Here is a 72,089-nt window from a genome sequence, read left to right as displayed (position 1 = left end):
GGTTAAATCACACAAATCCATAAAAACCGATTAATATACGATATTGGCTCCTTAAAGGCAATTTAGCATAAAATTGGGCATGTTCATACATATTATAATGCTGAATTGTATTTATGATTGTCATATTTTAAGTTTATGTAATTTTTGAATTATGTAATTTTACTTAGTATGGCCTTAGTTTTAATTGATATTACCCGAAATGTATGGGAATATCGATTCGGTTGTAATTTATTTTGATCTCGTATCACCGTTTTGTAATTTAATACTGATGGGGCATATTCTGCACCTCTGACCAAGTCAACACACTGAGCAAGGTCAAAGATATCCACAGCAAGTCAACGACTTAGTGGGCCTAGCCGTCAAACCCATCGGCTGTCACCTGGTCTCGGCTGACAACTAGCCGGCGGGACACATATCCGCGTACTCACATCCAGGACCCTCGGCCGGCCCGCCATAGGTCCATCGGCCGAGGGTAGAAACGCCTTTCCACCGATAGCCACTTGGCCACTTGGCCACTACGTGACAAAAGGTGAAAGCCTATAAATACTCCTCAACCTTCTTTGAGGAAGGGATCCCCAACTAATCCACAATTGAACCTAAATACACTATTCATCTGGTAATATCTCCCTTATCTCTCTACAATACATACCTAGCCAAGCAACACGGCTTAATCCTTTAAGTTCACTGACTTGAGCGTCGGAGTGAGTACGCTTGGCACAAAGCCAAGCCCTCAGTTCGTTCATTGTTGCAGGAGAGGCCGTGAGGGACGATAGAAGCGAGAAAGGTTCAACCCAAGACATCATTCTACAAGCCACGGGTGGTAAAGATACTTGCTCTGGAATTACACCTGGAACAATTGGCGCCGTCTGTGGGGAGGGGATGGGAGTTGGAACCGGTGCCGGCGCCGTTACCGCTGAAGACTTTGTTTTCCGCGTCCGACGCACCACGCCGCTAACAACCCTCGCCTGCGCCTCCTCCTCGCTCAAGACCTTCGATCGCTGTTCCATAAGGTCGTTTTGGCGACATCCTGCGGTCATGGGCTAGAGCCTTGGGATGCAAGTTGGCAACGGTTTTATCTTTGTGCAGCCCCATTCTCCGAAGAAGATCCTCAGATAGGTCCGGTCCAAAGTGGTCTGCAAAAGGAACAAAGCAAGAGTCAAGCAGAAGAAACAAATCGAAGTTCGAAAATAGAGAAACATTGAGAGCATCGATGGGCCTCACACCGACCCCACTCACCCCGTGCTAGGGCCGGTATGAGGCCGACATAGCAGAGCGGCTCATCCTGAAGAATGATCTGCGTCGGGGGAATCCATCTTTTCGGCGTCCCCCTCTTGTCCACCTCAAAGAGCCTCATTGCCAGCCTCTCATCCTCCTTGAGAACGACCCTGCTAGCATCCATTTTAAGATGCTTCCGAGTGACCCATCTGTCATGCTCCGCCCTAGTCTCACACCGCAAGTTAACCCGATCTTTGGAAGGGGGGGGCGGCGATAGTCATCCGGCACTTTAACGTACACCCACCGACCTTGCCAGTCCTTGCAAGAAGAGAGTTTGTCGTCAGAGACATAACCCCGCTCCGTTTGTACACTCGTACCATCCGACGCGCCGAGAGTGACGGTTTGAGATGATGGAGTCGGCGGAATAAATTCACCGTCGGAGCCTCTCCCTTAAAAAGACAGAGCCAGACAAAACCAATTATGGTCCTCATGGCCAACGGGTGCAGTTGGGCAACAGCAACGTTCATGGCTCTAATTATGGCCACAACGTACCCATTCAGCGGAAACCGGAGCCCGTACTCCGATGTCGCAGTATACGCCAAGATCAGGCCGGCGGAGGGCAAAGACACGGCCGACCCTTCTCAGGGATAACAATTTCGTATCCCCTACCAAAGAAAAAATGATCCTCAAAAAGTTTCCCGCCGGAACAACGGGCAAGCTTGCGGGACCAAGCATTATCAAGACGGATCTTACAGACATAGCCGTGATCCATGACGTACTGTCTCCCCTCACTCGGACGGGACCTTACCGCATCATCACCAAAATCATCACCAAGATCACCAAAAGAGTCAGAATCCTCCCATTCCTCCAGAATTTGAGGATCAACTTCAGGGGAAGGAGACCTAGGGCCCCCCGACGCAGGTTTACTAGGTCCAGCATCAGCAGAGGACATGATTCACAACAAATTACTAGCAAGAAAAAAATAAAAGTTTGCTTGTTTACCTTAAAGAAAAACACTCGCCGGATCAAATACTCCGAAGACTAAGAAGAAGAAAACCCTTGAAAGTTTGAAGAGATGAAGATTTTAGAGAAAATTTTCGAAAATAAAATGGAGGCCAAAATCACGGAATAACTGCCCTATTTATAGGAAAAGCCCATGGAGAAGGACCAATCAGGGCACGGCCCATGAAGCGTCAACCAATCAACGAACACACACGTGTCAAGCATGCAACCGCGGGATGTCAATCGTCGCAACAGTTGAATGTCAATCAATGCAACAGTGACCAAGCGCCTTCAACACGCCTATTCACATCTCTTCGACTGTTCATCTCCCACACTGTCAAAGGTATCCAGTCTCCGCCGGCTACCGATCAACCAAGCCAGGAAGCGCCGGCCGGGGGCAATCAAAGTCAACCTAAGACTCTCACCCCCGTCTCGGCCAGCGTCATGTTCTTTTCCACATCGGATACCCTTACGCATCCATGTGGAGGGGGGATATGGTATATGGTACGGCCTAACAAGAGTCCCGCCGATACACAAGAAGACACCGATACAGAAAAATTTGCGAAATTTACTTAGTGCAGAATATATGCTCAGCATACATCGGAGCCCATACCACGGCATAGACTACGCTGGGGGCAAATTGATGGGGCATATTCTCGCACCTCGACCAAGTCAACACACCGAGCAAGGTCAAAGATATCCACAAAAAGTCAACGACTTAGTGGGCCTAGCCGATGCGCCCATCGGCTGTCACTGGTCTCGGCGGACAACTAGCCACCGGGACACATATCCGCGTACTCACATCCAGGACCCTCGGCCGGCCTGCCATAGGTCCATCGGCCGAGGGTAGAACGGTCTTTCCACCTGATAGCCACTTGGCCACTTGGCCACTACGTGACAAAAGGTGAAAGCCTATAAATACTCCTCAACCTTCTTTGAGGAAGGGATCCCCAACTAATCCACAATTGAACCTAAATACACTATTCATCTGGTAATATCTCCCTTATCTCTCTACAATACATACCTAGCCAAGCAACACGGCTTAATCCTTTAAGTTCACTGACTTGAGCGTCGGAGTGAGTACGCTTGGCACAAAGCCAAGCCCTCAGTTCGTTCATTGTTGCAGGAGAGGCCGTGAGGGACGATAGAAGCGAGAAAGGTTCAACCCAAGACATCATTCTACAAGCCACGGGTGGTAAAGATACTTGCTCTGGAATTACACCTGGAACAAATACATTTATTTTATTTTAATTACAAATGTATAATAGGAAATTACGTAATTTGTTATGTAATTTATTTATTCCGGAGATCCTTGAAGACGGTGCCACTCGAGAAGGCGATCCATTAAAGACGGTGTTACCTCGAGATGCGTGCCTATACCGAAGTTCAAGGGACCAAAGGAGTTGGTTTCCGAATTTGTAATAGTTATATTAGATTTACTATTTTAGGAAGGCCATACTAGGATTTTTTTTATGCTTTGCATTTTATTTATATGTTGCATGCATCGCTAAATCGCCATAACTAAAACATGTTTTATCATTTTAATCGAGTTTATCGACCGTGTCAATTACAATTATCGTAGTTCACCGCTTTAGTTCACTTAAAACGTGATAGATAATAAATTGATATGACCTCTCGCTAAAAATAAACAATTAAGACTTAGCCTTACCAAAAAGTAGAAACCATGAAAACCTATTTCGTGAGTGAGTGCACTCGGCCACACCGGGGTACAAACCTTGTTACGTAGGGGAAGTGGGTGATAAATGTCTATCCACCGAATTCATTTTGATGAGGGTTTCGTCGGCCACACCGTGCCCAAGTTAATGTGGGTTTGGATCATGGACACATTTATTCGAAATTTGGATTGAGCTCAACGGAAGTATTCGTAACCGTAGTTGCATGTGTTCCGGGCTAAAGATAAATGTTAATGTAATTTTATCGACCAAGAGTTCTAAAAGTAGAATCGATTAAAGAGTTAATCCACCGAGTTATATTAATAAGGGATTCATCGGCCACACCGTGCCCAAGTTGATATGAATTTGGATCTTGGAATCATTTATAATAGTTGGGTAGAGGTTACTATATAAATGCTCATATCTTGTTAATTTATTTACAAGTATGATATTAAAAAGACATATGTTGATATTTCCTTTTCCTCCATACTTGTAGTTCATTACAATGAATCCATCAAATGCTACTACACCGATAACTATTGAGTCTTGCCACAATGTTTTTGACGACGTTTGCTTCAACAATGATTTCGACACTACTAGAGAACTTCATTTTGGGATAGGTTCGGATGGAAACCTAAACTTTATCACTTCTTCTAAACCTCCTACAAGATCTCTTGTGAGCCGGTCTCAGGAAGACCACCTCATAAAATCTATAGGATCTTTGTCTTTGGAAGAGAAAGATGCCAAAACTAGTGGGAGCTCAAGCAATCAAGTTCTTGCTTTAAAGGGAAAAAAGTTTAAGAAGAAGGGAAAGAAAGGGAAAAACTTCAAGCAAGTTGAAGATGAGTGCCATTATTGCTATGGCATAGGACATTGGCTTAGGAATTGTCCCGTATATTTGCGAAATATAAGGGAAGGAATCATCGTTCCAAAAGGTAAAATTCCTAAAGAAATTTATGTTATTGATGTAAATTATACTTCCACTACAACATGGGTACTGGATACCGGTTGTGGTTCTCACCTTTGTAATCATTTACAGGGGTTAAGAGACGTGAATAGGCTTAGCAAAGGAGATGTGGATCTACGCCTTAGAAATGGAGCTCGAGTAGCGGCCGAATCCAAGGGAACTTATGTATTAGCTTTGCCTAATGGGTTTGAGTTGTATTTACATAATTGTTTTTATGTGCCTACACTTTCTAAAAACATTATTTCAATCGCTATGTTAGACATGGACGGTTTTTGTTTTGTCATTAAGAACAATCGTTGTACTATTTCTAGGAACGACTTGGTTATATGCCAAGCTCCTTCCATTAATGGCATTTACATTTTTGAAACCTCGAATCCGACTAATGACATCTACAACATTCATTCAAAGCAACTCAAATCAAGTGATCCAAATGAATCGTTCATTTGGCATTGTCGATTAGGTCACATAAACGAGAATCGCATCAAAAGATTAATTTCGACTAATGTGATTACACCATTTGATTTTCAATCATATGGAACATGCGAATATTGCCTTCTTGGCAAAATGACTCGAAATCCTTTTAGTGGTAAAGGGACACGAGCAAGTGAACTATTGGGACTCATACATACCGATGTGTGTGGACCAATGAGTATCACCGCTTGATGCGAAATTACGGAAGCGGAATAATAGAAAATTAAACAAAAGGGATATTTGCCTTGAATTCAAGGGTAGAATTCAAGTCAATGGGATATTTACTCGGTGCTAGACCTATAACACGAGTAATGGGTGAGAATACTCAAGACCTATTGAATATTACTCGGGTTAAAGCTTGTTCGCGTCAAACTCTAACATTTTTTTATCGAACGCATCGATCCTTTTTTTTTTATCTCAATTCTCTCTTCAATGTCTATATATTCAACCAAATTGCTAGCTTAAATAGCCGAGACTAGCAATCCTGAGTACAAACGAAAGGTCTCTAATAAGAGCACCTATTTAGGAGGAATAAAAGCTAAACTCTTGGACTCTTATTCTACATTTACAACTTTGTCTAAATATTAAAAGAGAAATAAAGACACTTGAAATGAATGATCCGACTTCCTCCGAATGTGAGAGCAAACTAACGAACTTGGACACGAGCTAACTTGTCTTCCAATAATAATACTCGAGACCATATTCGTATCATACTCCCTTTCTTCAAAAAGAATCGTCCCGATTCTTGGACCTATGATATGGGTTATCAAAAGTCGATCAACCCTCGAACTACCTCGATCGAGTTTAACCTTTGAATTCCAACCGCAATCGGAAATTCAACCAACATCTTGACTTTGACACGCCTTAAAGACCGTTTGGGAACAATTTTTTTTTTTTTCGGATGAACAGTACCACGTGCAGTGAACAGTTTTTTTTTTTTTTTTTTTTCACGCTTGGAATAAAAGACACTAGAAACCCGCCCCTGAGATGCAAAACTGATTAACCCTCAAACTACCTGTTTGAGTTTAACCCTTAAACTTGGGATGATGCGAACCAAGCTAATGACCAAACTAATAACTCGGAGTTAGTTGATGAGCTGGACGAATTGGTTGTGAACACTCAAGGTGATGGTCTGATGTTGGCTCGTACTTTTCAGCCTAGGAGCTCCAATTATCCTTCCTTTGTTAATTTGCTAAGTGTGGAAAAGACGAGCTGATGGGGGGAGCATGCATTCCAAGGAGGACGGTCCACAAGACGTTTTTACTTTACATTTTCAGATTATGTTTTACAATAAAATATTAGCTTAATAAGTGATTGTCTAAGTTCAATGAACTAGTAGCTTTAAGTATTGTAATTAAGTGAAGAGTGATTGCTCAACTCTTCACCTTGCTTGGACCTTTTGCACAGCTGCTTTGGAGCTTATAAAAAGCCTTCAAGTTCATGAATAAAATATTCAGAAATTTGCTGAAACTTGTGTTTACAAAAATCGTTTCTTGCTTAGAAACAAAACTGGTTTTGATTAGAACGCGATTCTAATTAAAATTCTCGAGTTGTTGATCAATATGTCTTGATCTCACTCACTTTGATCAAGTAATAGGTCTTGCTTGTTCAAAACACTATCCCTTATATACAAAAATCAGAACTGGTCGTACCTGTAACACCCCCATACTCCAAGTGCCTTACCAGGACCACTCAGGTATGGAGACATCACCATCTCGGTTGCCCGAGGCATGATAATCAAATAGACAAAATAGAAACAACATTTATTATAAGTGCTTTAATGAAAAGTTACAATCCTCAAACCAACTGAAAGTACAATACATTATTCCAACTAACTGTTCTCAAATGAAATGTAAATCAAGACTAAACTACAGCGGAAGACTCTATCGTCATGTCGTGGCCATCCCCACTATCCAAGTACCATCTCTATACCTGCTCAATATCTGCTCACCATCCCCGAATGGATCACCGCAGTTTTACAAAACAACACCGGGTCAAGTACTAATCACACAATCAAAACAGATAATAACAATAAGGCAAACAGACAGATGAACTGTCACACATACACACAACACCAACTCCCATCATCATCTCAACACCGATCGTCCACTTGGACCAGCCACACCGATGGGGGACCGCACGCCCGTTCCCACCTAAGCCCCGCTCATCGTACGAGCGATAACCCTGTATCATTAATGTGCACATCCCCTTTCGTGGCGGGTTCCACGAAAGGCGAAACTAGGGCGTGAGATCACTCCCGCAAGTGACCCCACTCAGCCGAGAACGCATCTCGAGAACCATCACAACCAACCACAATCACAATCACAATCACAAACACAATCACAATCGACACTAACTACAAAGACATCACCAATATCCCATTATGGGACTAATACGAGTAGGAAATCCTACCGGAAAGCAAACACGCAGACGATCTAAACAGCTGTCTCAAAACGGCTCCTCTACGAATTCTCCTCCTATCACACATAACACATAAAGGCTACCGATTACTTACTTACTCATAAAACCCCCAAATCCCAAATTAGGGTTTCATCAATCTTAACAAAACGGTATATAAATTATATTAAAAGCTTACCCTTGACGCAAGGAATCCAACGACACAACCTACGATGCAATCCGACCGTCGAACTCCGGAATTGTCAAGAACGCGATTAGGAAGAAGACAAGTTGCTTTCTCTCTTAAACAGGTTTTAGGTTTTGTAAAAAGTGATTTAGAACAAAGACGAATTGATTTAAATACCTTAATCGCGTAATTAACAAAACCCGAGAAAACTCCCCGATAAACCTGGACACTCGATCGAGTACCCAAGGTACTCGATCGAGTACTTTCTACTCGATCGAGTGCCCCAGCTACTCGATCGAGTGCCCAACAGTCGAAACTATTTTATTCTGCAACATACCCTTACTCGACAGAGTAAGGGCTACTCGATAGAGTACCCCCAAGACCATAAATACGGAGTATTACAGTCTTCCCTCCTTAAAAGGAACTTCGTCCCCGAAGTTCAAACCACTACCAAACAAAGGTACCCCCATAAGCTTCCCGACTCGAAGGTCCAAAAATAAATACAACGTGAAACATGCTACTAACCCACTTATCCCGACAAACATACCGACACAACATACCGACACAACATAAACAAGAGGGTGTAAAAACTCTTAAAAACTCTCGCGATCACCTCCTACCCCCTAAAGAAACAAGGTTACGTCCTCGTAACCATACGTACTGATCAAAAGGAAAGGGTAACGCTCTTTCATGATGTCCTCCGCCTCCCATGTAGCTTCCTCGGTCTCATGGTTAGACCAAAGGATCTTAAGCAAAACTGTCTCACCACTCCCGGTCTTTCTAACTTTTCGGTCTAGGATCTCGCTTAGGCACCTCAAGGTACGATAAAGACTCATCCACTCTAAGCTCTCTCTGCTCCAACACATGCGACGGGTCACTCACATACTTCCGCAGCTGCGATACATGAAACACATTATGCACTCTCTCCAAAGCGGCCGGTAAAGCCAAACGATAAGCCACTTCCCCAACTCGCTCTAAGATCTCATAAGGCCCTATAAACTTCTGACTTAGCTTGCCTTTCTTCCCAAATCTCATAACTCCACGCATAGGAGACACTTTCAGAAGAACCTTGTCCCCAACCTGAAACTCTATGTCCCGACGATGTAGATCTGCATAACTCTTCTCGTCGATCCCGAGCCGCTCTCATCCGTTCCCTGATCATCTTAATCTGTTCCACCATCTCATGTACCATCTCTGGTCCTAAAACCACTGCCTCAGCACTATCGTCCCAACAGATTGGACTCCTACATCTCCTCCCATACAAAGCCTCAAACGGTGCCATACCAATACTAGTGTGATAGCTGTTGTTGTAAGAAAACTCTATTAAATCCAACCTCTGCTCCCAGCTACCACCAAAATCCATCACACAAGCTCGCAACATATCCTCAAGAGTCTTGATTGTTCTCTCGATCTGCCCATCTCTGTCGCAGGATGAAATCTTTGTACTCATCTTCAAAGCTGTTCCCAACGATTCCTGCAACTCCTTCCAAAACCTTGATATAAACCTCGCATCTCTGTCAGACACTATGTCCTTAGGGACTCCATGTAACTTAAGCACGTTCTTTCGATAGGCCATAGCCAATTGTGCCTTAGTCCATGTATCTTTCATTGGAACAAAGTGAGCTGACTTGGTCAAACGATCCACTATCACCCAAATCATATTGTTACCTTGTTGACTCTTAGGTAAACCCACAATAAAATCCATGGAAATGGATTCCCACTTCCATTCAGGCACCTCCAAAGACTGAACCTTACCTTGTGGTCTTCTCTGTTCCCCTTTAACTCTCTGGCATGTCAAACAACGGACACAAACTCAAATGTCTCTTTCTTCATCCTGAGCCACCAAAACGTTTTCTTGATCTTTCTAAAGCTTGTCTCCACCCGGATGAACTGAATATGGTGTGCAATGCGCTTCTGTCATGATTGTCTTTTTCAACTCCTCGTCATTAGGAACACACCACCTACCATCGAACCTCAAACTACCATCTGTATGTATCGAAAACCGGGACACTGTCCCTTTCTCTACTCCAGCTCTCCACTCCACTATCTTAGGATCCAAAGCCTGCTTATCCCGAATGTCATCATAAAACTCAAGCTGTACTGTCATATCACTCATGGTATCTCCTTTCTGCATCATATGAATCCCAAAGCTCGCTACCTCATCTCTCAACCTCATCAAAGATAGAGCTGTACACAAGGAATGTACACTCTTCCTACTCAAAGCATCAGCAACAACATTGGCCTTTCCTTCATGGTAGATGATTTCCATGTCGTAGTCGCCAATCAGCTCCATCCACCTCCTCTGTCTCATGTTCAACTCCTTCTGCGTGTAGATGTACTTGAGACTCTTGTGATCCGAAAATACCTTAAAGATTGCTCCATAAAGGTAGTGCCTCCAAATCTTGAGAGCAAACACCACTGCACCCAACTCCAGGTCATGAGTAGGGTAGTTCTCTTCATAAGGCTTCAACTGCCTAGAAGCATAGGCAATCACCTTACCATTCTGCATCAACACACATCCCAACCCATTCTTCGAAGCATCGGTATAAACCTCAAAATTCTCGCTCCCTTCAGGCAATGCCAAGACAGGAGCTGTGGTTAAACGCTCCTTTAAGGTTTGGAACGCCTTCTCACAACTCTCATCCCAACGAAACCTGTTCTCTTTCCTCATCAACGCTGTCATCGGTCTAGCTATCTTGGAGAAATCCTTCACAAACCGCCTGTAGTACCCAGCTAAACCCAAGAAACTCCTCACCTCAGCGACATTCTTCGGTGCTTCCCACTTTGTCACTGCCTCAATCTTCGCCGGATCCACAGCTACCCCATCTTTAGAGATTACATGCCCCAGAAAAGCAACTTTCTCCAACCAAAACTCACACTTAGACAACTTAGCATACAACTCATGATCTCGCAAAGTTTGCAACACGATCCTCAGATGCTCCTCATGCTCCTCCTTAGTCTTAGAGTAGACTAGGATGTCATCGATAAACACTACTACGAACTGATCCAAGAACTGTCTGAAGATCCTATTCATCAAATCCATAAACACTGCCGGCGCATTGGACAACCCAAATGGCATCACCACATACTCATAATGGCCATACCTCGACGTGAAAGCTGTCTTCGGTATGTCCACATCTCTAATCTTCACCTGATGGTATCCCGATCTCAAATCGATCTTAGAAAAGACCGTTGCACCACTCAACTGATCAAACAGGTCATCTATCCTTGGCAAAGGATACTTGTTCTTTATCGTCACACGGTTCAGCTCCCGGTAATCTATGCACTGACCTCAAACTCCCATCTTTCTTCTTCACGAACAAAGACTTTGGTGCTCCCCAAGGCGATACACTTGGTCTAATGTATCCCTTCTCTATCAAATCATCCAACTGCTTCCTAAGTTCCTCCATCTCCTTAGGACCCATACGGTACGGTGCCTTAGAGATTGGCCCCGTCCCTGGCTTCAACTCTACGGTGAAATCTATCTCCCTCTTCGGTGGCAACCCCGGAATCTCCTCTGGAAAGACATCTGCATACTCCCCCACCACTGGTATCTCCTCAACTGCCGGGCTCTCTATCCGGTCATCTCTCACGTGGCACAAAATCAGAGGACATCCCTTCCTCAGATACGACTTCAAAGTGACAACCGATCAACTTAACTTTGGGTTTGACTAGAAACCCACGATAAGACACACTTACACCCTTAGGACCTCTTAGGGACACTCTCTTTTGATGACAGTCTATCTTAGCCTTATACTTCCCTAACCAATCCATCCCAACTATCATCTCAAAACCATTAAAAGGAAATTCTAACAAGTCTACAGGGAAATCGACTTGCCCCACTATCAAAGATACATCTCTAAACAACCTCCCACACGATACGAGACTCACCCAAGGTATGAAAACTTGCTCCCTAACGGACTCATATACTCTCAAACCCAACTGTTTTACATGACTCAAGACACAAACGATCGAGAAGCCCCGAATCAAACAAAACAAACGTAGGAATACCATTAACAAGGAATGTACCGGTGATAACGTGCGCATCCTCCTCACCGCCTTCTTGTCCATCATGAACAACTTGCCATCGGTCTTCCGCCCACCTCCCGGACAAGATTACTAGGCGATGCGGTCGGCTTAGCACCCGACCCTTGATTGTTGTTGTTGTTGTTCATCGGTGTCTTCGATAAGAATTACCGCCGTTGCGGTTGCCTCCATTCTGATAGCTCTGACCTCCCCGGTTTGGCCATGATCCAGCTGGTCTGTTGCTCGCAAAGCTCTGTGCAGGTCTCTGAAAAGATCTCGGTGCGCTCGTGCACTCATGCCTCTTGTGGCCTACGCCACCACAACCAAAGCAGTCACTCCCGGTTTGCTCACACTCCCACGACCTCGCCCAAAGGAAGTTCCAAAGACTAAACCCGAACCGAAGAAAATCCCTTAGATTGATTGTGGTTGCCTTTCTTGTAATTAGATTGGCCACCACCCTCGCTCTCCGACTTCCTCTTCTCTCCACCGGACCTCTCCCGAGCCATCTCCACTAGTCTCTCGCTCTCTCCCCACCCTCTCATATGCTTCCTTCACATCAGTGAGGACTCCCACGGGTAACTTATCCATAATTTTCGTGGTTAGTCCACTCTCAAACCTCAAAGCCAAATTCTCATCACTCAAACCCATGTCCTCAGCATATCTGGATTTCTCATTGAACTGTCTGTAGTACTCATCCACAGACATCTCCGCAGTCATCTTAAACTTATCAAACTCCTCCCTCAACTTACTCCTCACATGTTCTGGTACGAACTCCTTCCTCACAGCCCTACGAAACTCCTCCCAAGGTATAGCAGGTAACCCCTGGTTGGTATACATCTCCTTGGCACTCACTTTCACGGAATCCCACCACTTGCAAATTTTGCCTCCCTCGGATAGAATGCAGCTGATCCACTCTCATCTCATCCGGACAGCGAACTAAATCCAAAGATGTTCTCCATCTCCCTCAACCAACTATCAAGGTGGTTAGGCTCCTCAACTCCCTTGTACTCCTTCGGGTTAAACCTCGCGATATAGAGGCTGACTTTAGCATGGTCAACCTCCTTCTCCTTACTCTTGTCCTTGTCCTCATTCACTCTCTTCGGGGTCTCTCAGAAGAGCGTCTTGATGTTCCAACATTTTAACGATGTCATCCGTAGTCATAACCTCAGCTCTCGCGTACAAAGCGTTTCTCTTGGGCGGCATCTTGAAGCTATAGAAGAAAGGGATAAACATAAACACGCGTACTAATCCTCAAAACACGAACACGCGTTGCCCAGAACCCACTCGATCGAGTATCCAAACCCACTCGATCGAGTAACGGGCTACTCGATCGAGTGCCCCCATGTACTCGATCGAGTACCCAAACTCCAGAACCAAACAGACCTTCTGATCTCTAACCCACTCGATCGAGTATCTAGGCTACTCGATCGAGTGACCCCCTACTCGATCGAGTACCCCTAGTTACTCGATCGAGTGCCCCAAAACTCGATTCTGGTCCAAAATCGTCAGAAACCTATCCGATCGAGTTAGTCTCACTCGATCAAGTATCACTATTACGTAAAAGCTACCCGCATATTACGTCACACACTAACATGATAACTTTATAAAATCACATTACATCATAACATTCATGCTATTAATTGCCACGTTATAAAACATTCCATCATGCTATCAACAATGTTGGTATATATATATATCATCACCTTCCTTTCATCTCATCAACTTTCAATTTAAACATCCATCCATCATCACATTCCATCACATTGTTACACAAGTTACTAAGCACACACATGACTCAACACATATTTACCCCACGTGACCGGTTCAAAGCTGTAGGGCGACCCCTTGCGACTTTAGGACGTCTCCCAAGCCTTTGCACTAGCTCCTACAACTTTTACCCCGGGTTCATTTTAATTGACTCCCTATGTTCATTAAGTTCATTGGTTACAGGTTTCAGGATCGTCGCTCTGATACCATTTGTAACACCCCCATACTCCAAGTGCCTTACCAGGACCACTCAGGTATGGAGACATCACCATCTCGGTTGCCCGAGGCATGATAATCAAATAGACAAAATAGAAACAACATTTATTATAAGTGCTTTAATGAAAAGTTACAATCCTCAAACCAACTGAAAGTACAATACATTATTCCAACTAACTGTTCTCAAATGAAATGTAAATCAAGACTAAACTACAGCGGAAGACTCTATCGTCATGTCGTGGCCATCCCCAGCTATCCAGTACCATCTCTATACCTGCTCAATATCTGCTCACCATCCCCGAATGGATCACCGCAGGTTTTACAAAACAACACCGGGGTCAGTACTAATCACACAATCAAAATAGATAATAACAATAAGGCAAACAGACAGCTGAACTGTCACACATACACACAACACCAACTCCCATCATCATCTCAACACTGACTGTCCACTGGACCAGCCCTGCCAGTGGGGGACCGCAGCCGTTCCCACCTAAGCCCCGCTCATCGTACGAGCGATAACCCTGTATCATTAATGTGCACATCCCTTCTGTGGCGGGTTCCACAGAAGGCGAAACTAGGGCGTGAGATCACTCCCGCAAGTGACCCCACTCAGCCGAGAACGCATCTCGAGAACCATCACAACCAACCACAATCACAATCACAATCACAAACACAATCACAATCAGACAGCTAACTACAGCACATCACCAATATCCCATTATGGGACTAATACTGAGTAGGAAATCCTACCTGGAAAGCAAACACGCAGACGATCTAAACAGCTGTCTCAAAACGGCTCCTCTACGAATTCTCCTCCTATCACACATAACACATAAAGGCTACCGATTACTTACTTACTCATAAAACCCCCAAATCCCAAATTAGGGTTTCATCAATCTTAACAAAACGGTATATAAATTATATTAAAAGCTTACCCTTGACGCAAGGAATCCAACGACACAACCTACGATGCAATCCGACCGTCTGAACTCCGGGAATTGTCAAGAACGCGATTAGGAAGAAGACAAGTTGCTTTCTCTCTTAAACAGGTTTTAGGTTTTGTAAAAAGTGATTTAGAACAAAGACGAATTGATTTAAATACCTTAATCGCGTAATTAACAAAACCCGAGAAAACTCCCCCGATAAACCGGACACTCGATCGAGTACCCAAGGTACTCGATCGAGTACCCCCTACTCGATCGAGTGCCCCAACTACTCGATCGAGTGCCCAACAGGTCAGAAACTATTTTATTCTGCAACATACCCTTACTCGACAGAGTAAGGGCTACTCGATAGAGTACCCCCAAGACCATAAATACGGAGTATTACAGTACCTAGTACGTTCGGTTCGCCAAAAACAGTCCGTTAATCTTTAATCTTTTGTTCTCTAAATTAGTCGGTTTTAGGTCTCATACAGACCTAGTACGAAAGTCCTCAAGACTTTGTCCAATTCGTTCTTAATTCCATTTTGCTCGATTCAGTATCATTTGTGGTATCGAACTTCGGCTCTTGATCCTTATTTATCTATGGATTTTGATAATCCTAACTTTTTGCAGCAACTCCGAGATACCTTGAGAAACGTGCAGGAAAGGGATGATAGGTGGCAACCAAGGCGTTTTGAAAGGGTGGCTGAACCATTCAAAGTTAACGAACTACCTGAGTTCGTTGGAGGGGCTGCTCCCGAGGCCTATTTGAAGTGGGAACGGAAGATAGATCGTACGTTTGATTTCAAGGAGTTGGATGACGAGAAAAGGTGCAAGTATGCAATTCTGAAATCAAGCAAGGGAGCATCTCTTTGGTTTGAAGGGTTGAAGGCCAAGAGGGTGCGCGCGGGGAAGGAAAAGATAGATTCTTGGGAGTCTCTGAAATGTAAACTTCGTACAAGGTATGTGCCAACGACCCATCGGTTAGCTACATATCGTAAGATTGCTGATTTGAGACAAGGAAAATTAAGTGTTAGTGAATATATTGATGAATTTGAAAACTTATGTTTGATGGGTGAATTGGAGGAAGTAGAAGATCAAAAAATGTCTAGATTTTTGCGTGGATTGAATTATAATATTGCTAGTTCCGTTGAGTTATACCCATATTCTGATTTTGATACTCTTTATGGTCTTTGTTTAAAAGTGGAGTCACAAGGGAAGTCTAAATATGGGGGAGGGTCGAGTCCAGACTCGGGAAAGAATAAATCATGGACCAAAACTGAAACAACCCCTAAAACCGAAACACCTAGTAGTTCGTTTGTGAGTCCTAGCAAAGCCACGTCATCCTCAAACACTACCCCTAGGACCACGGCCAAGGAGACTAATCTGTCCAAAGTCCGTTGTTTCAAATGTCAAGGTTTCGGTCATTATCAAAGTATGTGTCCAAACAAAAGAGTCGTGACCTTGAGAGAGGCGGTAGAGTGTAGAGATGAGTTGTTGGCCGAGGAAGAACAATTGGGTGAACTGTTTAATTTCAATGAAGGTGAGGAAGAGGACGAGTTAGTAGAGGACTATGAGGCACCAATTTACGACACAAATCTGGTTTTGCGAACCTTGCAAGTAAAGACTATACCTACTGATTCGGAACAAAGAAATCAATTGTTTCATACCAAGTGTCGGGTAAATGATAAGTGGTGTAGTCTAATTATCGATGGGGGTAGTTGTACCAACGCGGCCTCGACTGAAATGGTGTCAAAATTGGGTCTTGTGACTACTAAACACCCACACCCATATGCGTTGCATTGGTTGGATGATGGTAGCAGCGTTAAGGTGACAAAACAGGCCCGGGTTGGTTTGGTTATGGGTTCCTATGTCGATGAGGTGTTGTGTGACGTTATTCCCATGGATGCTTATCATATTTTGTTGGGACGACCTGTAGGTTAATATCCGTATACTACCCTTTAATTGTAGGATTATAACGCAAAATTTACATGTGAATATAGTCATAAAACGAAAAACATAAAGAAACGATAAAGATATAGAAATAACCTTCGGTCCTAGTGCAAAAGGCAATGAGAGATCAAGTTAGATCTCCTCCTAATCGTTGCACCCAAGATGTCCGAGTAATGCCCTTGTGCTAGAGAGAATCCCCTAATTGCCTTGCAATATCGAGGGGATAGTTTTGTGAGTTTGTGTTGGATGAGAGATCCGGAATTCGGGAGGCACAAATCCCAAAAACCCTAATTTTTGATTAGCAAATGAATTAGGTTAGAAGGGAGGAGCAACTCTCCCTTTTGATCCCTCTCATTCGGCCGTGGGTTTCTTAGGGAGGAGTGGGCTTGTCCACTTCCTCCTTATTAAACTCGTGGTCCGATAAAATCCGCTAAGATGTATACGACGCGGTCTAATTATAAACTGTTATGGGTTATCGAAAATTAAGGCATCAACTAATAATACGGGTTAGTTGAATTATTAATACATGTCCGACAAAACAGTATTGTATAATTATATTCAATATACATTTAATTAAATATAAAACGCTTATATTTAATTTTACGAATTAACTGGTTAATTCGCCTTTAGCCCATGATATTTAATCCGTATTAAATATAAGATCTCAACATCACATTTTGACTAATTATTAGTCAAATAACTCAGACTAACTGGTTAGTCAAATTTGGCATCTACATGACTGTATTTTCATACCGTCACATCACTCAAACGTATCCTATAGGTGTGACTTTTAGGGACCAGTTGATCACCGCCATCTGTATGACAATAACGTCAAACTTATCTAGCAAGCCAACCGTTATTGATAAACGTGGATCAACTGATAATAATACCAAAAGTATGCCCTTTGATCCTTTTAGAGATTTATAAGTCCTTGCACTAATCACATAAGGACACCAACCCCAACAAGCTCCCACTTGTCCGTACAAGTGTATGTGCAATGACGTTATCCGCACTAACGGAGGACACACAGGCTCAACAAACTCCCACTTGTCCGTGCAAGTGTATGTGCGATAACCGATTCTCATATTCATTTAAAATTTCTCCCACTCAATGTAAAACAATTTGCAGATCTGGATCCACAAAGGTCGTATTTTACAATCGATCTGGATCTAGAGTGGTTTCCCCGACTAGAGAGTAACTTAACTGATAAAACGAATCCGTATCCGAGCATGGCCATGCATTTCGATTCTGACTCCTCGAGTGGCCCTGAGAAATATCGAGTACCTGATAAAGGCTGAATATTTCCTTCAACTCGAACTCCTTCCGATCTAAGCACAGCATGAAATGACCCAGAAAAAATCTACTTGGCCCCCTGTTACGGATGACCGTGAGAAAGAAACCAAAATCACCCAAAATCTGCCTTAGTCTCAAGAGACAGTCGATAGTCAAAGAATCGACTCTTAGGATCACCATGGAGGTCCTATCCACGACCGGGCACCGAATGTTATAAAACATTTAGGACTCCACGTCGTTGTCACAATTGTGTTCTACGAAATATCCGTATAAATCGCCTCTGTGATTGGTCAGTCAACCGGTTGACTTATGGCTCGTTGAACCCACCATCAACCAACGTCACAAAATAATTGCCAGAGTTATCAGCTCATGTGGGCAATTAAGGACTGAAAAATATAATGTTCGTTCAGTTCACTTTGTGGTGTTCAAAATTTGTCGTACAAAACCACATGAAAAACAAAATATATAAATATCAAAACGATGATGTTGTATATAGTACAAAAGCGAATGAATCTAATCCATAAAAGAGTACTACAACTTAGGAACACGTTTAATTCCCATGGAATTAACGTGCCCTTCATGCTTATCTTGTCGTAATGCTTTAGTGAGAGGATCTCGCTATGTTATCATCTCGTAGCAATCTTTTCTATCACTACCTCCTTTTGCTCCACGTAATCCCGGATTAGATGAGCTTTCCGTTGTACATGTCTAGACTTGTTGCTAGACTTTGGCTCCTTAGCTTGGAAGATGGCACCACTATTGTCGCAATAGATGGTGATCGGGTCATTCGAACTAGGCACTACGGATAGCCCATGTAAGAATTGACGCATCCATATCGCTTCCTTTGTAGCTTCGTACGCGGCATAGTACTCGGACTCGGTCGTAGAATCTGCATGATTTTTGTTTCGAACTCTTCCAGTGACGATCGCAGCGCCATTAAGAGTAAAAACGAATCCAGACCGAGATTTCGAGTCATCACGATCCGTTTGGAAGCTAGCATCTGCAGAATCGGTTGCGCATAGCTTTTGTTCGCCTCCATAAGTCAATGCCCAATCTTTAGTCCTCCGTAGGTACTTAAGAATGTTCTTGACAGCCAACCAATGTGGTTCACCTGGATGCTGTTGGAATCGACTTGTCATACTCAATGCATATGCCACGTCCGGACGTGTGCATATCATGGCATACATGATAGATCCTATTGCCGAGGCATAAGGTATCCGTGCCATGCGCTCTTTTGCTTCCGGTGTCTCTGGTGCCCGAGACTTGCTCAAATGCACCCCGGAGACATAGGAAGGAACCCCTTCTTGGAGTTAGTCATCTTTGAATCTCTCTAGGACTTTGTCTATGTAAGACTCCCCGATCGAGAGATAGCATCCGTCGTGATCTATCTCGATAGATACGGATGCCTAGAATTCTTTGTGCCTCTCCCAGATCTTTCATCCGGAAATGGTTTTTCAACCATACTTTCACCGAAGTTAAGAGAGGTATGTCATTCCCAATCGGGAGTATGTCGTCAACATACAATATTAGGAAGACAATCTTGCTCCCACTCGACTTGATATATAGACATGGTTCCTCGACCGATCGAGTAAATCCATTTTCTTTTATCACTTGGTCGAAGCGATGATTCCAACTCCTTGATGCTTGCTTAAGTCCATAAATGGAACGCTTAAGCTTGCACACTTTCTTAGGATGTCTTTGGATCGATGAAACCTTGGGTTGTACTATGTACAACTCTTCCTCCCAAAAACCGTTTAAGAAGGCGGTTTTCACGTCCATTTGCCAAATTTCATAGTCATGAAAAGCGGCAATCGCTAAAATAATCCGAATGGAACGCAAAGATGACTACGGGTGCAAAAATCTCATCGTAGTGCAAACCTGGCACTTGGGTGAAACCTTTAGCAACTAGTCGTGCTTTGTAGATATCTTGTTGACCTTCCACACAATGCTTTATCTTGTAAAGCCATTTGCATTGAAGGGGACGAACCTTAGCGGGTAAGTCAACAAGATCCCACACGTTGTTCTCATACATGGAGTCCATCTCGGATTGCATGGCCTCAAGCCATAGCTTTGAGTCGAATCGGTCATGGCACCTTTATAGGTTGCGCGTTCACTACTCGTTAAGAGTAGAATGTCATCTATGTCATGTTCCTCGACCAGGACCAATGTATCTGTTCGGAGGAATAGAGACTCTTCCCGACCTCCTAGGTTCCTCAGAATGTTAACCGCAGCGGGATTGAAGGAATTGGTTCCTCCAATGGTTGCTCGGTATTTGGTTCTTGAATCTCCGACAAGTCGAAGGTTCTATCACTCTTTGCATTCTCGAGAAATTCCTTCTCTAAGAATGTCGCACTCGCCGCAACAAAAACGCGTTGTTCGGTTGGCGAATAGAAGTAATGACCACGTGTGCCTTTAGGATAACCTATAAAGTATGTCTTGACCGATCGCGGGCCGAGCTTATCTTCAAGTCTCCACTTGACATAAGCCTCGCAGCCCCAAACCCGTATAAAGGACAAGTTAGGGACCGTTCCCTTCCATAGTTCATATGGAGTCTTGTCAACAACTTTAGACGGACTTCGGTTAAGTATTAGAGCGGCTGACAAAAGAGCATAACCCCATAATGAATCGGGTAAAACCGTGTGACTCATCATGGATCGAACCATATCAAGTAGTGTTCGATTTCTCCGTTCGGACACACCATTCAGCCGAGGTGTTCCAGGTGGAGTTAATCGTAGGGCGATCCTGATCTTTAAGGTGTTGATCAAACTCGTGAGAAAGATACTCGCCACCACGATCCGAACGTAGTGTTTTTATCTTTCTACCAAGTAGGTTCTGTACCCTATTTTGGTATTCTTTGAATTTCTCAAAGGATTCACTTTTGTGCTTCATTAAGTAGACATAGCCATATCTACTTAAATCATCCGTGAAAGTGATGAAATACCTATAGCCTTCTCGTGCGGTGATTGACATAGGACCACATACATCCGTGTGTATGAGCCCTAATAGGTCGCGCCAGCGCATTCCAACACCTTTGAAGGAAATACGAGTCATCTTACCGATGAGACATGATTCACACGTGCCAAATGATTGAAAATCAAAGGCCGAGATAGCTCCATTTTTAATGAGCTGTTTTACGCGTTTTTCATTAATGTGTCCTATACGGCAGTGCCATAGATACGTTTGATCTTTGTCACCAACCTTTAACCTTTTATTCATTACGTGTAATATTTCGGTCGTCTGATCTAAAACATAAATTCCGTTCAAGGAGACTGCCTTGCCATAAATCATATTGTGTAAAGAGAAAATGCAAGCATTATTTTCTATTACAAATGAAAAACCAAGTTTGTCAAGTGCAGAAACTGAAATAATGTTTTTCGAAAGACTAGGAACATAATAGCAATCATGTAATGATAACTCAAATCCGCTAGGAAGCTGGATCACATATGTCCCCTTTGAGATGGCAGCCACTCTTGCTCCATTCCCAACACGCAGGTCAACCTCACCCTTTACGAGAGGCTCGAGATTTCGGAGGCCCTGCACATGATTACACAGATGAGAACCACAACCAGTATCTAGTACCTAAGTTCCGTAACTTGCATGGTTAATCTCAATCATATGAATAAAAGTAGAAGAAGAAGACATACCAACAGGTTTAACGCGACCCGCTTTTATGTCCTCATGATAAACAGGACATGTACGCCTCCAATGCCCATCTTGTGGCGTGATGGCATTCCATGTTTTCGGTTTTGCTCTTTGTCGCGCCTGATGAGTTGCTCGACTCACCAGGCCCACTCTTACCTGGACCCGACTTCTTAAACTTCGGTTTACCTACTCGCTAGGTTTGCACGAGCTTTGCCCTTACCTTTCCCTTTGTTGGACACAACGAGAACATCCTGTTTCACGCTCCCACTGAGCTTCATGTCCTTCTCGGTCTGTACGAGAAGGGAGTGCAGTTCATGTGGGGTTTTCTTCAAATCATTCATATAGTAATTCGCTCTAAATTGCGAAAAACCATCGTGGAGTGAATGAAGCATGCGGTCGATAACAATGTTCTCGCTAATGTTACAATCAAAGGTCTCCAGCTTTCTCGACATTCTCAATCATGCGAGAATGTGTGGGCTAACAGTTGGCCCTTTTCGAGTCTCGCATCAAAGAAGCGAGTGGTATGCTCATAGGTCACGATTCTCGGTGCTTTCGAGAATTCCTTGGTGAGCGTGGTGAAAATCTTGTTCGCACCATGGGCTATGAAGCGTTTCTGCAAATTTGATTCCATTGCAAAAATGAGTACGTTTTTAATCGCACCCGCTTCCATACAGAAATCATTAAACTTGGTGATTTCAGCAGCTCTAGCCGTGGGACCTGGGTTTGCGGGAGGGGGCTCTAATAGATATTTGAGCTTCCCATCGCCAGCGGCAGCATTCCGTAATGCCGCCTCCCGCCTCCGGTTGGATCCATCATTCTTCGATCGAGTAGACCGATTCATCTGATTCATGAAGATCCGAAGCCCGGACTCACGGTCCAATGTGGCACTTGGCATTGGGTTATCAGCAGAACCAACCATTTGTTATTTGCGCTTTAAAGAACGTGATCTACACCGAAAAAGAAAGAAAAACAAAACGAAATAAGCAACTCATCGAGGTGATTTAAGTCTATTTTAAAATTCATTTTAACATGTAGACTCAATGCACTTGCATAATTGATCTCCCTCAAGAATGATACAAGTGATCCCAAGACTCAATTTACGTAAATTGATAAGCCAACTGTTTAGCTAATTCTTCTGGAAGAACTCTTGGTCGATAGATTTCCGTAAATCCTATCTATAGTCCACCATCGTCACAGGATCGTACGAGTGACAATAGTGTTGAGATAAAATAGGTCAATCGGTTCCAACTTACCCGACGTAGAAGGGGTCATATTATGCCTACCGACGAAGAAGGGACTCATTGGAGTTTGACCTATAAAGACTATTCTCAATTTTTGTTTATACGAGGAAGATCCCATCAACTAAATTCTAATTCATATTAAGTGAACGAATAACTAGCGTTTGCGTGAATGAATTAATTTGGGTGATGGCTTAAAATCGTGTGACATGCGAATGTCATAGAAAACTAACTCGTGACCTCTATATGTGTCAGTTTTCATGCAATAATTAGGTGGTTTGGTTTTTAGGCGGAATATGATGCATACTATCGTTACAATAAAATAAAAAAATGAATGCGATACGTAAAAAAAATTCCTAGTGTGGCCTATCCTAGTAAAAAGAACAAAATACAACTTTGGAATCCACCGTTGGACCCGAAAGCTTGTCTTGGTGTTCCATCTTTGTCCATGTAGCGGGAGTGAGCTCCGGTCTCCATCTTTAGTCTTCTCAAAAATTACAATTAAAATTTACAAATATAAACCTATTTACATTCTAAATAAAAACTGTAATTAAAAGAAATAAAATGGAGATACGAGATCTCAAAATACAACCAAGACCGTGTTCCATCATTACGGTAACACGTTCTACTAAGGCCACACTAAGTTACAACCGTTTGCAAAATAATTAAATACGTAATTAAAAGGCATTCAAAACATTCAAAATATAAACAAGAACGATAAATTAAAATGCATCAACTAAAAATTAAATTTATTCGTGACATAATTCCGTAATTATGTTAAATTTTTATCCAAACCACCAAAGATAATTAAAATTACATGACAAAACCGCTTTAGTCAAGTTAATTTTAATCCGAGATAATCCGTTACAATAAATCATGTTAAAGTAACTTTATTTTACGTGGGTGAACCGTTTCACTAATCAAGCGAGAGCATGAAAAAAAACGTTTTATGCATTAAAGGGCCGAAAAAAAACAGAATTTTTTTTTTTTTTTTTTTACTCTCGCTGTACGTGAACAAGATTAAGATACCCAAAAATTTTTTTTTTTTTTTTTTAAATGCTGTACAAAAACGGGAGCATTAAAAATCTAAAAAAAATTACACGGCCCAATTTCGTGACCAACTAAAGATCAAAACAAAACGGTTTGATGAAACACAATTGTAATTTTAATCTAATCCGTATAGAAATCAAAATACAATTGACACGTTCTTCACATCTTGTTGTAATTATCGTTTAAAACAACAATTCGCAAAGAACAACACGAAAACAGGAGATCGAACGATCTAACAAAATTGTGTGGCACGCAAATTAATGCAAAAAAAACAGAAAACAGGCCGTGATCATGAAGGCCACACGGTTTTCTAAAAAAAAATTAGCCACACGAAATTTTATGCAATCATTTTGATCGATCTTTAACATATTGCAATGAATATCGATTACAATACAAAATGCAAAGATCGAAATGAAAACAAAACAAAACAACAACCAACAACCGTGTACATGGACACGGTTCCCAAAGCACAAAGCAACAAAAAAAAACGCAGCAAGAAAAAAAATTCTGCCGAGTAAAAAAAAATGTGAGCCGTGACATTTTTTTAACCAAAATTCGTCGTTTCAACAATCGTTTGATGAAAAACACATATAAAAAATTGCGTGGCCTCGCTCTGATACCACTTGTAGGTTAATATCCGTATACTACCCTTTAATTGTAGGATTATAACGCAAAATTTACATGTGAATATAGTCATAAAACGAAAAACATAAAGAAACGATAAAGATATAGAAATAACCTTCGGTCCTAGTGCAAAAGGCAATGAGAGATCAAGTTAGATCTCCTCCTAATCGTTGCACCCAAGATGTCCGAGTAATGCCCTTGTGCTAGAGAGAATCCCCTAATTGCCTTGCAATATCGAGGGGATAGTTTTGTGAGTTTGTGTTGGATGAGAGATCCGGAATTCGGGAGGCACAAATCCCAAAAACCCTAATTTTTGATTAGCAAATGAATTAGGTTAGAAGGGAGGAGCAACTCTCCCTTTTGATCCCTCTCATTCGGCCGTGGGTTTCTTAGGGAGGAGTGGGCTTGTCCACTTCCTCCTTATTAAACTCGTGGTCCGATAAAATCCGCTAAGATGTATACGACGCGGTCTAATTATAAACTGTTATGGGTTATCGGAAATTAAGGCATCAACTAATAATACGGGTTAGTTGAATTATTAATACATGTCCGACAAAACAGTATTGTATAATTATATTCAATATACATTTAATTAAATATAAAACGCTTATATTTAATTTTACTGAATTAATCTTGTTAATTCGCCTTTAGCCCATGATATTTAATCCGTATTAAATATAAGATCTCAACATCACATTTTGACTAATTATTAGTCAAATAACTCAGACTAACTGGTTAGTCAAATTTGGCATCTACATGACTGTATTTTCATACCGTCACATCACTCAAACGTATCCTATAGGTGTGACTTTTAGGGACCAGTTGATCACCGCCATCTGTATGACAATAACGTCAAACTTATCTAGCAAGCCAACCGTTATTGATAAACGTGGATCAACTGATAATAATACCAAAAGTATGCCCTTTGATCCTTTTAGAGATTTATAAGTCCTTGCACTAACTGTTAAGGACACCAACCCCAACACGACCATGGCAATATGACCGAGATGTGTTGCATTGAGGGAGGAGTAACGAGTATGAGTTGAAAGACAAAGGGAAACGAATTGTGCTTAAACCAATGTCACCACAAGCTGTCCGTGCTTTAGGTTCAAAACCGAAAGCAAAAGCCCATGCTGCTATGTTGATTGGAGAATGGGATGTGGAGCGTGCCATTGATCATGGAGAGCAAGTTTATTTGCTTGATGCTAAAGAAAATTCGAGTGCTAATGTTGTTTTGCAGGAACATAACCCAATTGACGATTTGCTTGAGGAGTTTGGGGATGTGTTTCCCGATGAATTACCCGCTGGTTTGCCTCCTATTCGAGGCATTGAACATCAAATTGATCTTATTCCGAGCTCAACTCTTCCAAACAAGGCTGCTTATCGATGTAATCCGGAAGAAACAAAAGAGCTTCAAAGGCAAATTGATGAGTTAATGGAGAGGGGTTATATGCGTGAAAGTATGAGTCCTTGTGCTGTTCCGGTGTTACTCGTACCAAAGAAAGCTGGTTCATGGCGTATGTGTGTTGATAGCCGTGCTGTAAACAACATAACCATCAAATATCGCTTTCCAATACCGAGACTTGATGATATGCTTGACGAGCTTCATGGTTCGGTTATCTTCTCAAAAATCGACCTTAGGAGTGGTTACCATCAGATTCGGATGCGTGAGGGTGATGAATGGAAGACGGCTTTTAAAACGAAGCATGGATTATATGAATGGACCGTCATGCCATTCGGTCTTACCAATGCTCCAAGTACCTTCATGAGATTGATGAATGAGGTACTTGAATCCTTCTTGGGCAGGTTTGTTGTGGTTTATCTTGACGATATTTTGGTGTATAGCAGGAGTGTTGATGAGCATTTTGAACATTTGAGAAAAGTGTTCGAAACATTGCGTAATCAGAAACTTTATGGGAATCGAGAGAAGTGCTCTTTTCTTGTGGAGAGCGTGGTGCTCTTGAGATACGTGGTGTCCAAGGATGGTGTCTCGGTTGATCAATCAAAAATCGAAGCAATTCGATCATGGCCGGAGCCTAAAACAGTTAGTGAGGTACGATCTTTTCATGGGCTTGCTTCCTTTTATCGACGATTCATTCGTAATTTTAGCACCATAACCATCCCTATTACGGAGTCTTTGAAGAAGGGCGGGTTTGAATGGGGTGTGGTAGCTAAACAAGCCTTTGAACTGATTAAGGAACGGTTGTGTACCGCTCCTATATTGGCGTTACCCGATTTTTCTCAACCATTCGAGGTTGAGTGTGATGCTAGTGGCGTAGGTATAGGTGCTGTTTTGATCCAAGGGAAAAGATCTATAGCCTATTTTTCGGAGAAATTGGGTGGAGCTCGATTGAATTATTGCACTTATGATAAGGAATTTTATGCTATTGTTCGGGCTCTTGATCATTGGAGTCACTATCTCCGTCCTAACCATTTTATATTGCATTCCGATCATGAATCCTTGAAGTATATTAATGGGCCGCAGAAGTTGAATCATAGGCATGCGAAATGGGTTGAATTCTTACAATCATTTCACTTTTCATCCAAATATAAAGATGGGAAGAGTAATGTTGTAGCCGATGCTTTATCTCGTCGTTGTACCTTGTTGTCCACACTTGATGTTCGTCTTTTGGGCTTTGAAACTTTGAAAGATTACTATGTTAAAGATGGGGACTTTGGTGCAATATATCTTGAGTGCAAATCAAGAGCTAAGGGAGAGTATTTGATTCAAGACGGTTTTTTCTTTAAGGGAAATCGACTTTGTGTTCCTAAGCATCCTATCCGGGAACTACTTGTAAGGGAGGCTCACGGTGGAGGATTAGCTGGCCATTTCGGGGTGGCAAAGACCGTGGAGATCTTGCAAAAGCATTTCTTATGGGCACGATTGCAAAAAGATGTTCACAATATCGTGGGTAAGTGTGTTACTTGTCAAGTGTCGAAAAGCAAGTTCAAACCGGGCGAATATACTCCTTTACCAATTCCGGTCAGACCTTGGGACGATGTTTCAATGGATTTCATTGTTACTTTGCCACACACTCAACGTGATAAGGATGCTATCATGGTGGTGGTTGATCGTTTTTACAAGATGGCTCATTTTATTGCTTGCCATAAAACCGATGATGCTTCTAATGTGGCTGATTTATAGTATCGGGAAATTGTGAGGTTACATGGAATTCCAAAGACTATTGTGTCGGATCGGGATTCTAAATTCTTGAGCTACTTTTGGAATACATTATGGAGGAAAGTGGGTACAAAGTTGCTGTTTATTACCTCTCACCATCCTCAAACGGATGGGCAAACCGAAGTCACAAATAGAACTTTGGGAACTTTGTTGCGTGGGCTTGTGAGCAAGACACAAAAGTATTGGGATCTCAAGCTTTCTCATGCCGAATTTGCTTATAACAGGTCGCCTACTCATGCTACGGGTCATTCACCATTTGAAATTGTATACGGTATTAATCCTTACCTTCCTTTGGATTTAATTCCGTTGCCTAAAGATGAGTTGGTGCATAAAGATGCCGAGTCCAAGCTGAAAGCAATGTTGAAGCTCCATGAGAAAGTCCGGGCCAGAATTGAGGCCGTAAATGCAGCCTATAAACGCAAGTCAAGCAAAAATAAGAAGCCGAGGGTGTTCGAGGTTGGAGACTTGGTTTGGGTGCATTTGAGAAAGGAGCGATTTCCAAGCAAGCGAAAGAATAAACTCATGCCTAGAGTGGAAGGTCCTTACAAGATTGTGGGTCGAGTCAACAACAATGCTTACAAGGTTGAACTTCCCGGTGATTATGGTGTTCACGCCACTTTTAATGTTGGTGATCTCTCTCCTTACTTGGATGACGATGGCCTAGCTGAATTGAGGTCAATTCCTTTTCAAGGGGGAGGGGATGATGCGAACCAAGCTAATGACCAAACTAATAACTCGGAGTTAGTTAATGAGCTGGACGAATTGGTTGTGAACACTCAAGGTGATGGTCTGATGTTGGCTCGTACTTTTCAGCCTAGGATCTCCAATTATCCTTCCTTTGTTACTTTGCTAAGTGTGGAATAGAGGAGCTGATGGGGGAAGCACGCATTCCAAGGAGGACGGTCCACAAGACGTTTTTACTTTACATTTTAAGATTATGTTTTACAGTAAAATGTTAGCTTAATTAGTGATTGTCTAAGTTCAATGAACTAGTAGCTTTAAGTATTGTAATTAAGTGAAGAGTGATTGCTCAATTCTTCACCTTGCTTGGACCTTTTGCACGGCTGCTTTGGGGCTTATATAAAGCCTTCAAGTTCATGAATAAAATATTCAGAAATTTGCTCAAACTTGTGTTTACAAAAATCGTTTCTTGCTTAGAAACAAAACTGGTTTTGATTAGAACGCGATTCTAATTAAAATTCTCGAGTTGTTGATCAATAGGTCTTGATCTCACTCACTTTGATCAAGTAATAGGTCTTGCTTGTTCAAAACACTATCCCTTATATACAAAAATCAGAACTGGTCGTACCTAGTACGTTCGGTTCGCCAAAAACAATCCGTTAATCTTTAATCTTTTGTTCTCTAAATTAATCGGTTTCAGGTCTGCGCGTACCTAGTACGAACCGTCCTCAGCACTGTCCAATTCATTCTTAATTCCGCTGCTCAGTTCGTATCACCGCTCGTGGAAATTATGACTACTTCATAACCTTCACCGATGACTTGAGTAGATATGGGTATATCTATTTAATGAAGCATAAAAGTGAAGCTTTTGAGAAATTCAAGGAATTTCAAAACGAAGTAGAGAACCAATTGAACAAAAGGATTAAGGCACTACGATCCGATCGTGGTGGAGAATATCTTAGCCTTGAATTCGATTCACACTTGAAAGGTTATGGTATTATATCACAACTTACTCCACCCGGAACACCACAACTCAATGGTGTTGCCGAAAGGAGAAATCGAACCCTACTTGATATGGTTCGATCAATGATGAGTCAAACCGAGCTACCAAACTCGTTTTGGGGATTTGCGATTCAAACCGCAATTAGATCCTTGAACAATAGTCCCACAAAGACAACCGAAAAGACTCCATATGAGATGTGGAAGGGAAGAGTTCCTAATATATCCTACATGAAAATTTGGGGATGTGACGCTTACGTCAAGGCGAAGACCGACAACAAGCTTGCCCCAAAATCCGAAAAATGCATCTTTTTAGGTTACCCCTTGACCTCTCGAGGATACTACTTCTACAAACCTCAAGAGAACAAAGTGATTGTGTCTTGCGAGGCTGTCTTCTTAGAAAGTCAATTTATTTCTAAGAGACAGAGTGGGAGAAATTTTGAACTTGATGAAGTTCAAGAGCCACAAACGGATGTAGAGACGCAAGAAGGTGTTCCTTATTCATCTAACGCGGTTATCTCTCCTCCACTTAGAAGAACGGGCCGTGTTATTCGCCATCCCGATCGATATGTGGGACTTATCGAAGAAGATGGAACACTCGATGTGTTACTTTTAGAAAGTGATGAGCCCGCCACCTACAAGGCCGCAATCTCTAGTCCAAATTCCTCCTTATGGCTTGAAGCCATGAAGTCCGAAATGGATTCTATGCATGAAAACCAAGTTTGGAACTTGGTGGATTTGCCTAAAGGGGCAAGACCTCTTCAATGCAAATGGATTTTCAAAGTCAAGAATGGCATAGAAGGACATGATGATGTCTACAAAGCTAGGCTAGTGGCAAAAGGATTTACCCAAGTCCAAGGTCTCCATTATGATGAAACCTTCGCCCCCGTAGCCATGCTAAGATCCATACGGATTTTGTTAGCGATTGCCGCATTTCATGATTATGAAATATGGCAAATAGATGTCAAAACCGCTTTTCTAAATGGGCATTTAGAAGAGGAGGTGTACATGATACAACCCGAAGGTTTTGTTGATTCTAAGAATCCAAACAAAGTGTGCAAGCTTAAGAGATCCATTTATGGTCTTAATAGCATCTAGAAGTTGGAATCATCGATTCGATCATGTGATAAAAGAGAATGGTTTCACTCGAAGTGTTGAGGAACCATGTTTATACATGAAATTTAGTGGGAGCAATGTTGTGTTCCTAATCTTGTATGTCGATGACATACTACTCATTGGAAATTATATTCCGATGTTGTCTTCTGTCAAGAAGTGGTTAGGTAACCATTTCCAAATGAAGGATTTAGGAGAAGCACAACGCATATTAGGTATCCGGATCCATAGAGATAGATCCAAAAGGATATTGGCACTAAGTCAAGAGTCTTATGTTGATAAGATTCTTCGACGGTTCAGCATGGACAAATCAAAAAGGGGATTGGTACCTATGGTAACTGGGACAATATTGAGCAAGTCTCAATCTCCCTCCGAACCCCATGATGTTGAACACATGAAGATGATCCCTTATGCTTCCGCTGTTGGATCAATCATGTACGCCATGATATGCACACGTCCTGATGTCTCGTATGCCTTGAGCATGACGAGTAGATATCAAGGAAATCCAGGTGAGAGTCACTGGATAGCCGTCAAGAACATCCTTAAGTACTTGAGAAGGACTAAGGATTCTATCTTAGTGTTTGGAGGAGACACCGAGCTCCGTGTTAATGGTTACACGGACTCAAGTTTCCAAACGGATAGAGATGACATGAAATCACAAGCTGGTTTCGTTTTCATGCTCAATGGTGGTGCCGTAATGGAGAAGCTTCAAGGAAGTCAGACTCATGATTCAACAACGGAGGCGAGTACATTGCGGCATTAGAAGCTCGCCAAGGAAGCTGTGTGGATCAGGCAATTCACGGAAGGTCTAAGAGTATTACCTACCGCCAATGATCCCATCACTCTCTATTGTGATAATAGTGGGACAATATTCCAAGCTAAAGAGCCAAAAACTAGTAATAGATCTAGACATGTACTTAGAAAATATCATGTAATTAGAGATTTCATTGAAAGAAAGGAAATTGCGATATGTAAGGTTGGGACGGATGATAACATAGCTGATCCGCTCACCAAGGCTTTATCGCAGGCTAAGCATGATGGACATGTTGCGTCCATGGGACTTAAATGTGTACCAAGTTTGTGTTAGATTTTAAAATGAAATAAAAGTGTTGTTTTTTTTCATGTTCATAATCGCATTTGTCTTTTATCTTTTCTTTATATACATTGTTATATCCAAACGGGTTGTAGTGACAAATTGAACCCCGTTAAAGTGAACACGGATTAACATAGTATTTGCCCATAGTCACTTGTATGAGGTGACGTCTCGAAGTGACTAGAGTGTGATGCGATTGATGGCAAGTTCAAGTGCCATGAAGTCATGTGAGATGACTAGTCGATCACATAGGCAGACTATTAGGAACACTTTGTCGGGCCTTATGACCGCTTATAGAGTTGTGGCAATTTTATATAGCCTGGTCGTGGCGAGAGCTACTATAGTATTCTAATGAGTCGATTCTTTTGACTAAAGACTGTTACCTAAGATGGCACGATTTCGATTAACTTTGATTTGTGTTACTACGACCTTCGTAAATGGGGTCAAATGGGCATATTTTGGGTTATGATGGCTGTGGCTAGTCGAAGGGAATAAATGCAATAGGAATTGTCCACCCCTTGTCAGGGTTATAAAAATATCTCAGGGCCACTCGAGGAGTAATGAACTGGAAATGCGTGGCCACGCTCGGAAGGCATCTATGGTAGATGATTCCGGTCAATCGGTTATTCTCCAGATCGAGGAAACCACTCTCGATATGATCACTTGCAAGTACGACCTGAAAGACACCTTGCATTGAGTGGGAGATAGTAATAGGACAAGAGAATTGGTGACGCACACTTGTCGAGGACAAGTGGGAGATTGTTGGAGTATGTGTCCTTCGACAATAATGCGATCACAACTGTTGATCATGATGATCACATGTTCAAATCTCGTTTTAAGAATACATGTGGGATGTATTATTTTACAGTCAACTGGTCCACACATATCGGTAATGATTGGCTGACTAGAGTTTGACATTACTGTCGTGCGACGGTGGTGATCAGTTGATCCCCTTAGGTCATACCTAAAGGGTAACACTCTTAATTGAATATTTAATTGATCGTATGACGATACGAGTTAATTAAATTACTTAAAATTGACGGATGATTTTGGATGTAATATTTACGTGTCTCATTATAATTTGATTAAGTAAGATACGGTCTAAGTGATCGAATTGTTTTATTACTTAGATGAAATTATTGTTTACGGAAACAATTGAAACTGAATGAATAATTTATTATAAATACAAGATGTTGTGATTTATAAATTGGTAAAACATTTTGGTACAAGTAATTGTGAATTACAATGTTATTTTTATAAATGACATATTTTATTAATATGTTGATTTTTAATTGTTAAAAATACATTTTAATTATAAGATATCATGTAATGTGTCACATGTGACATATAGACAAAATCACAAATAAAATGGACTCATCCATTTTATGTGTGTATACCGAAATGGAGAGTGTATTAGGTTAAAAATTATGTTGATTATTTATAAGTGGAAAACATAATTATGAAACCTACACCTAGCCTTGCATGCCTATATTCTTGGTTAGAGAATCAAGCCCATGCATAGGGCACCCTTCCCACACCCACCGGTTTTCCCCCTCTATGAGAATCAAATGGGTTGTTTTTATTATTCATTCATACTCTTCTAATTTCTAGTGTAAGAAATAGCCTTTCTCTCTACACATCTTAAGAAAAACAAAAGAGAGAAAAACTCCAAATTCCTCACTCTTGGCCGAATAAACAAGAGTACCAACAATATTTTGGGTCAATTTTTAGTAAGATTATTATTATTCTAGATCAAGTAATATTAATCTATTAAGGGGTTACTTTGGGTATTCATCTTTGGGAGAGATTCTATCCTTGAATCTTTGTTCATCCATATTGGAGAGCTCAAGAACAAGTAAGAAGGAGATCTTACTTGTGCCCTTTGATCCGAAATTTTATAGTAAGGAAAACGATTTCTTCTCTATATTTATTTATGTTTGCATGCATAAGATCTAAATTAATTTTATGACTAAATTAAATTGTAACATATATATGAATATGTTGTAAAATGAGATATAGATTTCTAACAATAAGATCCACCACTGTTGCGGTTTAAGCCACTATTGTTGTTGACCACCTTGATTGTTCCATGACCCAGCTGGCCTGTTACTCGCCATACTCTTACTCGGAGCATGCGAATAGTTACCCTGATATGATCGCTGGAAGCCTCCTCCCCCAGCACTCTAACATTCAAATCTCTTATGGCCTATCCCGCCACAGTTGAAACAGTGTACAATAGAGTTGTCACTAGCGCTCCGACCACCTCTTCCCCAAAGCGAGATCTTCATTAAAGTCAGACCAACCAGAATAAGCTCTACTCTGGTTGTGGTTACCAAGCTTGAAGCTTGACTTGTTACCACCTTCATTCCAGCCTTTCTTTTCTCACTTCCCTTTTCCTTGGCACTCCTAGGCCATGTCAACCAACCTCTCAGCATGTCTCGCCCTTTTATAAACCTCTTTTAATTCTGAAATCACCCTAGTAGGTAGCTTCTCTATAATTTTCAATGACAACCTTCTCTTAAAACGGAGAGACAGACTTATTTGACTCAGCTCTATGTCCTCCGCATAGCGCGACAACTCATTGAAATTATAATAGTACTCAGCCATGGCCATACTATCGGTCATACCAAACATGTCAAACTTGGCCCTCAACTTGCTAGGAATATGTTCCGGAACAAAGTGATTCCCCATTGGCTTCTTGAACTCCGCCCAAGGAATCGCGGGTTCATCCAAGTTCTTATAATACTCACGTGAAGCCTCCCTCTCACGGTGCCACCACACTCCAGCTTCGTCCATCAAATGAAATGCAGTCTTCTTCACTTTCATTTCATCTGGACAGTTAACAACTTCCAAAACACTTTCCATCTCTTGATGCCAGTTGTCGAGCAATTTGGGCTTGCATGTGCCCTCATAGAAGGTAGGGTTGAAGCGGAAATAGTGGTGCTCATCCAGGATGCATCAACAACTACTTCCATTCACGTCCCTACATTCTTTATGGCGTTAGTGAGTGCCTACTTTTGCTCAATCATCCTGGCAATCTCATCTAAACTTATCTCAGAGGCTTTGATGTACGCAGCAAATCTCTTTGGCGCCTTTTTGAGCTTCAATAGCCAAGACAAACGTAAGCACATAGCCTACGACTCAAAATAAAAATCACATCCGCCAAAGAGGTACTCGGTCGAGTACAAGCCACTCGGTCGAGTACACTAACTACTCGGTCGAGTGCTCAGACTCCAGTAGCTGACAGATATATTACATAAAACACACTCGGTCGAGTACGCCCCACTCAGTTAGTGCTGACTCTACTCGGCCGAGTGGTCATGTTCCAGTAGCTACTGCCAAAATCACATATACTCTCACTCGGTCGAGTGTCAGGATCCTCGGTCGAGTACCCTGCCACACGGTTTCCCACACATTCCCAACAACGTATATATCTATGTATGATTATAATTAGCAAACAACCTACTCACATGTTCCTACGTACCAAATGTGTCAAAACTTAAAAACACGAAACACGTATCATGCCATCTCATAGCATATTACATGCTTCACAACTCTTCAACCATTCCACATCATAACACTTCCAGTTCAAGATACACATACAACCACACTATTCACACATTTATATAAATGCACATACATACACATCGATCCCCGTAACTGTAACCACCCCATATACCAAAGTGACTTACCAAGGACCAACTTAGCTTATAAAGATGTTACCATCTCAGTTACCCGAGGTAGTATGTATCATAAAAACCATAATGAAACAAATTTATTAAAACATCTGTAGAGAAAAGGTTACAAGTCCAAAACTCCAAACGGTTCAACTAAAACAAAGTCATAAAGCTAACTCAGCAACAACTAATTAACACAATAGTGATGACTCCTCCCGTCCATGTCCCGTGAGCTATCATAACATCCATCACCTGCTAGTCAAAAGCTCACCATCCCTGAATGGATCAACATAGTTTTGAAAACATAAAACGGGTCAATCAACTATATAACAAAATCAATATACTCAGCGGAAACAAACATAACAATACAATCAGCCGATCTCCAATTCCAACAACCACCAATCACCGACTACACACTAAAGTGGGTAGCCCTGCCAGGTTACCCATCACAACAGGTAACCCACACCACCAGTGGGTGACTTCAGCCTAGCCCACCAAATCCCCGATTATCGCAACGAGCGATCCCAGCTCCTTAATGTGCATATCCCCCTTATGATGGGAGTCACAAGAGGCAAACATGGGTGTGGAACCATCTCCCGACATAGTTCTACAACAATCATCTAACCATCATCATAAACCAACTAACCTCCATCAACTCCAATAATCAATCACATGTCAATAGTCAATCACAAACAATCAATTTAATTATGCAGCCAACTGAGTAGGAAAACCCTACCTTATCAGATCCAAGCAAAAGCACAGCAAATCAAGATAGAACGCCTCCTCTACAAAGTCCTTGCTATTGAATCTACTCGGAAAGAGATGCAAAACCCCCAAATCAGATGACTCTAGCCTTGAGAATGATTAGAATAATAAGAGAAGCAATGCTACGTTGATTAGAGATTGTGAAAGCTAATTAACTGTGATTATAAAATGATTTAGTCTTATAACACGACTTATATATGCCTCTTGACTTATCTTAATCAAACCGCGGAAATGACCGTAACTGAACCGTTACTCGGTCGAGTAACAGACATACTTGATCGAGTACGCCCTACTCGACTGAGTGTCACCTGATCGATCGAGTTCTCCCAAAACAGAACTCTGACTCAAAACTTAAACAGACACAGTCGATCGAGTATCCTCCACTCGACCGAGTTCCCTAGGCACAGAAAACCGTGGTATTACAGTAACACACCCCGTAGTACCTGGCTCGAAGTTATGAGGGCAATTTTACGATTTTAGGACGTCTCCCAAACCTCTGTGGTAGCTCTAAAAAACTCCTACCTAGGTTCATTTTATTAGACACCCTATGTTCATTTTGTTCATTGGTTTTAGGTTCCAAAATCATCACTCTGATGCCACTTTGTAACACCCCCATCTACCAAAGTGCCTTACCAAGGCCCACCTAGCAAATGGGAGCATTACCATCTCGGCTACCCGAGGTAGTAAGCATCACAGGTATCATAATGAAACGGAAATGTATGAAGTATAATAAATCAAAGTTACAAACTCCAAAACTTCAAATGAAAAGTGTATACAACCCAAACTATCATAAAATAAAATCTACTAGCGATCAGCGAAAGCTAAGACTAAAGCTAGACTCGGTGACATCCCATCCATCCCGCAAGAGAGCTCAACCATACAAAGCTACTAAACTCCCTGCTCACCATCCCCAAATGGATCACCGAAGTTTTCAAAACAATTAAGGGGTCCGTTATCCATATAATAAATCACAAGCTATAACAACAGACAAGCACCAACTCAATTCTGTATCAATAAAAATCTCTAACCTCCAAGTATCACTATCTAAACCGTAGCCCAGATCCGCCAGGTCACCAATTGCAACACCTACCCACACCGCCAATGGAAGACCGCAACCTTACCACCTCAAGCCCCGCTCATTGCAACGAGCGAACCCCGGTAATTAATATGCACATCTCCCTTGTGATGGGAGCCACAAAAGGCGACCTTAGGGTGAAGACCATCTCCCGACACTCAACTATGTCAAATGATAACGAAACACCACAATAATCACGTCAATGAAATCACACATTACCACACCACTTGTAATCACTTATAAAAACAACTGAGTAGGGAAACCTTACCTGATTAGCAAATCCAAGCAAGTACAACAAATCGAGGCTAGTACTGCTCCTCTACGAAATCATCACTTAACAATGATAATCAAATAGTACTAATCATAAACTATTACTAATTAGTCCTTAATCCCCAAATCAACCGAAATTGGGGTTTACTTAACTTAATATAATAACAACAATGAATGATTAAGGTATAAGATACTTACTATTGCGATTGACACGGAAAACAATATGCAAAACTCTCAATTGATCACTCTTGGCCTTGGAAATGATGAAGATGATAAGAGAACGTAGTTACGTAGTTTAGGTTTTGTGAGAAATGATTTTAAAACTGATTAGAAACTGCTTAACATGTCTTTTATACTTCTCTAATCATTTTAATCAAAATCGCGGAAATAACTCGTTAGACCGGGCACTCGGTCGAGTACAAGACATACTCGACCAAGTACGTCCTACTCGAATGAGTGTCTCACATACTCGGCCGAGTGCATTTGACACGGCTGTCGCAACCCTATCAAAAATAAACCAACCGACTCTAACTAATATAGCAGAGGTAAATCGGGTATCGTACTCCACATGGAGGCGGTCACTATCTACTTGTTATCTAGTCTGTCTAAGGTCACAAAGTGGGAGAGAGGGGGGGGGGGGGGGGGGGTTGATTTGTTTTCTAAATTAACGAACTGAAATTAAAAGCAATAAGTGAAGCAACAATAAAAATAGGCAGGGATAAAATAAATATGAGATCAAATAAAGAGAGAAATTCCAGGATGTCGGTTCACCATGATATTACACAAATCAGCTAAAGGTAGGTTAGTCGGTCCGATGTGAGAAGGGTAGTGGAAAGGTCCTTCCGGTCCGCTATCCGCCCTATATTCTTCCTAAATAGGTTCCGCTCTGATTAGGATAGTCTATTGTTCATAATAGGTCTGTTCATTCCAATCTTCCGATCTAGGTCTGAATTTAACCAGTTTAATTACTTCGGTCGCGTGCACTCAACTTAATAACTACTGTTATATTGTTATAAAATAATTCTCACATCTAAAACCTCTTAAACTAATTATCGCGTCGTTGGTTTACTATCATGGCTCCCCTAATCCTAGCACTAAGGGAATTAGCTACTCATGACGATAATTAAAACAACAATAAATAAGGCAATAAAAAACATGATATAAAGATGATTAAAGAGAAATAACATAAACCTAATAACAATACTAATAAAAAAAAACAGAAATTAAAAGACAAAAAAATAAAGTGTGCAAAGGAGAAAATAATACTTGAATAAAATGGAGAAAGAAAGATTACAAAAGTTCGGATCCGGAAAATGAAGAGAAAAGTAACGTTGACAAGATTAATTTTAAAAACTAATGTCAACTGAATGTTTAAGGTAAAGATGGGGTAACCTAAACCTAATGTCTTTCCTTTATATAGGAAAGATATTTATTATTAAACATGTAACTTAAGATAAATAAGATAATAAGTTCACGCGATAAAATCTCGCGTTCAGATAGAAAAGTGGTCGATCGAGTACTTTAAGATTCCTCGATCGAACAACCTCCAGCAGAAACCTCTCGATCGAGTACAAAGACTACTCGATCGAGGACCGTGAAATAGCCGCCTCTCGATCGAGCACAGCAGGGTCTCGATCGAGGCCTTCTCTCCATCCTAATGCTCTCGATCGAGCAACTTAGCCAACCAAACATCTCGATCGAGCAACTGCCACTGAAATAGGCCAATGGACGTATGATGTTTCTTCCAAGGTGACTTCACGCATCCCGAGACAGTGATATTTCCGCTCTAACTCTTCCATCTCCTAAATGCAAGCTAACGGGACAGTAAAAGGCTTGATTCCGCTTCTTTCAGGTCCATTCCTGCAATTAAAGCCAAACGAACCAAAGTAGAATATTCAGGGCATTTCGTAGTCTAAAACTACGGGAATTGCACAAAAATACGCGCATAAGAGGCTCAAAAAGACTATATAAAATGAACGTATCAGCACCCAAGGCATTAGGCTGCGTAAAAATACTCGATGACCCACTCGGTCGAGTACAGGGTACTTGACCGAGTTCACTATTCCCAAAAATCTGTGGTATTACAAAGATTCTCAAGCATGGAATGTAAGAATTTAGTTCTTCAACAAGGTTTTCCCATATTTGACGATAAGCCTCTTGTAGTTAAATCTTAGAATGCAGAGAACATCCCGACTAAGAGAAAGTGAAATATGTCCCTATTTGGGTTTGACTTTGTGGTCTTGGTCTCAAATTTTAGGGGAAAACCTGTTTGACGAAGCTTGCTTGTCTTGTGGGTAAATTCATTAAAGTTGATGGGGCTACTGAGAGAAAAGCCAGGCTAGCCTATGTAAGATTAATGATAGAGGTTAAGGTTGGTCAGGAATTACCTGACAAACTGCATTTGAAGAATGAGAAATGATTAGAGGTCAGTATTCTACTAGAATATGGATGGAAGCCAATTATTTGTACTGCCTGAAAGGAATTGGTCATAGGAAGGAGGTATGCAGGAAAAAAATATTTAAGCACCTATGGTGAAGTCCTAAGCTTGGGTGTGGAGACCCGTAAACAAGAGGCCACTATAACAAGTTCCTGAGACAGTGGTGGGGACAACTGGGGTAGGGGTCAATCCTGTTTCTGCATATCCTATTCTCACTACTCCACCATTTGAAGGCCTTGTGTACCATGATTATTCTCTAATTAATCCACCTACTGTCATAACTAAGTCGCTAGACAAGAATATCAAATTGGAATGGGTAATTTGTCACCAAGTAAATCATATGTAGAGGCTTTAGTGACTAGTTCAACTATTAAGAACTTGACAGGGAGATCTGAGGAACCACATCAAATGTTGCTGATGGATAAAATTGACGATTGGAATGTGAGAGGAATAAATGGGGTGAATAAATAGTTAGATGTTAAGATGTTTTTATATCAAAATAATATAGGGTCTAATTGCAACCAAAGTGAAGATTCAAGATTTTGAAAATATTCTCAATAATATTTGACCTAAGTAGAAGGGAGTTAATAATAATGCCTATCATCATGGTGGAAGAATATGGATAATATGGCCGCCTCAATCATTTCATGTTACAATTATTCACATCTCTGCTGAACTTATAACCGCTCAAATTACTGAAATAGCTTCTGGAGAGGAGTTTCTCTATTCTGTGGTTTATGGTTGCAATGAAGAAGCTGAAAGGGAAGAACTTTAGACTCAATTAAAAAACATTCAGGACAATTAAAATTGTCCATGGGGAGTTTGTGGTGATTTTAGTAATGTCTTAAACTTTAAGCAATGGGCTAAAAGTGAAGAATTTAGGGATTGTGTTGATTATTGTAAATTAGTGGATTTAAGAGGGCAAAGTGCTTTTTTCACATGGAACAACTAGCAAGACCCAACCTCTAGATATTTATCTTGAATTGAAATATTTATGGTAAACCATGCCTGGATGGACTTGTACCCAGAGTCCTTGGTTGCTTTCTTTCCAGAGAGGCTTTTTTTTTATCACAATCCAAGTGTTTGCTATAGAAGGATGGTAAAGGAGCAAAGGAAGGCTCAATTTAAATACTTCGACACGTGGAGCTTGGATCCTGGTTTTAAAAGTGTAGTTCAAAGCACTTGGCAACAACCTATATATGGAACACTCATGTATCAATTGGTCAATATGCTTAAAAATCTTAAGAAGCCACTGAGAGAGTTAAATAGAAATAGATATTATGATGTTGAGAAAGTTTTAGGAGTGCCTAAGCTCTTTTGGAAGAAATTCACTTAAAAATGCAACATAACCCATATTATCATGCTAATTTTTAGGTTGAAAGTGAAGCAGCAAAGTCTTTTAGAGCTCAATCAAAGGCTCATCGAAGTTTCCTTAGCCAAAATTGATTGCCTTAAGGAAGGCGATGAAAATACTCATTTATTTCATTCTCATATAAGATAAAAACAAATTCAAAAATCAATTCTTAAAATTAAAGATGTGAATGGTACTCTTCATACTAGCTACCTGAATATTGAGAATGCCTTTCTCAATTACTACAAATGTCTTCTGGGCACAAACAAGCTGACTGCCACCGTGCATTGTTCTACTGTCATAACACGCAAGGTGAAAAGTGCGGAACATGTCAGTGTGCTTTTGGTTCTTGTTAACCCTAATGAGATTAAGAAGTGTATTTTTTTTATCCCTTTAACAAACTCCCTTGGCTCTGATGGTTTTTCGAGTCACTATAAAGACTCATGGGAGGTCATATGAGGGGATGTTATTAATGATGTGCAGGATTTCTTTAGAACTGGAAAACTCCTCAAGCACGTAAACACTACTAAACTGACCCTTATACCAAAGGTTTAGAATCCTGGCAATGTATTAGAATTTAAACCTATTGCTTGTTGCAACATTATTTACAAACGTATTGAAAAGGTTCTTTGTAATAGACTCGGTGAGGTGCTTCCTGAGATTGTGAGTAGTAACCAAGGTTTCTTTGTTAAGGAAGGAATATCGTGGAAAGTGTGCTCATCTATCAAGATCTGATGAGACTGTACAATAGGAATACAACATCTCCTAGGTGTTTGATTAAGATAGACTTATGACACCATGGAGTGGAGTTTTCCGAGATAAATGCTTCATGCACTAAAATTCCTTAAGAAATTTACTGACTTTGTTATGACCTGTGTGACTACTTCTAGTTTTTCTCTCTCTGTAAATGGAAATGCCTTTGAATTTTTTCAAGGAAGAGAGGGCTTAGACAAGGGGATCCCTTATCTCCTCTTCTTTTCCCTCTTTGCATTGAATACCTATCTAAAATTTTGGGAGCTGTAGCTAAGCAAGATGATTTTAGGTTTCCATCTTCTCCGTGGACTATTGCAATTGAATCATTTCCTTTTTGTTGACGATCTACTTTTATTCCGTAAAGGCACCGAACCTTCCATTATGTGGCCACTGAGGGGATTTGTTACATTTTCTGCTGCATCAAGACTGGATTTAAATAAGGACAAGACTGACATATACTTTAATGGAGTGTCAAATGAAATCATTGCTAATACTTTGCAAGTTTACGGGTTTAAAAGGGGGACTCTGCCATTTGGATACCTTGGAGTTCCTATTTCTTCTAAGAAATTGACAAAAACATGAATTGATGAAACTCATGGATAAATTTCAACAAGAATTAGGGGATGGGGAACCAGACACCTAACTTATGCTGGTACATTAGTTCTGGTAAATTCTGTTTTAACCTCCTTATATTCTTATTGGGCCTCAGTTATCCTTATCCCAAATGGAATCATGAAGAGAATAGATGCATATTGTAGAAATTTTCTTCGGGGAGGCAAAGTAAGAAAGCTCCTAATGTACACTGGGATACATGTTGTTTGCCTAAAGAGGAAGGTGGTTTGCTTATTAAGTAGTCAAAGAATTGGAAGAAGGCATTCTTGGGTAAGTATGCCAAGCTTTCACATAATCTTTAGTAGTGAAAGAATTGTTATGTTAGTGTAACACCCCTATTTAGTCAGGAGGCTTTAACAAGAACTTTTCAGGTAAATAAGGGCGCTACCATCCCGGTTTTCCAAGGTAGTATATATCATAACCACGATTAAAGATAATTACAAAATTAGTAAATTACATAACCGACTCTCAAACATTAATACATTTACATCTTTGCTACAATATGACACGACTAAGTAAGTGAATAACTATCCAGACTAAGTGATTGACTCCTAGATAGCCTCTGTCAAACCACATCCCGAATCCCGAGCCACATCCACAATAACAAGCATCCAGTTATTACTTGTTAGATACGCTTCTCACCATTGACCGAAAATATCAAATTGGTCACCATAGGCAGTTTTATTAAATGGTTTACACAACAGAATGCACACGTCAACTAACAATTCAGTATATATAATCAAACTCATACAGTAATGCAACAAAAACTACACTAAAATACAACAAAATCCACACCATCTCAATCCAACATCAATCCCATCCTCATGTAAATCTCGGTTTGGCCTGCAATACTTACACTTCAAATAAGCATTATTACGCGAACAACTTTTGAAAACACGTTTTCGACATTACTGCTGGTATCGTTTTAAAACATATCAAACTTGGGATAAACTTCTAAAATTTCAAAATACATATGCTTAATTCTCCGATGAAACGAGTTTAGTCCTCTCACTCACCATCCATTCCCACACCTCTCATTAAGAATCTCTCATTCTCCCCTCCCTTAATAGGAAACTCTAACTTGGGTTAAAGTCAACATATGGTATACAACTTAACAACAAAAGCAATAATAACCATTACCAACGCCACGAACAACGAGTTTTACAATTCATACACTTCCTCATGCCGCCTCATCACACATTCCCGCATAATCATATCAACATCACAATAAGGTAATGACAATACCATATTAAATCAGACTAGCTAATACAAAATGCTAAATTATAAAGGTTAATAATGACAAAAGAATTATCAAAGAAATAGAAATAATAAGAAAAGTTCGTGTAACAATCAGTCGATGTCACTCAATCGAGTTACTAATCATCACCCGGTCAAGTGACCAGCACTCGGTCGAGTACAAAAGAGTACTTGGTCGAGTGAACACTCTCCAAAAATAATACGAACTATAAATCATTCCAAACCTAATGCCGGTTAGTCACAACACATTGACCTGCATTATTTTTAACATATAATACTCGTAGCTCACCTTTGATTTGCATCGACAAATCCATTATAAACAACTCCAAACATGTTACACATCATTATCAGCATCCACAAATAACCACTACTATATCAAGTCTACGATAATACATAGTGGCAACGGTCACAAGGACCCAAATTAAACATACTCAATTATGAAGTCTTAAAAAACAATAATAAATAAGATAGTCTAGTTACCAATAACCAATCTTGGCAAATACCGAGTCATAGTCATAAGAACAACGCACATGAAGTCCTCAACAACCAACCATACCTACTACTCCTTATCGTCATCCTCATCATTAATACGATCCTCATCCAAACCTTCTCTAGCTGTTCTGAATGTTCCTGCACCATCGAAGCCACTTGCCTGAGTACCACTAATAGGTAAGCGACTACTTGGAAATCCCCCACTCGGGGAGCCACCACCAGGAAAGCCACCACTCTACCCCGTGGTCCACCCAAAGACCCAACCAAACACTCAAAATCATGGCTAATAGTCGTAACTCAAGCGGAAGGCTCTACCCCATACTTGTGGAAGACTCCACTGTCATCTCCCGGGCCTCTCCACCAACTCAGCTGACGGCCATCTTTCCCAATATCGATCATATGCATCGATTCCTGAACATTCCTCATCATCAGGCCATTGTTAAGTCGCCAAGTAAGCTCTGACTGATGTATCTGGGACCAAAGGAAGAAGAGTACTGGAATATCACGGGTGCAGAAAGGAGTGTGCGTTGTAGGAGTAGGGTTAGAGGCAGGCGTAGCACGACTACGAGGCACCCTAGGCTCATTCATGTAAAAGGTAACCTCCTCTGGAATGATATAAGTCTTAGGATGGGGTTTTGGGCCCTCAACTTCCTCGTCCTACTCATATAGAGGGTCCGTAGATGGAAGGTGCTCGTTATCCAGGAGTCTCATCCATCGCGTGTCTTGAACTTTCCAATCATATCACCATTTACTTATCCACTTCAAACCCATTATCAGATAATCCTCACTCAGGAAAGGAACATTCTTTGTCATAGCCTAATCATTTGGCCCTGGTTCGAAGCCAGCCACCATTATTTCCAAATGGGTCACTATTGCTCCACAGTCTAAGGAGAACGTACTCGGTATGGTTCTCCAAAGCAACACAAATCAACCGAGGGACATTAAAATAGAAGGGTTCCTCATAAAGTGGGTTAAGGCAGGAGGCAACAAACAAGACTTCATATGAGTTAAGCTTGCTCACATCCGGTCTACTAAACAACAAATAACTCATGGTACGCATAAATATCCTTAAGATCAGGTGTTGCACATCATTAGCTAATATAGCACAAAATGTAATACCTTTTCTTTTTGAGATTTATATTTGCCCTCAGTAAGTTAAAGATTAGAGGAGGTATGTCTTATCTGAAGCGTCAATGGCCAGTTGTGTGTGTGTGTGTTTAGACCAAGAGGTGACACTCGGGAGTGACTTGTCCCGTGTTAGCATCACTCGATCGAGTACGTGTCTGATTCGACCGAGTGGGTGCAACTAGATTGAGTTTGTCGAGTGCACTCGGTTGAGTCGGGCTATTATGAGTTCGGGATATAGAATTGACCCATTTGTCATTTCATTTTCCTTCCTAGAACCTTATTGGCTGCCTACGAAACCTAGAGCAATATCTAAAAATTCTTTTACCAAACTCTGTCATTGATCATCTCTTTAATTCAAGACGGGAACTTTAACAAGGATATTTGGCTTCCACGAATTTGGGGAGTTTCCCTTCTTAGGTTCGATCCTAACTTTGGGTGGTAATTTATCAACTTTTGCAAGAGGATTAAGATAGTCCCTTGATACTTTGATTTGAATCATGATTGTAATTCGTAATTGATGATGGTATATGCGATTATACATGTAGGTGACGAATTATGTGTGATTGATCGATGATCGGCTTGATTAAGCATGGATGTAATACTACGGTTTCTTTAGTCTTTGGGTACTCTAGCGAGTAGGGCTTACTCTGTCGAGTAAGTAATTTTTGCGCAAATCAGTGAGTCTGCACATGTAGGGTACTCGATCGAGTAAGTTGGGTACTCGATCGAGTAGGGGGCACTTGATCGAGTAAGTCACTTACCTGATCAAGTAAGTGTGTTTTACGGGTTTGTTTTGACGGGTTTTGCTCATAACGCGAGATTAATATAAAAGGCTTCCGTCATTTTCTTTAATCACTTTTCACCTTTCTAAACCTTTCAAAAGAAAAAGAAGTTACGTAGTTCATGTGTTATAGGGTGAGGTTTTGTTTTGAGTTTTTAGTTGCGTCGTTCTGTCTTAATCGAGTAGGTAGGTTTGTTTTTATGTAAGGGTTGAACTTCGGGGACGAAGTTCTTTTTAAGGAGGGAAGACTGTAATACTACGGTTTTATGAGTCTTTGGGTACTCTAGCGAGTAGGGCTTACTCTGTCGAGTAAGTAGTTTTTGACGCAAATCTGTAGTCTGCCTGTAGGGTACTCGATCGAGTAAGTTGGGTACTCGATCGAGTAGGGGGCACTCGATCGAGTAAGTCACTTACTCGATCGAGTAAGTGTGTTTGACGGGTTTGTTTTGACGGGTTTTGCTAATAACGCGAGATTAATATAAAAGGCTTCCGTCATTTTCTTTAATCACTTTTCACCTTTCTAAACCTTTCAAAAGAAAAAGAAGTTACGTAGTTCTCTCTCGTCGCGTTGTTGGCAAATCCTAAGGGCTAGAGTCATCGGATCGTTGTGTTCTTTACGCCGTTGAGACTGTCGTATTGTGGGTAAGGTCCTACTACAATTTTTATGTTGTTTCATTGATTTTAGTTGAAACCCTAATTGGGTAATTTGGGGGTTTTGGGAGTATTGTGTTTATTAGATGTTGATTGTATGATTGTATGTTTGATAGGAGGTGATTGTATTGAAGAACGATTTTGATTAGCTGCTAGACCGTCTGTGGTGGTTGCATTCCAGGTAGGGTTTTCCTACTCAGTATTAGTTACATGATATGTGTGGTGATTGTGTTGTAGTTAGTGATTTCATATTGTTGATTGATTCAGTCGGTTGTGATTTCATATTATTGATTGGTTCAAACGGTTGTTGATGTTGTATTGTGGTTGCTGTTTATCTGTCTGTGTTCTTCGGGGTGCGTCCCTGGCTGAGCTGAGTCACTTGCGGGAGTGGCTTCACGCCATTAATTCGCCTTCTGTGGAACCCGCCACAGAAGGGATGTTCACATTAATGAACATGGGTTTATCGCTCGATGGAGATGAGCGGGGCTTAGGTGGGAACAGGCTGCGGTCCCCACCGGCGGCGAGGTAGTATCTGTTGCGATGGGTACTCGGCGGGGCTACACACACTTTATTGTGTATTCAGTTATGAGGTGATTAGAGATGGAGACTTGGATTGTATGTGAGCTGTTTGTATGATTGTTTCAGTGTGGCTTTGATTGTGTAATTAGTACTGACCCCGTTTAAATGTTTTAAAAACTGTGGTGATCCATTCGGGATGGTGGCGATTATTGAGCGGTATGATATGACGCGTATGGGATAGTTGGGATGAGTCATCACGTGGCATTTAGAAGTCTTCCGCTGTGTCGACGATGTTTTATAGCTTTGATAGTTTTATCGATGAGAGCAAATCGAGAACCTTGTATTTCGGTTTAACGATTTTGGTGTTGACCATGTAATCACTATAAACTATATTGTTATTTAAATTATGTTTCTTCATTGTCATTTGATTATCATTGCCTCGGGTAACCGAGATGGTGACATTCGCATACCTTAAGTGGTCCTGGTAAGGCACTTGGAGTATGAGGGTGTCACAATGGTTGACAAAAATGTAGACTTTGCTCTACTCATTCTTTGTATGGGCTTGTATTATGATTATGGCTATTATTGAGATTGTGACATAAATCCATGAGTATTATATAATTATATGATGATTATCTGATTATTGTTGAGGTTGTGACAAGGTCCCATGAGAATAATCTGATTATGAATTGTTATGGAATGATTGTTAATTACATGATCTTGAGTTGGCATTGGACTTGTAATTTGGGGATCGGTACGGGTAACTTGGTCCGTTGGGCACTGGCATACACAGATCGCCGCCCGGAGTCTCTTCTTGTGGGCCCGCCACAAGAGGGATGTGCACATTTACGATCCGGGGAGTTTGTGTGATCGAGCATGTTCGCCGCGTGAGTTGAGTACCATTTGTTGCCGTGTGTTATGTAGCACACATAAATATTATTGACGTGTGTGTTTTAGCACACATTGATGTCCAATTGCCTTGTCGGTTTGTATAACTTGGTTGTTAATTTGAGATTCTTGATGAGATACAATTGGATTGTGATACCGTATTCATTAGAACCTTTGAGGTTTCCTTGTGTATTGATTGTCTCTACCCGACCATGTGGTTGACTTTTTGCTTCGTGTGTGTTAACTCTTTTTATAAGTATCTGCGGTGATCCATTGATATGTCCAGTTAATGGTGAGGAGTGGTGTGACAGGTATTTCGTTGAATGGATATTGTTTGGGACTATGTACAGGATTGGTCCCACAGTAGGACTCACAGATAAGTATTAGTTTTAGGATGTCATATTGAGATAATTGTATATTTGAGTCGTATGTATATTGTACTTAATTAGAACCTTGTATCTTCTAACCATTGGATAAAATGTAACCTATTATTCTATTTATCGGTCATTTTGATATGCACTCCCTCAGGAAATCGAGATAGTAGCAATTTCATTTGCTCGGGTATGCCTCATTACAGGTTTTTGGGTAAATGGGGGCGTTACAAAGTGGTATCAGAGCGAACGATCTTAGAACCGACCTAAATAACTTAGAGATTCAAATAAAATGAACCCGGTAGCCGTCAATTGGGGATCTAAATGATTTTGAATGAGAAGGCGCCATTATTTCAAAATCTAGGTCCTCTTGTCTTGACCGAACACCGCGCCGGTAGTTTAGGTGGGTGACGAAATGGATGATTGTTTGAGTTGTATACAAATGACATGAGATCCATGTGGTGTAATGATTGTGTTTGTTTGCGAGTGGGAGGTGCTTACGTGCTTAGTATGTTACGAATGTACTATGCAATGCGTTAACGATGAGGGAATACTTGAAAATATCGGAATGTGTTGATAGAGATGAGAATTAGATGATTTATATGTGAGCGATGCTTGACGGAACTAGTGCGGAATTTAGTGCATGATGATTTAAAGTGAAGTTAGTATAAGTGAGCTTTCTTGATAAGCGTGTCAATGGTGGGTAATGTAGAGCGTGTGTGTGATGTGGAGTACTAACCAACTCAAGTTGATAATGGGTAAGCCATGAGACGACAGAGTACCTTCTAATATTACAGGTTTAGTTGAGCACGACTCGAGCGTGAAGAGTCGACAAGACAGGAGTAGCCAACAGTGGTTACTCGACCGAGTGTAAGGAAGCACTCAACCGAGTGGTGTCAACTTGACCGATTAAGTTCACCCACTCGGCCGAGTGAGAGATATTACGAGCGAATGCTATGGGACACTCAACCGAATATATTCGGCCACTCGACCGCGTCAGCCTAACTCGACCAAATGTCGGATGGCACTCGACCGGGTCGTGTCAACTGGACCTACTTTTCTTCATTTTTACTTAGATTTCAGCCCACTTTTCTTCACCCCTCCCTTACTCGACATACTCCCTCTCTCTAAACCATAAATAACCCCAAATCTCTCCACTAAATCTCCTTAAAAACTCAAATAAACTCTTCCTTGCTAGTAGATCCAGGTTCCATTGATCTCTAACTCAATAATTTGTTCAAAGCTTGTGGGTGTTTTCCAACCACCTGTCTTTCTCCTATTTTCGAAATTTCTAGAGTATGAGGTAAGAAATCGATTTTTATGCCATAAAATCTCTTTATTCTAGTTTAATTACTCTCCTATTAGTACATACTACCCAATACCCTCTTAATTTCTAGTTATTTTTCACGTATTGCTTCCAAAAATCCATCTTTTAATATTAGGTCTAAAGTATTTGATTGACTCTCTCTAGGGTTTCTATGAGAGCCTCCGTCTAAATTTCGTCTTTAAGGTTTTCCTTGGTTCTAAAGGCAGATTTCCACACCTTTCTCGTGGGAATTTGTAGCTTGTAATTCGTAACTTACCTTGTTTCTTCTAATCATGAGCACACAAAAAATGAGACAACATAGGGCTGGGAAGGAGATTTTAGATGAGGGAGATGACTTCATATGGGACAGTGGCGATAACACGGCGGATTCAGTGAAGGTGGAGTCTATCCTAGTCGGGAGAATTTGGACAACGAAGGCGATAAACGCAAAGGCAACGATTGAGATGATGATTAGGCTGTGGAATACAAAAGGTACGACTGTGGGTAATCTTATCGATGCTAAGAACAAAACTTTTGTTTTCAAATTTAACTCTGAGAAAGACAAAGTTAGGGTGGTCGAAGGCCAACCCTGGCATTTTGATAAATTCATATGGTGTCTAGATGATCCTATCAGCGACGGTAAAATATCTGATACCCCTCTGTTTCGTGTTCCGTTGTTGGCTAGGGTTTATGACTTGCCTATTAGAGGTCGGTCTAATACGGATAATTTACGTAGGATGGGAATGCAGTTAGGGTAGTTTGTGGAGGTTGATGAGGTTCCTTTGCCGGAGATTGAGAAGGCTGTCCGTATTCGAATTATTCACGATGTTCGCAAACCATTTAGCTCTTTTGTGAGTATTCGTATGAGGAATGGGGAGCCGGTTGATTTTAAGGTTAAATATGAACGTCTCCCTACATTCTGCTATGGATGTGGCATCTTGGGACATGGAGAGAAGGATTGCGAGGATGGTCCTTACGATGAGGGCGAGCTCCAATTCGATGAAAGCCTGAGGGCATCACAATGGCGAGCCACAAAGACAACAGCTGAAGGGCGTGGGAAGAGTGCTAGGTCGCTTAGTGTGGTTTTTGAGAAGGAGCACAGGCGACGTGAAGAGGATGCTATTTCCAACATGATAAATAAGTTACAGGAGATTTCGCTTATGCACAAAACTAAGAAGGTAGGGGTACTTGAGGAGAAACAGTCAAAGGGTGGGGACGCTCTAGAGGGGACTAGTGGTGGATGGGAGGTTGGGAGTGAAGTTGGAAGGGGTGATGATGGGCGGATAGTGGTAGAACAGATGGATAACAAGGAGAGGGAGGAATACGAGAGAGCAATTGGGAGGGATAGTATAGATGGACAGGGGACGAGGGATGATGTTGACAGTGGAGCTGTGGAGGAGTCGGGGACAGGGGTGACAGAGAGGGAGCTTGGACAGATTGGTACAGCAACGTGGAGGAGATTATGCCAAGGAGGAGGGATGAGTGAGAAGGATGGTGGTCTGGAAATGGATGAGCTTAGTCCTGGGATAGTTTCAGGTGGGAAACGAGGACGTGTGAACGAGGAGGAAGTGGAAAATGCGAAGGGAATGAAGTACCAGAAAACCATGGATGTATGTTCATCTGAGGCGGAGGTTGGGATCACCCAACCCCGCCGGGCCCAATGAATCTCATAAGCCTTAACTGCAGGGGCTGGGCAACCCCACTGCAGTAGGCGGTTTCCTTAATTTACTACGGAAGGAGGCCCCCGCGATGGTCTTTCTCTCCGAGACCAAGCTAAGCGGTGAAGAATTTAGGAGAGTTCGTGCTTGTTTAGACGAATATACTGGGATTGAGGTCGATAGTATTGGTAGGTCGGGAGGTTTGGCTTTTATGTGGAAAAAACATATCAAATGTGTTCTTAGGTCAATGTCGGTCCATCATATGGACTTTGAGATTAGTGGAGAGGAGGGTGCGTGGAGAGTCACTGGCTTTTATGGGTGGCCAGCCGTGGGGGATAGATACCTTTCTTGGGAATTGCTTAGGGAGCTCGGAGCTCAATCACGTGATCCATGGGTTTGTATCGGAGACTTTAACGAGATTCTTTTTGCCCCGGAGATGAGGGGAGGCTCCCGTGCTCAATGACAAATGAACAATTTTAGAGAAGCGGTTGATGATTGCGGATTGCGGGATGTTGCTTTTGAGGGTTACAGGTTCACCTATGATAACGGACAAGCGGGGAATGATAATCGTCAATGTCGGCTTGACCGAGCCTTGTGTTCAGACGAGTGGTTGAACTTGTTTCCACGTGCTAAGCTTATCCATCTTGATAGGGAATGGTCGGATCATGCTCCCATTAAATTGATTCTGAGTAGGAAGGAGAGCACGGGGGCGAATATGCAGAAACTTTTTTGGTTTGAGCAAATTTGGGTGAGGGAGGAGGGGTGCGAGGACACTATTCGAAGCTCCTGGAATGATGATGAGGATTTGTTGCCTACTCTTGCTCGGTGTGTGGAGGGATTGCAAAAATGGAAGGGAGTAAGTATTGGCAAGATCATGCGAGATATTAATAAAAAACGAAGGAGACTGGCAGCTTTGAATGAAGGGGGCGATCAGTGAACGAGGTTAGAGAGCGTCGAAAGGTCGTTAAGGAAATTGCTAACCTGTTGAAGCAAGAAGAAATATTTTGGAAGCATAGGTCGCGGGCTTTGTGGCTCAAGGAAGGGGATCGAAACACGAAATATTTTCATCGGAAAGCTTATCAAAGAAAGCAAAGAAATTATATTGAGAAGCTTGTAGATGATAATGGCAGGGAGCATGTCGGGTTCGAAGCTATCTTGGGAGTTGCACGAGATTACTTTATGCAGCTATTCAAAACTGGGCACCCTAGGGATTTTGAGCATCTTTTGGATGGGATTAAAGGCAGAGTTACTAATTCCATGAATAACATTCTTCGCAGCGAGTACACAATCGAAGAGATCGAGATGGCTTTGAATCAGATACATCCTCTCAAGGCACCGGGACCGGACGGTATGAATGGCTTATTTTACCAAACTTACTGGCACATTGTGGGTAAGACTATTGTTCAACATGTTTTACGTATCTTTAGAGGTGGAGCTATTCCTGATGGATGGAATTTGACGCATATTGTGCTTATACCCAAGAAAAAAGCCCCGAATAAAATGACTGAATTTCGACCTATTAGCTTGTGTAATGTTATCTATAAATTGGTGTCAAAAGTTCTCGCTAACCTAACTTAAATTATTCTTAGGGGATATTGTTTCTGAGAACCAAAGTGCTTTTACCCCGGGGAGACTTATACCGATAATATTCTTGTGGCGTTTGAGCTTTTTCACCATATGAAAAATTCTAAAAATAAAAATGGTCACATGGCAATCAAGCTAGATATGTCGAAAGCCTATGATAGAGTGGAGTGGTTTTTTTCTTGAGAGGGTGCTTAGGAGAATGGGTTTTGAGCCTCGGTGGGTGGATAGAGTGATGGGCTGTGTCTCATCGGTTTCTTTTTCGGTCATGGTTAATGGGCAGCCCACGGAAGTCTTTAGGCCGGAACGGGGTTTGCGTCAAGGGGACCCTCTTTCTCCCTATTTGTTCATATTGTGTGCGGAGGTGCTATCGGGGTTGATAAGAAAAGCAGCTGAGCGGGGTTCCATTCATGGTTTACGTGTTGCACCGGCTGCCCCGACTGTTTCTCATATGTTTTTTGCAGATGATAGCATTTTCTTTGTCAAAGCTAATATCACCGATGCAAACCATGTTAAGAGCATCCTTTCGGACTATGAGGGGGCATCAGGTGAAATGGTGAATTTTGACAAGACCACAATATCTTTTAATCGAGGCACGCGGGAAAATGATAGGCAAGGGGTGGCAAATTGTCTCGGCATACAGGTAGTGGAGGTACAGGAACGATATTTGGGACTCCCTACTATGGTGAGTCATTCCAGAAAGGTTGTGGCCGAAGTAATTAGAGACAAATTGGGTAAGAAGTTACAAGGGTGGCGAAGTCAGTTATTTTCGAAGGCGGGAAGGGAATTATTGATAAAGGCGGTGGCCCAATCAATCCCGACCTATGCGATGAGCGTCTTCAAACTGCCGGCAAATTTTTGTGATGAACTACGTTCTTTGGTCTCTCGATTCTGGTGGGGTTCGACTAATGGGAAAGGAAAAATACCGTGGATAGCTTGGTCGAATTTATGCAAACCGAAATGCTATGGGGGCTTGGGCTTTCGGGATTTCGATCAATTTAATATGGCTTTTTTGGGTAAGCAGGCATGGAGGCTCCTCACAAATCGTTCGTGTCTCGTGGCTCGTGTATTGGGAGGGAAATATTTTCCAAATGGTGTTTTCATGTCGGCTGAACTTGGGGTCCATCCAAGTTATACTTGGAGAGGAATATGGGAAGCTCGGGAGGTCCTCCGATTGGGGATTCGAAGGTGGATTGGAGATGGCATGAGTACTAGGGTATGGGTGGATCCGTGGATTCCTGGGACACAAACACGAATGGTGCTCTCACCCAGGAACGATAGAAGCACGGAGATGGTTGTAGCTGAGCTTTGGAATGCTGATGGTCACGGCTGGAATACTAGTAAAGTGCGTGAATTTTTTCTCCCATTTGAGCATGATGGGATTCTCAATATTCGGATTAGCCCATCAAAACCGAATGACTCATGGACATGAGAATTGGAAAAGGACGGTGAATACTCTGTAAAATCGGCCTATAAAGCAATAACTAACAGAGGAGAGGAGGATGTTGGCTCGTCGAGTAGAATGGAAGAGAGGAAGGTATGGAACCGGATATGGAAAGCAAATGTTTTACCAAAGATGAAAGTGTTCTTTTGGCAATTATGCAACAAAGGTATCGCAACTAAAAGGAACCTTGCAACTCGTATACAGTCGGTGGATGCTATTTGTCCGGTCTCCTGCAGCGAGTTGGAGACTTATCTCCATCTCGTGATGGGGTGTGGGTGGACGGGTGGGTTATGGGATAAGTTGGGTCTTGAGGTGAAGGTGAATTCTAGGGCTAAGCGGGTGAGGGAGTGGGTGGAGGATGTGTGGAGGGAGATGGAGGAAGGCGAGATAGATTCCTTTATCATAGGTTGTTGGGCGATATGGGAGGCGAGAAACAAGTGGGTCTTTGAGCAAGCCAGAGTGGATGCAAATAATGTGGCGAAAAAAGTTGAAAATTTGCAGCGAGAGATACGAGAGGTGGAGAACGATTAGGGTCCTCGAACAAGCACAATGCCTACGATGACGGGATGGAGTAAGCCAAATGAGGGATGGGTGAAGGTGAATGTGGATGAGGGAGTGGAGGAGGGATGGGGAGCGGGGTTTGGTGCGATCTGTCGAGGGAGTGAGGGTCAGGTGCTATGGGGACTGTCGGAGAGACGGAGGAGTACGATGGAGCCACGGGTGGCCGAAGCTGAAGCGGTTCTGATGAGTATACAAGAGGCGAGACGAAGAGGCCATACAAACATAGTGGTGGAAAGCGATCGCAAAAGCTTGATTGATGCGTTGAAGACGAAGGATACAGAACGGAGTGATTTCCATTTAGTTTTGCATGATATTTATCGTTTTTATAACTCTTTTGCTTGCATTTCTTGGAGTTTTGTTAGTCTAAAGTACAATAGAGTAGCGCACGAACTAGCTCACTGGGGTTCGATGCATTATGGTAGGAATATTTGGGCCGGAGTCTTACCTTGTATGGCTTAATCTTTGGTTGATTCTGATATTAATGAATGAGTAACCCACTCTTGGGTTTTCAAAAAAAAAAAAAATATTAGGTCTAAAGTTGACTGAAAGTATACCAGATTGTCGCTCATAAATTTTCTTTAATCATTCTACTTAGGATGTCGTGTCAAGGTGGAACCAAGAGATCTCTAGCTGCTCAAGCTGCTGGGAAATCATCCCAACCGACCATCCCAATGATTTGTGAGTTCCCAAATTGATTTTTCGGGATTTCAACCAAAGGAAACGATTTAAGGCTTTGATGGAGCATCCTATGAATTCTATCTGATGTATGTTCTCTAGTCTTTTGAGTGATCTTGGTATAGGTAGAAGGATGCATCAAGTGTTTTGTCAACTATGACTTAGAGGCTTGTATCGTTTGCGTGAGTTGTCTTATCCGAAGTTAATCTTGGAATTCTTGAGCTCTTACTTTTTTGACCGTAAGGGTAAAACAGTATCCTTTCGTGTTCGTAATGTGGAGTATTGGAGACTTCCAGGATCTCAAATATGGAAAATATTTGATTGGAAAATCTTGACTAGTTCGTTGCCTATTTATGATGAGTTCTTGGGCAGAAGATTGGGTTCCAATGCCCATTGCCTCTTATATTAAAAAGAGTTTTCTATGTAGTACCCCTGAGTTTTTTTCGAATTCTATGTGATACCCTAACATTTTTAAAAACATCAGTGGTACCCCTAAGCTTATTAAAATGTCCACAAAATAGTCAAACTACTAAAAATCACGTTCTTAAGCATTTAAATTTTGCTAAGAAAATATGTTAACGATTGAATAAAGAATGTTTATATTAATGGTAAGACAAATTATTGCTAAAATATCAATCAAAAATATAAAGACTAAACATTTAAAAGAAGCGGATTAGAGAATTTTGGGTATTTTAATACGTTTTCATTAAGTTTATGGCTACCACTGATATTTTTGAAAAGCGAGGTACCACGTATAATTCGAAGAAATACAAGAGTACCATGTAGAAAAACCCTATTAAAAATATTTATAGTATTAAAATTTTGGATCATGGTTACCTTTAGAGACTGTGAGGTTTCTTCAAGATTTCAAGTGGGTTGTCAATCCGGGATCAATTGTGGGAGGGAGACAGGTGTGGTTCGCAACACATGGAATGATTGGTTTTTCAAGGCTTAAGGATGAAAACATCAGTCTTCTTCATTTTCTTTATCTTTTATCTACAATTTGGAATATGAGGAACTCAAGAGTTTTTAAAGATGTTTACATCAATGACTGTGTTAAAATATATGATCATTGGAATAATATATTGAATACATTAGTGTAATAATATGAGAGTACAATTGTGTAATTACATTATGTAAGTTAGCTATTTATACAAATGAATATAGGCTAAACTAGGAAAGGATAATATGGCAAATCTATCTATATAAAAATATAATAGAAGAACCACTATAAATTGGGTTGGACACGTGTCGCTCTAATATGCATTTGTTTCCCGCCTACCTCTAACCCTAAACTGATCTACCAAGCATATGATATCCTCAATCCTCAGCCGTCTATCTTTACACCCTTCCTGTCAATCTCTCCATATTTTTTTCCCTAATACAGTATATGATTACATTCACCCGCCACTCTCCTTAATCTATGTCATTCTAAATTTCTAACTATATTACTTTATTTATCAATATCCGAATGGATTCTCCATAAACTCAATCAGGTAAGCTTCTATATTATTCAATTGTTTCGCTCATAATTTATTTTAGAGTAATATTTATTTCAGATATGTGATTTTTCGGAATTAATTTGGTATTATAAACTTGTGATTATTTGGATAATCTATGAGGTATTATTATTCTGTAGATATGTAAATCAATTTGCTCTGTTTTGATTTTTATCTTATTTTCTAAAGCAGTTATCATCCCGGGTTGTAGAAGAATAAAATTTTTAATTATCTTTCTAATGATTATTGAATGTACATACTCATCGTCTCATTAATTCAAGGGTAAAGTTGTTAAACTTTTTAATTATCTCCTGATGATTATTGGATGTACATACTCATCGTCTCATCAATTCAAGGGTAAAGTTATCATCGCGGGTTGTAGAAGAATAAACTTTTTAATAAACCCTTCTCAACATTCTTATGTAACTCATTCATCCCATGCTTCTATCTCTTTGTTTTTGTTAAGATTTACTCCCTCCGTCCCAATCATTTGTTTACTTTTATAGTTTTTGTGAGAGGCGTTTTAATCAAAAGTGGACAAATAATTGTGACGGAGGGAGTTCATGTTAGTCCTTATATGGAGTATTTGGTTCATTGGTTGTACCCACTTATTTACTACTCTGGATGAAGTAAGAATTGTACTTATTTTTTTGTGCCGGAGTATGATATTGTGGCGGAAATTATGTGAAACTTACCATTTCCCGTTAGTAAAAATTATACCCTTAGTTCAGCCATTGGTAATTATATATGATTATGTTTGCAACTTTTGATACTTCCTCCATTCTCATATGATGTACCCATTTTATTAAAATACTTCATTCATATATTCAACAAATGGGTACATCATATCAAAACGGAGGAAGTATGTTATAGAAAGAATAAAATGTGGTCTGTGCTCGATCGGTTTGGTTTTGTTACCGGGTGCAAATGTGATCAAACGTGCTCTCTTTTTGTAGTTGCTTATCAAATTCTTTTGGTAATTGTGAGGGTATTTGGGACGGTATGTCGGGATCATAGAGTTTATTTCACCTAGATCCGTGTAATTGGTGTGATGTTGTGAGCTGTGATAATATATATTGAGGATTGACCTCCAACGTAATCTCCATCAGTTCCATGGTGGTTTTAAATTTTGGTTCCCTTTCCGAGGATCACTCACTGGTAATAAGCAATATGCCTCTTTATTCAATGTAGGGTAGAGTTGTCTAAATTCAACCCGCATATACCTTAGCATGAGCAGGGGCCTTTTAAGCCAATGGTGTACCTTTGTATGAAGTAATTATTCTTACAATTTTTCACTATACTCTGTATTGCAGGTGGTGAGTTGATAAATAGGTTTGACAATGCGGCTCTGCCTTAGCTGGGTTTCCGCTAAGTACAGTTTGTTATACAATGAAGCTGAGTTCTCCCGATAATAGAGTTGTTTCCAGTAAATAAATGTAGTGTCCAATTTTGAACTACATTTAGGGTAGCTTTAAGTTTTTAACTTAGACCAGTGTATTGCAGAAAATGCATATTAATGTTTATTTATATAGTTTATAAGGCTTAAACATTGTGGCTTAGTGACTTATATATATGAAACACGTGTAAATGTGACATGTGATACGGGTTAAAAAAAATTTAAGGTTATCAATTAAATGGAGTACATCAATTGTTATAGTTATTGTATAGAATCGTTTATTCTAATGACGCGATTGGATCTTAATAGTTTCATTTCTTATAATTTAGTAAGGTTCATTTTTGAGTACATAATACTCAAATCGTTTATACAAGACATATCCATTACTAATGCAATGCTATAGCTCCAGATTTAAGACTTTATTATATACATTATTTATATATGTCCGTACAATTTTGCACGGGTTTTAAGCTAGTTATGTGCATAATTACAAAGATATGGGAGGCTTGATTTGAGGAGAGCCAACGGCTCCTTGAGTGGCTGCCAACGGCTCTTTGGAGTCGGTTATCATCCCCCCGCAAGTTGGCGTGTGGAGAACCGAGACACCCAACTTGGACAATAGGTCTTCAAATGAAGCATGGCCGAGAGCTTTAGTGAGAATGTCCGCTAGTTGCGCCTTTGTGTGAAAATAAGTAGGAGCGATAACCCCTTTTTGAATTTCATCCCGAATAAAGTGACAATCAACTTCAATGTGTTTGGTTTGCTCGTGAAAAATCGGATTTCGAGTTATGTGAAGAGCTGATTTGTTGTCGCATTGAAGTTGAATAGGCGTGTTATGCGAGATATCGAGACTTTGAAGTAGGCCTTTGAGCCATTTTAGTTCACAAACCGTAAATGCAATAGCTCGGTATTCGGCTTCAGCGGAGGATTTGGAGACGGTGGTTTGTTTCTTGGTTTTCCATGAAATAGGAGAGGAGCCCAGGAAGATGATATATGCGGATAGGGACCTACGGCTCGTAGGGGATGTGGCATAGTCCGCATCACAATAGGCGTTTATTCGTAGGTCACAATCAGCTCGAAGAAGTATACCTTGGCCCGAAGAATTCTTTATATATCGAACAACATTCAAAGCTGCGGCCCAATGCTCAGTTGTGGGGGCATGCATGAATTGTGTGAGAATATGAACGGAGTATGTTAACTCGGGGCGCGTTATTGTCAGATAAACAAGGCGACCGACTAGGCGACGGTAAGGTTGTGGGTCGTGCATAAGGTCGGCTTTGGAAAGGGCAAGACGATGATTTTGTTCCATAGGAATAAGTGTAGGTTTTGTACCAAGTAGCCCGGTTTCACTTAAAATGTCGAGAGCATATTTTCGTTGAGACACAAATAAACCGGTTGGGTTGCGCGCAATTTCAAGGTCAAGGAAGTATTTTAAATGGCCGAGATCTTTCATGTGAAAACATTGACTTAAATAGGTTTTAAAATTAGAGATAAAGGTGATATTGTTGCCACAAATTACCAAGTCATCGATGTAGACTAAGACGTGTACCTCTGTGTCAGGTTGAGAGATGGAAAATAGCGAGTGATCATAAGGACACTGCAAAAACCCGTATTTGAGGAGAGAGGAAGCATGCTTTGCATACCAACATCTGGGTGCTTGACGAAGACCATATAAAGATTTTCGAAGTCGACAGACTTTCCCTTTAGCCGAGTGAATGAATCCTGGGGGCGGTTTCATATACACTTCTTCATTGAGATCCCCATGAAGGAAGGCGTTATGGACATCCATTTGATGGAGAGCCCATTGTTTTGCAGCGGCAATAACAAGAAGGGTACGAACGGTGACGAGCTTAACGATGGGGGCAAAAGTTTCATTGTAATCCACTCCTTCGACTTGACGATTGCCCATGATAACTAGACGTGCTTTATAGCGCTCGATTGACCCGTCAGTGTTGTACTTTATTTTGTAAACCCATTTGGACCCAATAGGCTTTTTGTTGGGAGGTAAATCTTCGAGAGTCCAAGTATTGTTTTTCTCAAGTGCATCGAGCTCATGTCTCATGGCCTCACGCTATTCGGGAACATGCACAACATCTTTAAAGAAACTAGGCTCGTGATTTTTAGTCACGGCCGACAAGAAGATTTTATGTTTAGGTGAAAACTTATCATAAGTAAGATAATGATAAAGAAGAAAGGCGTACCCGAAGACGATGATGAGGTGGTGAGAGCGTGTAACGAGGGGCGAGGTTTTGAGACAACGAAATCCTTGAGGTTGGTGTTTGGCATTTTAAGACGATGGCCGCGTCCAAGGTTGGGGGGTGCCGTGAGGTCAGCGGGAGTGGTGGTGTCCGCGGGTGAGGTAGATGTTGTTCTGTCGATGGAGGGTTGTTCGGTGGATTGTTGAGATGGGGACGGTGGATTTGGTGTAGTTGGGTCTTGAATGACGTTGTGCGATGGTGGTACCGAAGGTGAAATAAGAAGGGTACTGTCAATATTGTTTGTAGGTTCAAGGAGAAAACGGGAGTCAGGAGTGTCCTGGATATGGAGGTTTTGAAATGGGAATTTCGTTTCGACAAAAATGACATCTCTTGACTCGAAATAAGACCCGGTATCTAAGTCATAAAGACGCCACCCTTTTTTATCAAACGGATAACCAATAAAAATACATTTGCGGCTCTTGGGAGCGAATTTATCATGAGACCGATTTGGGGACTTGGCGTAAGCTAAGCAACCAAAAATTTTGATATTTTCGAAAGGAGAAGGTTTGTTAAAAAGAGCTTCATATGGGGTTTTACCGTGTAGGAGACGAGTCGGAGTACGGTTTATTAAATAAACGGTACTCAAGACACATTCGCCCCAAAAATATATGGGTAGATGAGCTTGAAAGAGAAGAGCGCGGGCAACATTTAAAATGTGACGATGTTTACGTTCGACCCGCCCATTTTGTTGAGGCGTGTCAACGTTAGAATGTTGAAAAAGAATGCTGTTACTTTTAGAAAAAGGTATTAGAGGACGAAATTCCGTACCATTGTCGGTACGTAAAATTTTAATTTTCTTGTCAAATTGGCGTTCGATCATGGCAAAAAAATTCAATAAAGTTTTTTTCGTATCGCTTTTGTTTTGTAAAAGATAGACCCAAGTTGATCGTGAAAAATCGTCTACTATAGTTAAAAAATGCCGTGAACCACAAGAGACGTTTTTTGAATACCGGTCCCAAATGTCACAGTGTATAATATCAAAAGATGATGTAGCATGACTATTACTTAAAAAAAATGTTCGCGAGTTTGTTTCGCGAGTAAACAAATGTCGCAAGTTCTGCTATGAAAAACAGTATTATTTTTAGATGCATGAAAAAAAGGTAAAAAACGTGAAATTTCGGAAGAAGGATGCTCCAACCGTTTGTGCCAGAGTTCCATTGGATTTCCTGTCTCAACCAAGTATGCTTGTGCCTTATCATTCCGGACACCTTTGAGGTAGTAAAGCCCCTCGTGTTGCTCACCCACACCAATCACAGTCTTTGAGGTACGGTCCTGAATAAGGCATAAGTTATAGGAAAATTGAATATAAGACTTGTATCAATTAAAAGACTAGAAACAGAGATCAAATTACAATGTAAATTTGCAGCATATACGACATTCCGTAAGATCAGACGAGATGATAGATAGATGTCACCACTTTGTGTGGCAACCATAAGATCCCCATTTGGGAGTCCAACTGATAAAGGAGAAATTGTTTTAAGATTAGAAAAATGCGAGAGACACCCCGACATATGGTGGGATGCTCCCGTATCGATAATCCAAGAAAAGGAAGAAAAATTACCATTGAGACGGGTTATATCCGTGTCGCCTTTGCGTGCCTGTAATAACTTACCCAATTCTTCCAATTCACTGGTTGTGAGATTGTTCAAGTCGATTTTATCAAAAGTGGAGATAGGTGGCTAGGAAGTTGAAGCAGCCGTATGGGATGGTGTGGAAGCCGCAACCATGTGAGCTTTAGGAGACGGCACGGTGGTCCCCTGTTTTGGCCGAGTAGCAGGGGTCGTACTTCATGGGCCAGGCACGAATACAGCGTTGCTCAAGTCAGTGGAGTTAGGATCAACATAGATACGAGGACGAGGACGGTCACCCCACCATTCGGGGTAAAGTCCCGTCACTTGATAGCAAAATTTCAAGCTGTGGCCAGATTTTTTACAGGCGATGCAATAATATTTAGAAGGTTCACTACGACGTTCTCGCCCCCACCCGACTGTCGTGCACCATGCTGAGCACGGGCTGCATAGGCCATCACATCAGGCGTGATTTCGGTCTTATTAATCGATAAATTTCGAACCCCTTCTTCTTGCAATAAACGATTGTAAATAAGGTCTAAAGAGGGAAGAGGATTGATACCGATAATTTGTGATCTAGCATTGGAAAACCGGTCATCAAGACCCATCAGGAAGTCGCGTACCCGTTTCCGTTCCCTGCGAGCATCAATAATAGCAAGCCAATTACACTTACAGGGATTGCAGGAACACGATTGAATCGTGTCATGTTCGAGGAATGCGTCCCATATGGTGGTCATCCTGCCATAGTACTCCATAAGAGACTCGTTTGCGCCTTGACAACATGCCAACAATTCGACTTGTAACTGATAAATCCTTGCTTCGTTAGTTTGACAAAACCGATTTTTGATATCGGTCCAAACCAATCGTGCTTCGGGCCGTAAAGAAACCTGCCTTCGTAATTCAGGAACAAGAGTATTATAGATCCACATAGTCACGAGAGCATTAGAGGAACACCAGGTTGCGTGATTGCTGTCCGTTTTCAGATGGTTTAGAAATAGACCCGTCAATGTATCCCAACTTTCCTTTCGCCAAGAGAGCGAGATGAAAAGAGCGAGACCATTCATCATAGTTTTTGCCATTGAAAGTAATCGGGGTAATGTTAGCACCGGTGTGTTCCACGGGAACCATGGAATAAGATTGAGATTGTGAAGAATCGATAGTCGAAGCCGAATTAATGACCTCAGAAGAAGACGATACAGTGTTTGTCATTGTTTTGTTTATATTTTTTTTTTTTCGAAGATAGATAGAAGAGACGGCAGAGACAGAGTATTGGAGACAATGAGGAGAAAAGAAAACCTAGATTACACTGATACCATGTTAAAATATATGATCATTGGAATAATATTGGAAATATTGAATACATTAGTGTAATAATATGAGAGTACAATTGTGTAATTACATTATGTAAGTTAGCTATTTATACAAATGAATATAGGCTAAATTAGGAAAGGATAATATGACAAATTATGTGCATAATTACAAAGATATGGGAGGCTTGATTTGAGGAGAGCCAACGGCTCCTTGAGTGGCTGCCAACGGCTCTTTGGAACCGGTTATCCGACTGCATCATTAAAAGATAATATCAAGCCGACTTAGGTTCTTTTAGCCTTGATTTTGGATAAGCGAACTACTGATTCTAATATTTTGCGGGAATGGAACTTGAGTAATGGTGAAGTTCCAAATGGAAATTTCTTTCAATGCCATTATTTCATTCTTGCTGGTAGAGATTGCGGTGCCCTTATGGTCAAGGTGGATGCATGTTGGTCTAAAGATGGTAAGACAATGGTGAGGTCAGAGGTGGGTTTGTAGCTCAATGTCTGATTCTTTTGATAATGGTTTCCTTGGGTGAAAATCTCGTACGGAGAATGCGGTTCAACCTGAAGCTATTGAGGTGAGGAATGATCTTGTTGGGCTTTACCAGAACAGAAACTTCACATAGAAATTTTCTCTGGCTGACTTGTGTGGCTTATCACTTAGTGTTTTCTCTCATAAGGGAAATCCACCAACTACCTTTATTTTTCAATATCTTTCTAGTAGCTTTATTCCGCGAGCCTTAAATAGAAGGCGTATCTATTGGCTAAGTAGGCTAGATTGATGTAATGGCTATTTTCTTTTACCTTTGAAAAAAAAAGAACTTATTTTGCAACTACAAATTTTTTTCGAATGGATGCAATTTTTTCCATTGCAAATAAAAACTTTAGAAGATTCAATTTGTTTTGTGCGTGTTTTTACGACTGATTTTCATAGCAATTTAGTACTCCCTGCGTATTTTATTATCTCCCACTTCCCAAATTATGTGAGAAAATTTGATGAGTGGGAAGAAAACATAAATACAGAGATACTCCGTAGTATTTACCACCGCATGTCCGTCCAATCATTCCATCGATGATAACCCTTGTTTTCTCATGGCCCATGCAAAACATCTATCCTAAGAGATAACCAGGGAGAACAACTACAAATTTTATCAACTTGCTGAACAGTCTAACGAAGCGTGCAATTAAGAACACAAAGCTTTTAGAAGAACTTGTGTAGGTTTGTGTACCAAGCACTTAGACTCGCAGATATCTATTTGTTCCTACTTCAAACTTGTTGGCGACCAAGATATTATAAATGGTGTAGTGGGAATTTCTTCGACCGCTCACTCTCTAGTAAAAAAAAAAATCTTAAGGACACCAAACATATGCTAATATTAAGAAGATTAATAATTAATAATTATATAATTAAGTGACCTATGTACGAAATATGAACTTATCTCTCCAACCACATTGAGACGTCATGTAAGAACACTGTCCTAAGTCAGTTAGACCCCCACACAGGTGCTCCTTTGGTTCCGTGGTCACAACTCCAGAGTTAACGCCTCCTTCCGCACTTTGTCGCACACCAAAGACGGAAGTGAAAACTGTTCTCAGAATTTAGAATGGAAAAGATATAAGAGAGAATGTTTTCTGTATTTTGTTTATGTAAAACTGTTGGAGAATGGAAGATTTTATAGTAAAGAAAAAGCTCCAACAGTCACACAGAGATACCAAAAGATCAGCAAATTAATGGCCATAAAACCACCAATGAATGGTAATAAAATCGGACATTAAGAGCGGATATTATTGAGCTAACATAAAACCACCAATGAATGGCCATAAAACCACTAATGAATGGTAATAAAATCGGACATTAAGAGCGGATATTATTGAGCTAACATATAGAATATCACTAGCTAGAATCTGAGGAAATAATTTGGACTCGGAGCAAACACATAGCGCTACCAAACTGCGCACGATCAAGATCACGAGCCAAGCAGGCAAGCGGCAGCGCGCGCACGCTGATGAGTCATAATTATATATAAATTTAACTCCCCTTAGTTGCTCTTGAGACAGTTTTGTGTTATTACGCGTTGGTTTACATGCCGTTTATGCTAGAATATCGAAAATTCCACCTTTTGGTGTTTTAATGCAGATTGGATGCATTTGTGGAGCAATTGGTTAATATGGAGCACCGCGGAGTCGGCAAGACGGAGCACAAAAAGAATGGCACAATATCAAGAGGAATAAAAGGAAAGAAAATACGAAAACACGAAGAATTGAGCTGAGACTGAAGTGTGTTCTATACTCGATATAGTGTTCAATACTCGATCGAGTGTTCTATACACGATCAAGTGTTTTGCTATTTTCATACTTTCCGTGAAACTTCCTTAAGTCGGTTTATTTGTATTATAAATAGGAAGTTCATGCATTATTATTAGGTTACACTTATTTTACCTTAAGAACTAGTAGAAAAACTTTAGATTTAGTTTTATTTACGTATTTCTTCTGGATCTACACACTCTATTTACGGTACTTATCAATCTTTTCTCAATAATTATTATTTCAAGTCCTAGTTTCGTAATTGATTCCTTGTTCATATTTTTCATGCTTTTAATTATGCTTTATCTTTATTTGATTGTTGTTAGATTGTTATTATGAGTAGCGAATTTCCTTATCTAGGGTGAAAGGGGATATAGTTTGTTAGAAGGGGGTTTATTTAATGAGTTAATTGTTAAACTGCTATTAGTAGTTTTTCAATTTTTTTCCTTAATCTAATTGATTAATTACTTGTTAGGATTAGTTAATTAGTCTTGCAAATTAGGATTATCGTCGACCGGATTAAGACTAATATAGGCTACGACAATTGAATAGACTGACTTAATTAGAGCGGCCGCAGTTTAAGTCTACATCAAAAGGGCATATTAGAGTCGACCGTTCATATGACCTTAAATAGCGTAATTGCTCTTTTAATTATTAAATCACAACCCCGGATAACTGAGCTAATGAACCCGATCCCTAGACCTTAAGACGGACTAAAGAATTAGCAAACTAGAATATTACCGCCTCCCTATGGAAACGATTCCCTACTGAGTTAGGTTTACTTTAATTAAGGTGATACGACTTTAGCCCTATCAAATTTGGCGTCGTTGCTGGGGAGGTAACAATTTTTCATTTTCTTTTTGTTTAGTTTATCTTTTGTCTCAGGGAAAATCAATTCTTTGAGACCAATTTTATATTTTTTTTGTTTAGTTCGTGTATGCCTAGGTCTAACAGGTCGGAGATTGTACCTTTTGATCCCGAACCCGAGAAGACTTTTCGATATAAATGGAATTTTCAGAGAGAAATTAGTCAAGTGGAAGACTTGAGTATACTTGAAGCCGATTACGATCAGTTTATTTTGATAGAATATCCGTCCTTTAAAGAGGACACCCGTTTCTACCTCTAATATTCCGATGCCCAAGATGCATGTACTATCTAGTCATTCCGAGTCTATACTTGCCTCTATACCTAAGGGATTCAAGCTCCCCACTACAGATAATGGTACCTTTAAAATTCATCCATCCTATATCAATTTTGGTGGAGCGAAACATGATTGGAGGAGGAGTTAATGAGGATCCTGGTAAGCATATGGATAAATTCACTAATTATTGTTGCTCCATTCCGCTGTCTGCTAGAGTAGCACAAGACCAGATAAAGCAAGTATTATTTCCCTTCTCCCTGAGGGACAGTGAAGTCAAGTGGCTCCATGATCTAGATATGGAAGCAGATGGCATTACCGACTGGAATTCGCTAACTCTTGCATTTTACAAGAGATATTACCCACCGCAAAAGATCAATGCCATGAGAAGTCAGATTACGAGCTTCAAACAAGGTCCCACAAAGATGTGAAGAAGGCGTGGATTTGCTTTAAGAGATTTGTCCGCGTCGTCCCGCACCATGGGTTTCAGTAGTGGTTTCTTTGCAACCGGTTTTATAATGGGTTTTATGACGATCATAGAGCTCTCCGTGATTCTTCTGCCAATGGGAGATTTCAGAATAGCACTAATGATGCCAACAGATGGAAGTTGATTGAGGAGATGGCTACTCACACTGTTGAGTATGGTAACCCCATAGGTAGTAGAATAGTGGTGGTTCAGATAGTGCAGTTGTAGCTCAGTTATAGGCATTGACTGCTCAGATTGCCGAATTAAAGACGTCCCAGTCCTTGGGCAGCATCAGACGATTCATGTTATGGTTCAGCAGGAGGTGCCCTGTGAGCGATGTGGAATTAAAGATCATAGTGCAGCTAGGTGTATGAGTCCGATAGAGCAATTTGATGCTTTCCAGTCTTTCAAGCAAGGTTCTCCTTATTCTAATTTATTCATCGAGAGGAGCCAGAATGTGTTCAACGTTACCCCACCGCAGAGCAATGCCTATGTCATTCCCAGAAACTGCGGAAATCAGCCACATGAAAAATTTATTAGGCGGAACCAAGGAGGCCAATAATTTATTAATCAACATGAACAAAAATTTCAACAACAGATGACGCCTCCTCAACAAGCTCCGAGTAATGACATGTCTGAGATCAAGGTCACGTTACAACAACAAATGATGGATTCAGAAAAAGAAGGCTTAATTGCTCAACTATTGGCTCACAACATGATATTGGACACTCAAGTTGCCAAATTAGCTAGCTAAAATTCGAGTAGGCAACTCGGTAATCTTACTCCTCAAGGTATACAAGCTCATGAGCAAGTTAATGCAATTTTATTGAGGAGCGGTATTTCTTATCAAGGACCGATGGTGCCAACTGATGATGATGAGTTACCATACATGCATCCTACGAGTTTGGGTAATTTAGAGCCGAGTGACGATGAAAGAAATAATGCAAACAAGGAAGAATCCCGTGTTATGTATAAAAGCGTGACAACAGCTAAAAAGCAGGTCACTCGATCGAGTGCCCCAATACTAGATCAAGTGTCTCTGCTAGAAGAAGACATTGCTATTGTTTCTAAGTCACTCGATCGACTGGACCCAATACTTGGTCGAGTGACCCCTGTGCTTGATGGAGTATATTCCGAGGTCAATAAAAAGAAGAAAGAAGCCGAGCCCATTAAAATTGCTCTAACTTATCCACACTAACAACATAAATCCAAGCTAGATTAACAGTTTGAGAGGTTTTGGAGGTCGTGACGAATCTGCAAGTGAGTGTCTCTTTTCATGAATTGATCACTCAAATGTCGGCTTATTCAAAGTTCATAAAAGAGACATTGACAAGGAAGAGGTCCTTTAATGAAGTGGAAACAATTACATTTGCTGAAGAATATAGTGCTGTACTATAGAGCCGATCACCTCCTAAGCTTAACGATCAAGGGAGTTTTTCTATTCCTTATAATATTGGTCGATTAGCTATATATAATGCCCTTTGTGACTTAGGGGCAAGTGTTAGTGTCATGCCGTATAAACTTTGTAAGCAGCTTAACATGGGTAAAGTTAAATGTTCAAATATGACCCTATAGATGAATGATAGATCTCTTAACTGCCTTATGGGTGTCTTAGAAGATATGCCGGTTATGTCGGGAAATTCTTTATCCTAGTTGACTTTGTTATGATAGATATGGTTGAGGATTCCCGAGTTCCTATTTTTCAGACGATCCGGGCGAGCTACTGGTGGATCCGGGCGGATTCCACGGCACGGATCATCAAGAGTGAGTCCAATCCGGGCGGCTCCTTGGGTGATCCGGGCAGCTCCCTCTACGATTGCCTGGACTTCCAAGCTTCAAAATATCTAATTAGCCTTTAATCCTTGTATTAGTATAAATACCCCAATTATAATAATTAGGGAAATGATTCATTAGTCTTAGGAAGCCCCCTTAGATTAGATTATTCTTTAATCTTTCCACAAAATTTACATTAATCTTTCAGAAATTGTTCTCTCAATTTACATCTGCAGTAGTTTACATTTGGATTACTTGGGTATGTATTTGAAGGCTAAGTGACAAGTCTCCATCTCTATACAAGGATCCTCCTTTATTTATGTTCATCTTTACATTCCAAATTGGTATATTTCTCATCTTCTGTCAATCCTTTGTTTATTACCTTGCTTAATCACCATGTTTACTTGTGTTATGATGTTTGACACCATTGTTAGCATGATTACCATGAAGTGTAGTTAGTAGTCTTCTAACAAGGGTTAGTGGAGGATTAGGGGAGTATTATGGGATAGATCCATCCTTAACGAGTTCATATGAATAATTATTTGTTGTGGTTTCAACTTATTCACATGTTATTAACAACCTAGCATTATTCTCTACCTTTTCAACAAGCCTTGTAAGACATAAACGAACTCAAGGATTTTTAGACCATGCATGATGTTGAATAGGGAGACCCAAGTCGGCCTAGGAGCCGTAAGATATAAAACCAACTCGACTCCGAAGACCCAAATCGACCTAGGGATCGTAAGATCTAAACTAACTCGGTTCTAACCCAACACTAATCTTCTATGTGACTCATTTATGTGATCTACCAATTGTTTACATCTCTACCCTTATTTAAATGCTTTCCTTTTCATTTGTTTACATATCTTTATAGTATTTTAGAACACAAACTGAAACCCAAATCATAACACTTGCATAAATTGAGATAGCTAGACTTAGAACCCAAAACACACCGTCCTTTATGTTCATACAATTTTCTTGTAGTTTCCGTGTTTGTAGTTGTTCCCTTGTTTTTAAAAATGAGGATGGCAAAAAACTTTCAACAAGAAGTGTATGAGCAAAATGGAGCAAATGGGTATGACTTGTACAAATCGAGAGGGTTTGTTGAGCAAGAAAACACACACTTATGCTACAACTTCCACAATGAAACCCCAAATTACCCCATAAACTTCTCATACTATAACCCCAATATTTCATGCCAAAACCCAAACACTCATCCACACCAACAACACTTCCAAAATCAACTCTTCCACAATCATTCATTTTGACCAACTCTATACCCAACGAGAACATAAAGATAAACAAAACCCCTACATGCAAACCTTGGTGCTACAATTGCTTCAAATCCAACAACAATTTTTTGGGCAAGTTTGTGAGGAGAGCAAAATAAGAGATAAGTTTTTAAATGGTCTTGTACAAAGTGGGCAAGAGTTAGGACATTAATTGACTCAAATGGAATTTCTCCAAGGACCTCTTGAAAAAGAAACTGAAGAGGAGGAAGTGTATGAAGGACACTATGAGGCTATCCTTGTAACTATCCTACCAACCATACCTCGCCAACCTATAAACGCCAATCACCCCATATCCTAATCGGTGTCCAACTTCATACACATCATCCATGAATGCGAATTTGAGGGAGTGACCTTTGACATAGAGGATGCAAAGTTGGAGGAGCCAATTTACTTAAGCTCTTTTGAATATGAAATGCGTCATTTGAAGTGGAAATTGGAATAGTGGAGTGGGAGTTGACAAGAAGGATTAAGGCCCTTATTTACGACTCATTTAGTGATGACGAGTCAATGGAGAAGGATGACTGATAACTCATTATTTTTGTGGATATGGGGCCATGGGGGCGCTTGGGAAACAAGAGTTTGCATTTGTGGAGTCGCCACCAATTTTTTTGGGAAATTGGAACCGTTCGAATACTTCGTGTCATGTCAAAACACAAAGTAGTGACATGAACACTAAGAACTCGTTACCCTTAGCATTCTATGTCTAGAATGACTCTCGTGGATGCCAATGAACACGGATGTTCACATAGATCTGGAATAAGGGTGAGGGTACGTATTAGGAAGTCCTTTAACTGAACACCTAATCTCGCCCGCCTCGATAGCGGCCTCTACTAATGATTAGGGAAATTATTCATACTCGATATGCTATCGATTATATGCATGCAATGCAACATCCACGTTTTGATCCTAGCATGTGAGATTAGCCTATGTCGGTGAACATATAATTTAGCACTCATTAACGTCGAATTAGGGTTTAGAATTAATTGCATGTGAGAACGAGTAAATAAATCATACAAAGCAATATACAATAAATAAAATAAGGATAATAAAAATTACAATAAATTACAATGATTTAAACGATTTAATTGATTTACTTCAAAAATATATTTAAGACGG

At 40.9% G+C, this 72,089-nt stretch overlaps 2 protein-coding genes and 1 long non-coding RNA gene across 3 annotated transcripts; 2 read left to right on the top strand and 1 right to left on the bottom strand.

The window, feature by feature from the left end:
- The first annotated feature begins 55,288 nt into the window (after positions 1 to 55,288).
- LOC141639333 (uncharacterized) lies at positions 55,289 to 55,750 on the top strand. Its single transcript, XM_074448486.1, has one exon. It carries the CDS (start codon positions 55,289 to 55,291, stop codon positions 55,748 to 55,750), a length of 462 nt encoding a protein of 153 aa, XP_074304587.1.
- Positions 55,751 to 57,213: 1,463 nt separating this feature from the next.
- LOC141639337 (uncharacterized) lies at positions 57,214 to 59,125 on the top strand. The gene is made up of 2 exons (XR_012542473.1): positions 57,214 to 57,462; positions 58,779 to 59,125. It is a non-coding gene; the product is annotated as an uncharacterized LOC141639337 (long non-coding RNA).
- A 3,903-nt stretch (positions 59,126 to 63,028) lies between these two features.
- Positions 63,029 to 63,616, bottom strand: LOC141639332 (uncharacterized). The gene has a single exon (XM_074448485.1). It carries the CDS (start codon positions 63,614 to 63,616, stop codon positions 63,029 to 63,031), a length of 588 nt encoding a protein of 195 aa, XP_074304586.1.
- Between the last annotated feature and the right edge of the window lie 8,473 nt (positions 63,617 to 72,089).

This window comes from Silene latifolia, unplaced genomic scaffold (assembly GCF_048544455.1).
Source record: "Silene latifolia isolate original U9 population unplaced genomic scaffold, ASM4854445v1 scaffold_343, whole genome shotgun sequence".
In the NCBI taxonomy this organism is placed as follows: Eukaryota; Viridiplantae; Streptophyta; class Magnoliopsida; order Caryophyllales; family Caryophyllaceae; genus Silene; species Silene latifolia.
This window is presented reverse-complemented; position numbering and strand designations above follow the sequence as displayed.

Excerpts from the sequence above, each read along its gene's own strand:
- LOC141639332 (XM_074448485.1), bottom strand. The coding sequence starts at position 63,616 with ATGTGGATCTATAATACTCTTGTTCCTGAATTACGAAGGCAGGTTTCT.
- LOC141639333 (XM_074448486.1), top strand. The coding sequence starts at position 55,289 with ATGACGGGATGGAGTAAGCCAAATGAGGGATGGGTGAAGGTGAATGTG.